At 43.5% G+C, this 72,089-nt stretch overlaps 1 protein-coding gene across 2 annotated transcripts; it reads right to left on the bottom strand.

Annotated features, from left to right (window-relative positions):
- Nucleotides 1–5,217: 5,217 nt before the first annotated feature.
- On the bottom strand, nucleotides 5,218–43,582 carry LOC139563413 (protein jagged-2-like). Of its 2 annotated transcripts, XM_071382061.1 has the most exons (25): nucleotides 43,264–43,582; nucleotides 42,341–42,661; nucleotides 31,075–31,135; nucleotides 24,606–24,860; nucleotides 24,407–24,467; nucleotides 21,682–21,812; nucleotides 21,185–21,304; nucleotides 20,365–20,478; nucleotides 20,157–20,270; nucleotides 18,972–19,085; nucleotides 18,505–18,551; nucleotides 18,202–18,375; nucleotides 17,937–18,087; nucleotides 17,551–17,715; nucleotides 17,250–17,363; nucleotides 16,934–17,161; nucleotides 16,663–16,779; nucleotides 16,544–16,571; nucleotides 15,796–15,881; nucleotides 15,324–15,437; nucleotides 15,049–15,164; nucleotides 14,708–14,965; nucleotides 14,319–14,450; nucleotides 9,740–9,899; nucleotides 5,218–9,625 (listed from the first exon to the last, which is right to left on the bottom strand). In XM_071382061.1, the coding sequence occupies exons 1-25, from the start codon at nucleotides 43,330–43,332 to the stop codon at nucleotides 9,147–9,149; spliced, it is 3,729 nt and encodes a 1,242-aa protein (XP_071238162.1). In that variant the 5' UTR covers nucleotides 43,333–43,582; the 3' UTR covers nucleotides 5,218–9,146. The 2 variants fall into 2 exon arrangements, with proteins under 2 accessions (XP_071238162.1, XP_071238163.1); XM_071382062.1 differs by lacking the exon at nucleotides 18,972–19,085.
- Between the last annotated feature and the right edge of the window lie 28,507 nt (nucleotides 43,583–72,089).

The raw sequence follows: 72,089 nt of genomic DNA on the forward strand, positions 1-72,089 counted from the left end.
GAGTTTTGTTGACTGCACAATTTGGCGGGTAACTGTATGGCTTCCTTTTGTGGCTGAACGCTGTTATCAGATTATTGAATATTGTGCTTTTGCCGTAAAGCTTTTTGAAATCTGACACAGCGGTTGCATTAAGAACAAGTGTATCTTTAATTCTATGTAAAATATGTATCTTTCATCAAAGTTTATCTTCTCTATGGTAGGGGGCAGTATTTGGAATTTTGGATGAAATGCATGCCCAAATTAAACTGCCTGCTTCTCGGGCCCAGAAGATATGATATGCATATAACTGGTAGATTTGGATAGAAAACACTCTAAAGTTTCCAAAACTGTCTGTGAGTATAACAGAACTGATTTGGCAGGCGAAAACCTGAGAAAATCCATTCAGGAAGTATTTTTTTGTTGTTGGGTTTTGTAGTTTTCTATTCAATGCCATTACAGTATCCATTGACTTAGGACTCAAATTGCCGTTTCTATGCCTTCCACTAGATGTCAACAGTCTTTAGAAATTGTTTCAGGCTTGTATTCTGAAAAATGAGGAAGTAAGAGCAGTCTGAATGAGTGGACCCTAAAGTGTCACAGAGCTTTTTCATGCGCGAGACCGAGAGCGTGCCTTTCTTGTTTACCTTTTAAATTGACGACGTTATTGTCCGGTTGAAATATTATCGATTATTTAGGCTAAAAACAACCTGAGTATTGAATATAAACATCGTTTTACATATTTCTATGAGCTTTACGGATACAATTTTGTCTTCCTGTTTTGACTGCGTTTGAGCCTGTGGATTACTGAAGAAAACGCACGAACAAAACGGAGGTTTTTGGATATAAAGAGACTTTATCGAACAAAAGGAACATTTATTGAGTAAATGAATGTCTGCTGAGTGCAACCATATGAAGATCATCAAAGGTAAGGGATTCATTTTATGTCTTTCTGACTTGTGTAAGTGTTCTACCTGGCTGGTTACTGTTTGTAATGATTTGTCTAGTGGGCTGTGTTCTCAAATAATCGTAAGGTATGCTTTCGCCGTAAAGCATTTTTAAAATCTGACACCGTGGTTGGATTCACAAGAAGTTCATCTTTAAACCTATGTAAAATATGTTTTGTTTTCTGAATTTTTCTAATGAGTATTTCAGTATTTGAATTTGGCGCCCAGCAGTTTCACTGGCAGAGGGAACAGTCCATGACTAGGGTGGTTGGGGTCTGACAATTTTTAGGGCCTTCCTCTGACACCGCCTGGAATAGAAGTCCTGGATGGCAGGAAGCTTGGCCCCAGTACTGGGCCGTACGCACTACCCTCTGTCGTGCCTTGCAGTCGGAGGCTGAGCAGTTGCCATACCAGGCAATGATGCAACCCGTCAGGAGGCTCTCGATGGTGCAGCTGTAGAACCTTTTGAGGATCTGAGGACCCATGCCAAATCTTATTCAGTCTCCTGAGGGAGAATATGCTTTGTAGGCTTTGTCTCTTCTTGACTGTCTTAGTGTGTTTGGACCATTATAGTTTGTTGGTGATGTGGACACCAAGGAACTTGAAGCTCTCATCCTGCTCCACCGTAGCCCCGTCGATGACAATGGGGGCTTGCTCGGTCCTCCTTTGACTGTAGTCCACAATCTTTGTCTTGATCACATTGAGGGAAAGGTTGTTGTCCTGGCACCACAGGGCCAGGTCTCTGACCTCCTCCCTATAGGCTGTCTCATCGTTGTTGGTGATCAGGCCTACCACTGTTGTGTCATCGGCAAACTTGATGATGGAGTGCCTGAGGGGCCCCGTGTTGAGTATCAGCGTGGTGGATGTGTTATTACCTACACTTACAACCTGGGGGCGGCCCGTCAGGAAGTCCAGGGTCCATATGAAGAGGGAAGTGTTTAGTCCCAAGGTCCTTAGCTTAGTGATGAGCCTTGAGGGCACTATGGAGTTGAACGCTGAGCTGTAATCAATGAATAGCATTTTCACATAGGTGCTCCTTTTGTCCTGGAGGGAAAGGGCAGTGTTGAGAGCAATAGAGATTGCATCATCTGTGGATCTGTTGGGGCGGTATGCAAATTGGGGTTTCTGGGAAAATGGTGTTGATGTGAGCCATGACCAGCCTTTCAAAGCACTTCATGGACTGTCTGCTAGAAACATGTTGGTATTAGACTCAGTCAGGGACAGGTTGAAAATGTCAGTGAAGACACTTGCTAGTTGGTCAGTGCTTGCTTGGAGTACACGTCCTGGTAATCCGTCTGGCCTTGTGAATGTTGACCTGTTTAAAGTTCTTACTCACGTCGGCTACGGAGAGCGTGATCACACAGTTGCCCGGAACAGCTGATGCTCTCATGCATGTTTCAGTGTTACTTGCCTCGAAGCGAGCATAGAAGTAATCTAGCTTGTCTGGTAGGCTCGTGTCACTGGGCAGCTCGTGGTTGTGCTTCCCTTCGTAGTCTGTAATATTTTGCAAGCCCTGTCACATCCGATGAACTTCGGAGCCGGTGTGGTGCGATTTGATCTTAGTCCTGTATTGACACTTTGCCTGTTTGATGGTTTGTCTGAGGGCATAGTGGGATTTCTTGTATGCTTCTGGGTCAGAGTCCCACACATTGAAAGCGACAGCTCTACCCTTTAGCTCAGTGCGGATGTTGCCTGTAATCCATGGCTTCTGAATGGGGAACATACGGTCACAACGTGCACTTATTGATGAAGCCAGTGACTGATGTGGTGTACTCCTCAATGCCATTGGAAGAATCCCGGAACATATTCCAGTCTGTTCTAGCAAAACAGTCCTGTAGCTTAGCATCTGCTTCATCTGACCACTTTTTTATTGACTGAGTCACTGGTGCTTCCTGCTTTAGTTTTTCCTTGTAAGCAGGAATCAGGAGGATATAATTATGGTCAGATTTGCCAAATGGAGGGCGAGGGAGAGCTTTGTATGCGTCTCTGTGTGTGTGGAGTAAAGGTGGTCTAGAGTTTTTTTTCCCTCTGGTTGCACATTTAACATGCTGGTAGAAATTAGGTAAAACGGATGAGTTTCTCTGCATTAAAGTCCCCGGCCACTAGGCGCGCCGCCTCTGGATGAGCATTTCCCCATTTGCTTATGGCCGTATACAGCTCATTGAGTGCGGTCTTAATGCCAGCATTGGTTTGTGGTGGTATATAGACAGCTACGAAAAATACAGAAACTCTCTTGGTAAATAGTGTGGTCTACAGCTTATGAGATACTCTACCTCAGGCAAGCAAAACCTTGAGACTTCCTTAGATTTTGTGCACCAGCTGTTGTTTACAACATACATAGACTGCCACCCCTTGTCTTACAGTAACAGAGGCCGCTGTTCTATCCTGACAAAAAAGCTTAAACCCCGCAGCTGTATGTTATTCATGTCGTCGTTCAGCCACGACTCGGTGAAACATAAGATATTACAGTTTTTGATGTCCCGTTGGTAGGATATACGTTATCGTAGTGCGTCTATTTTATTATCGATTGATTGTACGTTGGCTAATAGGACCGATAGTAAAGGTAGATGACCCTCTCGGCGACGGATCCTTTCAAGGCACCCGGACCTTCGTCCCCGATACCTCAAATTACTGGGATGAGGGCCTTGTCGAATTACTGGGATGAGGGCCTTGTCGGGCATCTGAAGTAAATCCTTCCTGTCCGACTCATTGAAGAAAAAGTATTCCTCCAGTACGGGGTAAGTAATCGCTGTCCTGATATCTAGAATAGCTTTATGGTTATAAGACACGGTGGCAGAAACATTATGTACAAAATAAGTTACAAATAATGCAAAAAAACATACACAATAGCACAATTGGTTACGGGATCGTAAAACGGCAGACATCTCCTTCAGTGCCATTCTTGGGGTTGCAATCACAGCTAAAACGGTGTGATACTATGTGGAACGGATGAGGGTAACCTGTCTTGGACAGATACCCTTGACCGTAGCCAGTAACTCGTGGAATCTGGTGTTGACTTACATAATGAATGCTAGGAACACATACTGTACAGTGACATATACTGTACTGGGTGCCATTGGCTCCTTCTCTCCTCCCCCCTCTCCTCTCTCCTTTATCGTACTACCAAGTAGGTAAGTGATCCTGTGCTGTACACACATGTGACTTAACTGATATCTGATCCTGGATTCCAGACATGTTTCCCATCCTTCCCAGATGACTGATGGGTTAACGATCACAGAACATATCAAACCATGGAGCATTGCAGAGTCCCTATGCAGCTGCATTACTGCCATCATGTAGTTTATATGTTACTAATGTAAAGCATTAGGGCAGATGAATGCACGCAAGGGACTTACCTTATTGGTGGTTCTGAATGGGAGTCTGCATGCAGGGAACTTACCTTATTGGTGGTTCTGAATGGGAGTCTGCATGCAGGGGACTTACCTTATTGGTGGTTCTGAATGGGAGTCTGCATGCAAGGGACTTACCTTATTGGTGGTTCTGAATGGGCGTCTGTAGATGGATAGCCAATCAGCTACAGAAAGATGAATCCTATGGAAACAGCAGATTCAGCTCCATTGATAAAGTGAAAACACGTCAAATCAAATTCAGTTGAGTACAGGCTTAACTGAATGACAAGAGACATAATGAAATATGGATTTTTATTGAATAGTTTTCGGTAGACATCGTCTCTGACGTATACTCCTCTGAGCCAGATGCTGATGGCAAATTGCTCTGTGGGGCAGCTGGTGGTGGGGCCTTCAGTTGGTGGTGGTGGAAAATTGTTGGAAGACTGTCGCTGCATAACAGCAAGTGAGACAAGATTTAAGTTGACATATGAATACTCCCCTAGATTTATGCCCATTGCCCAGGAAAGTGATTATTTCACGAGTGAGCCCATAGGTTAATCATCAAGCATGGTGGAATTGCCTTAGTGTGCCATGCTCATAGGCTGAAGTTAATAGATGAATGACATTCCGCACGCTTGCTAATAGTAAAGTAAAAGGAGAGACATGACCCTATGCTGACAAGGTAACATTATGGCACTACCATATAAATACCTGCTATGCTGACAAGGTAACATTATAAACACTACCATATACAGTAAATGCCTGCAATGCTGATGAGGTAAGACAAGCGATGTGAATTATATTGTGTTTACTAGATTAATTAAATGTGACAAGCCATTCAGACCAGCCTTCCTGATTGAACTTTCGTAAACTACATTTCAATTTGTTTTCCAGTGCTAGAGCTTGTCACATTGGCAAGAAGGATCGGGAGACAGAAGCAGGAATGCGTAATAGGGTTTTTTATTACACCCAAAATGACGGCATGTCGTGTAAAGGCACAGGGACGAAGACCAAACAAACACGTACACAAAACACAGGGTTGAAACCCAAAAAAAAGAGCGAGGAGTACCTCGAATAAATAACACGTGCACGATGATTAACACACGGGACGAGACCCGGAATCATCTGTGCAATCCACAAGGGCACGAAAGCCCAAAACACACAGCACAGGTACTCACACGCACCAACGGACATTGTAACAATAATCGACAGCCCAATGGAAACCAAAGGACACATATATACAAATACTAATCAGTGGGAATAGGGGACAGGTGTGCGTAATGAAAGTTCCGGAAAGATCGGTGACAGGCTAATGGTGATAAAATTGAAAAACGGAAAAGTTCAAATTCCAATGCTATAAACAGGACAAAACAAAGATATTGGTATAAAATACTTTAATAAATAATTGGATTGTTCTAAAAACAAACAAAAATTCCACTAACAAACCAAGACGCAACTGCTCTTTTGTACAAAATAATTACAATGTTCTGCACATTCAGCCCATTCTCTGGGGCTAGTGGGATTCTGCTGACTGGATATGGGTAATGATTTGAATTATTATTTTTGCATCAAAAAATTTAAAACACAATTCTTGTCAGAGAATTACAATATTAAACTGTAAAGAACAACAAAAATCATTTTCCCTACCACCACTGAGGTAATGCTCAATAGATGATCTTCCTCTTTCTTAGTGCAGAATACAATACAAACACTGGACAACAACCACAACAACAACAATAAAACTTGTTCCCTTCATTAGACCAGTATTGAAAGCAGAAATCCAATGCACCACTGTAGGGCTGGGTAGCGGAGTGCTCCTGCCCAGGCAAAGATTAAACCACTGGATTGCTCTGATCTTGAATTTAATGGCCTTGAATTTAATTCTAGTTACTCCTGATTCTGACCCAAATCACGATGATAAGAGCACGCTAGCACTGCTTCTGTATCAGATCAACACGAACCATCCATTCACTGGTACACCCGATGCCAGAGGTTGGTGGGAGGAGCTATAGGAGGACGGGGTCATTGTAATGGCTCGAATGGAATAATGGGACCGAGTCAAACGTGGTTTCCATATGTTTGATACTGTTCCATTAATTCCAATCCAGCCATTACAATGAGCCCGTCCTCCTATAGGTCATCCCACCAGCCTCCTCTGACCCTGCGTTATAAAAGGACATTCTAACGTTCACATACAGTAGCATAGTGAGTGGGAGATGGTGAGCCAGCATTCACAAGGGAAACTCCCAATCAAGCAGCAGACAAGGACAAGCCTAGAACTAGAACTAACATCTGTGCTTACTGACAATTGTAAGTGTTGGAACATAATCAAATCAGAAAGCAAAACAAACAAGCACTTAGAATAATTTGTTTCTGTCAATGCTTTTGTGATTGTGGCACCCCATAAATCTGTATAAAACCTGGCCTGTGTCAACAGACACCAATAAAACGGAATGACATAATAAAAAACGAACAAAACATAAACAACCTTATTCTTTAGAATAACTATAATAAAAAGGATTACTTAAGTTACTAAATTCAAATATACACAGACATGTTTATTTACATATATACATTGTTCAAAGAAACACTTATGGTAATATGAAGAGTTGTGAAAGGACATCTTTTCCCTTTATATGAATTAAGTTCTGGATCAATTCGTTGAATGAGATGAAATAATAAAAGAAGGGCTGAAGGAACTTTCTACCAAAGCAAATAGTGAAATAATAAAGCATAGGCCTGCAGGAAGTGGTAGAGCAAAAGGCATGTTATAGGGATATACATAAGGTCTTTAGAAGCATTGACATGTCATGGAAAATATGTTTATGTTTCTAAACTAATGCTGATGTCAGGTGTTATACTGCTTATAGCTTTCCAAAGTCTTATATATATATATGCACTACCAGTCAAAAGTTTTACAACACCTACTCATTCAAGAGCTTTTTGTTATTTTTACATTGTAGAATAATAGTGAAGACATCAAAATATGAAACACATATGGAATCATGTAGTAACCAAAAAAGTGTTCAACAAATCAAAATATATGAGATTCTTCAAATAGCCACCCTTTGCCCTGATGACAGCGTTGCAAACTCTTAGCATTCTCTCAACCAGCTTCACCTGGAAGGCTTTTCCAACAGTCTTGAAGTAGTTCCCACATATGCTGAGCACTTGTTGGCTGCTTTTCCTTCAGTCTGCGGTCCGACTCATCACAAACCATCTTAATTTGGTTGAGGTCGTGGGATTGTGGAGGCCAGGTCATCTGATGCAGCACTCCATCACTCACCTTCTGGTCAAATAGCCCGTACACAGCCTGGAGGTGTGTTGGGTCATTGTCCTGTTGAAAAACACATGATAGTCCCACTAAGCCCAAACCAGATGGGATGGCGTATTGCTGCAGAATGCTGTGGTAGCTATGCTGGTAAAGTGTGCCTTGAATTCACAGACAGTGTCAAGCAAAGCACACCATGACACCTCCTCCATGCTTTATGGTGGGAAATACACATGCGGAGATCATCCGTTCACCCACATCGCGTCTCACATAGACAAGGCGGTTGGAACCAAAAGTCTCCAATTTGGACTCCAGACCAAAAGGACAAATTTCCACCGGTCTAATGTCCATTGCTCGTGATTCTTGGCCCAAGCAAGTCTCTTCTTCTTATCTGTGTCATTTAGTAGTTGTTTATTTGCAGCAATTAAACCATGAAGGCCTGATTCACAGTCTCCTCTAAACAGTTGATGTTGATGTGTCTGTTACTTGAACTCTGAAGCATTTATTTGGGCTGCAATTCCTGAGGCTGGTAACTCTAATGAACTTATCCTCTGCAGCAGACGTAACTCTGGGTCTTCCATTCCTGTGGCGGTCCTCATGAGAGCCAGTTTCATCATAGCGCTTGATAGTTTTTGCGAATGCACTTGAAGAAACGTTCAAAGTTCTTAATGTTCCGTGTTGACTGACCATGTCTTAAAGTAATGATGGACTGTCGTTTCTCTTTGCTTATTTGAGCTGTTCTTGCCATAGGGCTATCTTATGTATACCCCCCTACCTTGTCACAACACAACTGATTGGCTCAAACGCATTCAATTCCACAAATTAACTTTTAAGAAGGCACACCTGTTAATTGAAATGCATTCCAGGTGACTACCTCATGAAGCTGGATGAGAGAATGTCAAGTGTGTGCAAAGCTGTCATCAAGGCAAAGGGTGGCTATTTGAAGAATCTCAAATATAAAATATATTTTGATTTGTTTAACACTTTTTGGGTTACTACATGATTCCATATGTGTTATTTCATAGTTTTGATGTCATCACTATTATTGTACAATGTAGAAAATAGTAAAAATAAAGAAAAACCCTTGAATGAGTAGATGTTCTGAAACTTTTGACCGGTAGTGTGTGTGTATATATATATATATATATATATATATATATATATAACCTTTTACATAATTTTACTTATACAAATGACATTATACCAAGAGAACAAAGTAAATGCCCACAGTGTGGGTTAAGGCAGATAAGGACTAAATGCACTAGTAGTAATGTAGTAGTGCAATGCCTGCCTCCAAGGGCAGTGCTCTCGCCAAAGTCACATGATACACAATCTTCTCAGTGATACGATGTGAAAAAAAGGGCTCTCCTTTTAAAGGGAGCAACAATTTGTAAACCAAAAAAAGAAAGGAAAAAATGAAGCTCTCTTTTTGTTACTGAAATGTTAAGTTGCAAAGATTTAAGTAAGAAGGCTCTGTTGCAGACAGAGAATAAATTCAAATGAAATGTAAAACATGTCTTAAATCTTTACTATTGGTGCTTGTCTTTTTCTATTAGATAGAGACATCATCTTTAGTTTGAGAAGTCCCACCTCTAGCCGTGCTCATACATAATGATCTTTGACATCCTCACTGAAGTTGGCAGCGCTGAGGTTTTTACACCGGTTGTCTTTGGGACTGTACACTGTCCAGTGGGGGGTTTTAACAGGGGCGCTACGCATCGTACAGATCACCCCCACTCTGTCCTGCACTCCTGCCAATGAGCACTTTTGTGTGGAGCACTTGTCTAGCTCCATCCCTCCCCTCAGCTCGTCCTCTTCCTCCTCTCCCTCAGCCCCGTCACACGTCCGGTCTGGAGGGCTCATGAGTTTCTTGCATTCGTACTGAATGTCTTTGTCTAGGTTGTCTTTGTGCTGTGGCAAGATGACCCTCAGCGGCTCCAGAAGGTTATTGACAGTGCTGTCCTCCACTGTAGACTCTCTCTCACGCTCTTTTTTCCTCTTACGGGTCCACCACACACACACCACAATGCAGAAGATCCACAGCACACTGAACACCACGCACAGCACTGGCACCAGGTGGTCTGGAGACAAAGACCATAAAATTATACTTTACTATCATGTACTGTAATGCTACCTAATCGAAGTGCAGTATAAAAACATGCAAAAGTTAAACCAAGTCGAGTCCAGTCACTCACCCACAGACTGGGGCATGACCTGCGTCTCCACTTTGACCTCCACCACGGCCAGCATGACGGTGCTGTTGTGTCGTTTGGACAGGGCACCGATGATGGCACTGGAAGCCTCCTGAATCTGATCACGGTTTCCATCCCGCTCCTGACCATCCTGATCATAAGACTGGAAGAGAGGGAGAGAGTAGGAGAAATGGTGAGTCAACACAATAGGTGAGAGATTCACTCCTAGTCCTAACTTCTCACATGCGCCCCTGTAGAGCACAAAGCAGGTCTAGTTAATTGCCTAATAAGTGGACCAGAGAGTCCAGGGGGAGCAGAGGGAGATTAGCTGGATGCTGTGCACTTTAATTAGGATGAACAATGGAGAACAGGCCAGCTGTGGCTCCCAGGCCAGCCAGTCAGTGTGAAGAATGATAAGAGAGTCAGTCAGTCAGCAAGACTCCTCTTTCTTCTCTCTGGGAAAGCAGCTGCTCCTTCAAACACACACACAGACACTGTGGCACATGGCCCCTCACCCCATTCTGACATCTAACAGCCTCTAGGCTTCAGAGAGGACTAAACCAAAATGGTGCTGGAAGAAATGGCAGCAGTTTTACGAGCGCCCAACCAATTGTGCTATTATGTGGGGGTTTTTGCGTTATTTGTAACTTATTTTGTACATAATGTTTCTGCAACTGTATCTTACAGCAAAAAAAGAGGTTCTGGATATCAGGACAGCGATCACTCACCTGGGATTAGACTAAGATTTTTTCTACAACAAGCAGGACGCACAGGACATTCTCCAAACACCCGACAGGGTCGACATCCCCGTTATTTGCAATAGGAAGCGACGCAGGTACAGAGGACAAAGAGCCGGATGCCTCGTCAGGACCCGCAGAAGGCGAGTGGGAAAGCTGCCGTTACCGTCAATACTACTCGCCAACGTGCAATCAGTGGACAATAAATTAGACGAGGTACGATCACGAATATCCTACCAACGGGACATCAAAAACTGTAATATCCTATGTTTCACGGAATCGTGGCTGAATGAAGACATGGATATTCAGCTAGTGGGATACACGCTGCACCGGCAAGATAGAACAGCACACGCACACTCCGGTAAGACGAGGGGGGCGGTCTGTGCATATTTGTAAACGGCTCGTGCACAAAATCTAAGGAAGTCTCGAGATTTTGCTGACCTGAAGTAGAGTATATTGTGATAAATTGCAGGCCACACTACTTGTCTAGAGAGTTCTCAGCTATACTTTTCGTGGCTGTTTATTTACCACCACAGACAGATGCTGGCACTAAGACAGAACTCAGTCAGCTGTAAAAGGAAATAAGCAAACAGGAAACCACTCACCCAGAGGCAGCGCTCCTAGTGTCCGGAGACTTTAATGCAGGGAAACTTAAATCCGTTCTACCAAATTTCTATCAACATGTTAAATGTGCAACCAGAGGGGAAAAAAATTCTAGATCACCTGTACTCCACACAGAGATGCGTACAAAGCTCTCCCTCGCCCTCCATTTGGTAAATCCGACCACAACTCTATCCTCCTGATTCATGCTTACAAGCAAAAATGAAAGCAGGAAGCACCAGTGACTCGGTCTATAAAAAAGTGGTCAGATGAAGCAGATGCTAAACTACAGGACTGTTTTGCTATCACAGACTGGAACATGTTCCGAGATTCTTCCGATGGCATTGAGGAGTACACCACATCAGTCACTGGCTTTATCAATAAGTGCATCGAGGACGTTGTCCCCACAGTGACTGTACATACATACCCCAACCAGAAGCCGTGGATTACAGACAACATTTGCACTGAGCTAAAGGGTAGAGCTGCCGCTTTCAAGGAGCGAGACTCTAACCCGGAAGCTTACAAGAAATCCCGCTATGCCCTGCAACGATCCATCAAACAGGCAAAGCATCAATACAGCGCTAAGATTGAATCATACTACACCGGCTCCGACGCTCGTCTTATGTGGCAGGGCTTGCAAACTATTAGACTACAAAGGGAAGCACAGCCGCGAGCTGCCCAGTGACACGAGCCTACCAGACGAGCTAAATCACTTCTATACTCGCTTCGAGGCAAGCAACACTGAGGCATGCATGAGAGCATCAGCTTTTCCGGATGACTGTGTGATCACGCTCTCCGTAGCCGACGTGAGTAAGACCTTCAAACAGGTCAACATACACAAGGCTGCGGGGCCAGACGGATTACCAGGACGTGTGCTCAGGGCATGTGCTGACCAACTGGCAGGTGTCTTCACTGACATTTTCAACATGTCCCTGATTGAGTCTGTAATACCAACATGTTTCAAGCAGACAACCATGTTCCAGTCTGTGCCCAAGAACACAAAGGCAACCTGCCTAAATGACTACAGACCCGTAAAACTCACGTCCATAGCCATGAAGTGCTTTGAAAGGCTGGTCATGGCTCACATCAACCCCATTATCCCAGAAACCCTAGACCCACTCCAATTTGCATACCGCCCCAACAGATCCACAGATGATGCAATCTCTATTGAACTCCACACTGCCCTTTCCCACCTGGACAAAAGGAACACTTATGTGAGAATGCTATTCATTGACTACAGCTCAGCGTTCAACACCATAGTACCCTCAAAGCTCATCACTAAGCTAAGGATCCTGGGAGTAAACACCTCCCTCTGCAACTGGATCCTGGACTTCTTGATGGGCTGCCCACAGGTGGTGAGGGTAGGTAGCAACACATCTGCCATGCTGATCCTCAACACTGGAGCTCCCCAGGGGTGCGTGCTCAGTCCCCTCCTGTACTCCCTGTTCACCCATGACTGCATGGCCAAGCACGACTCCAACACCATCATTAAGTTTGCAGACGACACAACAGTGGTATGCCTAATCACCGACAACGACGAGATGGCCTATAGGGAGGAGGTCAGAGACCTGGCTGGGTGGTGCCAGAATAACAACCTATCCCTCAACGTAACCAAGAGGACAGGGCATGCCCCCAATGTAACCAAGAGGACAGAGCACGCCCCCATTCTCATCGACGGGGCTGCGGTGGAGCAGGTTGAGAGCTTCAAGTTCTTTGGTGTCCACATAAACAACAAACTAGATTGGTCCAAACACACCAAGACAGTCGTGAAGAGGGCACGACAAAGCCTATTCCCCCTCAGGAAACTAAAAAGATTTGGCATGGGTCCTGAGATCCTCAAAAGGTTCTACAGCTGCAACATCGAGAGCATCCTGACTGGTTGCATCACTGCCTGGTACGGCAATTGCTCGGCCTCCGACCACTACTACAGAGGGTAGTGCGTACGGCCCAGTACATTACTGGGGCTAAGCTGCCTGCCATCCAGGGGCCATCCTGGGGCTAAGCTGCCTGCCATCCAGGACCTCTACACCAGGCGGTGTCAGAGGAAGGCTCTAAAAATTGTCAAAGACCCCAGCCACCCCAGTCATAGACTGTTCTCTCTACTACCACATGGCAAGCGGTACCGGAATGCCAAGTCTAGGACAAAATGGCTTCTCAACAGTTTTTACCCCCAAGCCATAAGACTCCTGAACAGGTAATCAAATGGCTACCCGGACTATTTTCATTGTGTTTCATCCCCCCCCCCCCCCCCCAAACCCCTCTTTTACGCTGCTGCTACTCTCTGTTGATCATATATGCATAGTCACTTTAACCATATCTACATGTATATACTACCTCAAGCAGCCTGACTAACCGGTGTCTGTATGTAGCCTCGCTACTTTTATAGCCTCGCTCCTGTTATTTTTCACTGTCTTTTTATTTATTTTACTTACCTATTGTTCACCTAATACCTTTTTTGCACTATTGGTTAGAGCCTGTAAGTAAGCATTTCACTGTAAGGTGTAACTTGTTGTATTCGGCGCACGTGACAAATAAACTTTGATTTGATTTGTGGCCTCTTAGTGAGAACACACCGTTTCTGGGTCTTCATAAAACCTCTGTACTGATACATAGAGTGAGCTGGATGGGACTACTCTGCCAAACTCATATTAGGTTAAAATAATACGACCTCACGATCATGTTGAGTTAAGACTATTCCATAATGGTCTAACAAAGCACAACTAACATCACTGTAAGCCTTTAGAGGGTCTATGGAGTTTAATTATTAAACCCAGTACTAACCTATGAGGACATCAGACACCCTCCATTAAGGGCTTAGTGCCCTGTAGCGCCTGATTTCCCGTATCTTACTGGAGAGGAGAGCCTGGGTGGCCACACCCGTCCGAGAGATAAACAGTAAGGTGTTCCAAAGTAAAGCTAAATGTCATCCAGATGTTCAGGCGAAGGGTGTCGTGCTTCAAAAGGCTCTCCACACTTACAAAGAGGAAAAGAAAAGCTTCCAATTTTACAAGTGTACTCTGGAACCCATTTATAATGACAAATTAAGTATGTGATTTAATAAAGTGAAAGAGAGAACAAAATGGGACGAGGCACTCGTGGCTAACTGAAAGAGAGGAGAGAGTGCCTGTTCTGGCGGGTGACAGTTAGAGGTGAGGAGGGGATCATTGGCAGATGGCAACAGTTCATAGTCTTGAGGTGGGGGGCTGAGGTGAGGTCGGAGTGGTGGGGGGGGTGGAGGCACTCACCATGACAACCTCCACGGCATCACTGTTGGAGTAGGACAGGTCACAGAGAATGAGGAGCGTACGTTCCTTAGCCAGGGTCTGGGTGATGGGAAGGTACCTCAGCTCCAAACAGATGTTCTCCACAATGGTACCCTTTGATCAGCACACACACACACACACACACACACACACACACACACACACACACACACACACACACACACACACACACACACACACACACACACACACACACACACACACACACTCCATTCACTTTAATTCTCTGGCAGAGGATGTGGTAGGAGTTTCAGGTCTAGTAAAACTAAGTCAATAATCGTAGAATCGTATATTTTTTTTAATGAAATATCTTATTTAATGTTAGTCAGGTAATGATGTCGTGCACTCACCTGTGGAACTTTGTCTCTATTGAAGATGAGTGTGATGCGGGCACAGCTGTTGTCCAAATAACCACAGTTGGGTTCACACTGAGTGTGGAGGGGCGGTGGGGGGTCAGGGGTAGAACACACGCCCCACTGGTGGCATGGCGGGGCGAAGCAGGTGAGGAATTTGTGCTCTACACACTCCTGTCCTCTAGGACAGGGGGCAATGCTGTCTGGACCAGAAGCAACTCTATGGAGCAGACAGGGCAGTCGGCCACACAGCACCTATACACACACACAAACATAGGTCAGAAAGGCAGCTCACACACACACCTTCACTGTGTGTAACAAAACCATGCAAGTCTCACCTTAGAACAGCGCACACTGCCGTTGACACACTGGCAGGTATTACACTCCTCCTCCCATCGACTGCCATGAGGGAACTGCAGGCCGGAGTAACGACAGGCCTTCCCGATCCCTATGACTGCAGAGGGGAGAGAGAGGAGCAGGTTTAGGACTAAGGCAATATCAGGCTCAGTCCTTAGAAACTCTTCCTACCACACATGGGTTCAATAGAAGAAAGTTCCCCTACTCCATGGATACAGTAATAAAGACATTTTCTCTATAGCTGCAGTGTACTCACACTCTTGGCAGCGAGGCCCAGCCCAGCCCAGGGGACACACACATCGGAAGCTGTTGATCTCATCCACACAGGTAGAACCATAGGCACAGGGAGACGTCTGGCACTCATCTATGTCTGATGGGGAAATGAGACCATTACTACACACATATCTCTAGTCTACTGCAAGGCACCTAGCTATAATATCCTCACAACAGGGTAGGGGCTGGTTGGTTCTCATGTCTGGCATCCCCACGTGAAAAATAGACCCTCTCTGAAAAGGGGAAAAGGAAAGAGGATTGTGTCTGAGAATGTCAGACTGAACTGACCTGTTTGCAGAATACAGCTAACCTGTCCTCACAAGAGAGGTTGGAGGTTAAGATAGGCTTCCTAATCTGTCCCTCACAAACAATCAGCTCAAAATTCCCCCGTCACCTTTCACCCATGAACCCTCCAATCTGACCCCACCACACCCCTTTGGTTCCCAGGGACTCACTGATCCGGCAGTCTGGTCCGGCGAATCCCGCGGCACACTCACAGCGGAACCAGTTCACACCATCCACACAGACACCACTGTTATAGCTGGAGGAAGGAAACAGAACCACACATCAATACATCAGCCCATACCATTGGCACACGTGCAGCAGCATACAAAAGGCTGAAGACTCAGACTACAACGACAAAAAAGCCTTCACAATCTCAGGTCTAGATCCCAGCAGCAGAATCCCAAGGTAGGAGACTAGAGACAGAGACTGTGGTCACTAACGCTGATCCCATATCAATGTCCAGACTTCAGATGCAAATCCCAAAATGACCCCATACTGTGCTGGCCCTATATGCTGCTCCCCAGCCCCAATTGCCTACACCACCCCATGCTCAGGGGTAAGTAGTGAAGAATTGGGTGAGTCATTGTGGTGACAGGAGCCTTTGTCCACTCAGTCCCTCTGATCAAATGGACCCTGGAATACCCAGCTGTCAGGCTCTGCACTGTTCTGTAGAGGAGTCAGGGATACACACACTTCCCCTTTCACACATACACCTCCACGGAACAAACTTTAACAGGAAATCTCTAAGCGTTAAATTATATTTGCGAGATGAGCGGTGTGTGGGAGTCATTTGTTCCTGTTTTGAAACCAGAACACAGAGATTATGCTCTGATATCGGTGCGTGTGGGTCTGTGAAGAGATGGGATAGCCTTATAAGACATTAAAAGTATTTTGGTTTATTCAATATGTTCAACTTACCAGGGGGTAGGGTTGCAGTCATTAGTATCTGTGAAAGGAGGGGATGACAGAATAAAAATCTGACATATGTTTTAGTTTATGATTATAACCTGAAAATAATTCAGTAAATTGTGCTTTACTCTGAGCACATGTGGGCCCCTCCCAGCCATCCTTGCAGATGCAGGTGTAGGCATCACCTCCTCCGACACAGGTTCCTCTGTTCTCACATGGGTTAGAGTCACACGTGCTGTTCTTGCCTGACAAGAGAAATCAAATAGGATGAGTTTAGAACCTATATTCATGTTTCTGCAACAACAACAAAATTACACCTATGGAGCGTATATGGACCAGAGATCTATTGGACTTTCCCTTGAATGACATAGCTAAAACCAAGCAATAATAGATTCTTACCTGTGTTACAGGTGCTGCCGCCCCACCCTGACAGACAGGTACAGTGGAAGGTGTCCCCGTGGTCAAAGCACGTCCCCCCATTACTACAGGTACTGGAGTCACACTGGCTCTCACGTGAGTGGCAGGTCTTGCCTTTCCAGTTGTCCTGGCATTGACAGTAGAAGTCATTGACCAGGTCCACACAGCGACCTCCGTTCTTACAGGGGTTCCTACTGCACTCATTCACATCTGGAACACCACACCACGGATCAGTTAGAGAAACACACACACCATGGAGAGATAGAGTAAAACCACCCTGGGACACACACACACATACCTATGACACACAGCGTGCCCTCCCAGCCGTCAGGGCAAAAGCACTGGAAAGAGCTGATCCCGTCGATGCAAGTTCCTCCGTTCTTACAGGGAGACGACACACAGTCGTTTACATCTGAGAGGAAGAGGGGAGAGACCATGAATGAGGATGGGGATGATGAGGAAGACAATGATGAGACTGAGGAAATCAGTGGTGTGCTACAGTAAGGAATGGAATGTTTAGTCTCATGGTATGATGATGGTGATGATTATGATGATAAAGTTAATGATGTGTGATGATGATGGTGTGTGTGTCTACTCACTCTCGTGACAGTATGTTCCAGTGAAGCCCAGTTCACAGGAGCAGGTGAAGTTCCCAGCAGGTTGGCTGATGCAGCGTCCGTAGGGGCCGCACACATTGGACGAGATGTACCACACCCCTTCCTGTGTGTTGTTGGTGGCCACAGCGACAGTACAACTGTCAATCACTGGGATCAAAACAGAAGGAACAACAAGATACTGTTGGTGAGATAGACCTGAGAGGATTGGGTTGAAATGAGGGTTGATCTTGAGGTTGACCTGAGGACTAAGCAGCTTAAGATCAGGTTTCAGTTTAGGCTAGAAAGATAACTGCCTGGTTAGTACTTTTTCAGGGGTTTGAATTATTTGAGTAGAGATCACATCAATAGGTTTATAGATTGGTTTGTACCTTCACAGGGATTGGTCTTGCAGTGGTCCTTGAGCTCGGAGCAGGTCTTGCCCTCATAGTCATCAGGACAGGCACAGTAGAAGTCTTCCATCAGACTGTGGCACTGGGCCTTGTTCTGGCACGGGTTAGGGCTGCACGGGTTACTCTGCACCTACGAATGAACAGATGGAAAGATGAGTGGATGAATGGATGGATAAATAGATAATTGTTATGTATAAAAGACAAGATCAGATTTGTCAAAGGTCTGGACTGAACCATAGCTCACCTCACAGGTAGTGCCAGTGTACCCATGTGGGCACTCACACATGAAGCCGTCCAGCAGGGTGTGGCACCTGCCCCTGTTTCTACATGGGCCGCTGGCACAGCTGTTCCTCTGGACCTCACAGTGCCGGCCCACAAACCCCGGTGAGCAGGCACACACGTAGCCTCTTCGCCACTCCTGTACGAAGCGTAAGGGAAAAGGTTGTCACTCAGAGGCTCCTATACCCAGAATAATGCTAACCATATCATATGAAAGGAGGGAATCAAACATGGTGGCTAGATTGCCTTATTGAATACAATTTCCTACCTTGCAAGTCGCTCCATTCTGACACAGTCCATGGCAGCTGTTGACATCTGCAGAGTTTAAAAGAGAGAACTTACTAATACAGATCTACAGATAGGACAGGGGAACATGCAGGTGTGGCATGCATGTGATACACAAACAAAACATAGAATGTGCAACTTGGTTAATGCTTAATGCTTCAAAGAAACTCAAAATAAGATTTTTCTCAAGGTGCAGGAAGACATGATGCTGTTGGTTAGTGCATGCCGTGAAAGCCAGTGAGGTCAACTACAAAACCGTCAACGATATCTACAGGATGTGCTTCTCATAGTAATGTAAAAACACTATCCATGGATCTAGATAAGTATTTGTAGGCCATAATAAAGCAGAAAGCCTGAGATAGGAACAGAACAGTAGGCCAGGGGCCCAGGTAAGTGTCAGAGCTAGCTGCAGGCAAAGGGGACAGAGACAAATGATTAACGGATACTGACTGATGTCACAGTTCTGGCCGGCCCATCCTCGAAAGCAGGCACAGTGATATCCACCGATCAAGTTTTTGCAAGAGTAAGCATTGAGGCATGGGTTCCCCATACACTCATTCGCGTCTGCGGAGTGCAAACAGAGAGATGAGAGAGAAAGAGAGAGATCTAAGAACCAGCCTCCAAGCCCCACCACCAAGCAGATCTCTACAGTTCAAGGCTACACAGAAACTAAAGCCCCTGATAAGAATTCTAACCTTAAACCTGTCTTTCTCAACTATTAAATTAAATTGCATTTTTTTGCCATCTATTTAGCTGGCTCTGCCTCCTACCCTAAACATTTATTTCAGTTGCCTACCCTATTTCTGAACTGATCTATTATCTGACAGAGTCCAGAGCTTTCCCAGTGGTCAGTTCACAAGGCAATTGTCACTAACACCCTCTCCCTGGACAGACCAGAACACAACCGCTTTTCCCCAGAGGTGAGGAGCACCTGTTGTGCTGCGGACACCCGACACCCCTCTCTCAGGTACCGCCCGCTCACTGAAAGGGGAACCACCTGCGCACTGAGAATAGCGGACCACGTAACACAAGACCCGGAGCTTGGGTTCCTCCCTGAGCATGTTTACAGGTTATAAAGTGTTTCCTTTCCTTTGCTACTCCAGGGAGCTAAATAGTGGTGTTGGGGTGAGGCCCTTTTATCCCAGTCTATAGCCAAAGATAACCCACTGTCAGGCTATATCAGGCCCCAAGGTTAGCAGTTGCCAGGCTAGGTGTTATTTATAGTTTTACTCAAGAAACCTGGCTCAGGTTGCACATAATATCCAGCTTTCTCCATGGACATGCATGCATCCATTTTAAATTAGTATCCACACCATAGTAATAGGACTGGCTCAACAGGGTGAGAGACACAAACAAACAGATACTGGACGAGCACGGAGATTCCTGGCATAAGATCGAACACGGTGAGATTCAATAACACTTCAAGTCACATCACATCACATTCAATTCAAATCAAACACAATTTAATTTAGCATGCAAATAGTCTCAAGTTATGCTCCCCAGGACATAATATTCATCTTTAGCCATTTGGACATGCTTTGCACCACTTTCCCAGGCAGAGACTGTGCCCTCAGAATTCTCTAGTGTGAATTATAAACTACAGACCCCCCCGCCACCTCTCCTTCCCAGGTTTACCTATCTGGCAGGTCTTCCCAGCCCACTGTGGGGGGCAGAGGCACTCAAATCCGTTTTCCATGTCGATGCAGGTCCCACCCTGAGCACAGGGGTTAGACGCACACTCGTCCATGTCTGGAACACACACACAATGATGTAAGGGTTCAGCTTTGTAAAAACATGGGGGCACACACACACCTTGGGAGGGGCAAGATCGTAACTCACTCACCTTTAGCGCAGGTGGGCCCTGACCAGCCTGCAGGACAGTGGCACTCAAACCCAGACGGTACCTCGTGGCAGGTGCCCCCGTTGGCACAGGGGTTGGACACACAGGCGTGTTCCACTGAAGATAACAGGATAGACATGGGGAGAGAAATGTGCCACGAGTCAGAGTGACGGATTACATAAATAGCACAACAAAAAATACACACGCAAAAGATCAACTATTAAACATTGGGTACGTTTACATGCACACTACCACTTGTGGCAGTAGGCCCGAGTATGGAAATAGTCATGTAAACACCTCACTCTGCTTATCTTGATCGGCGTAAGGTCAAAATCAAAGTAAGCATACGCCGATTAAAACACCTGGTTTTCAGAGCAATGTTTCAAATTATTAGAAAACCTTAATCAGCGTTCCAGCTGTGTGTTTGATCTGCATATGTGCTAGCACCATCCGAGCGAGCCTCCCTCTTATTACAAGTGAAGTGAGTTCGGAAAAACTGAAAGTATGCATCATAGAAAAAGTATTCACATACAAACTTTATTGGTCCGAACTCAGAATCAAAAAGGTTTCGCAAAAATAACACTGTGGTAGAATATTTATTTTTATTGGCGATTTTTGCAATTTATCTAAAGTCCCATCAGTAGCCTGATTTCAGATGTGTCCATGAAAACAGAATTATTAGGGAAATTGTTCTTCTTGCAAAGCATGTGAACATTTTAAATTAACTATTATATTAATCTGACTATCCACACTAATCGTATTATTGTGTGCATGTAACCGTGCTCATTGGCACAAACAGAATTGAATATGTTGACTGACTCACCTATCTCACAGTTCTTGCCTGAGTAGCTGTCAGAACAGGCACAGTTGTATTCATCTGGCTCTGAGTTCATACACGTTCCTCCGTTCTTACAAGGCTTGTTCGTCCCACAGTAGTTCAAATCTGGAGAGAATCATACAGGAATGATTACACTTGCACAATTTAATGGTCTCATATGAACACATCTAAAGTATTAGGATGGTAAATTATATGTTACAGATTAAATAATTTGTCATCACACGACTTCATAGGATCAGACATGAAAGCACACTGTTACACATTGCTAAATGTAGCCTCTCCATCCACCTCTCCGTCTTGTTACTCTGAAGTGATCTCCTGTTTCTAGCAGTCACTCTTCAGTGACCTCTGTTGACCACCTGATGCTGAGGGGAACTCAGAGGTGACCTTGTGTTGTGTGACACTACAGGGAGGTCAGAGGTCGCTGTAGAGGATGTGTTAATAGTACAGTGGGCCAGGTCTGGTCTGCTCTAATGTCTCACCTTTGTCACACAGCAAGCCTCCCCAGTTCTTCTCACAGCTGCACAGCCAGGGCTTGATGCAGGTCCCATGGACACAGCCTGGGTAGGGCAGGCAGTCGTCACAGAACGGACCCTGCCAACCGTATTTACATCTGCAAGACATATCAGAGACATCCATTAGAGACACATAGGGAATGGACCCATTATGTGGTCATACTGTAAAAACATCATCATGAAGAGATGGCTCATAATTAAGCAAGGACTCATGTAATAGGACAAGGCCTTCTACAATACGTCAACCACATGACAGACCTATGTGTCCATGTAAAAGTCAAGGTAATCTCGATCAGGAGCCAGACAGACACAACGTCTTCATCAAGGTGATCTCGATCAGGAGCCAGACAGACACAACGTCTTCATCAAGGTGACCAGTGACACCTCTTACCTTCTGGGGCTCCTAATCTTTAGACAGAGCACCAGGGACATTCCAGGGCAGTGATGGGGTCAAGCCTGTTCCCATGGCGTGTGGGACAGGGACGGGGATAGAGGAAGTCTAGCAGTGGGGGCCTCCTGAAGCCACTAGGCAGGCAGCGTTGCGAGCGGAGGCAGCCGGCGAACAGTTAGCTAATCTGTTGGTTTATAGCTGCGCTCTGTTATTCCAAGGCCAGCGGTAACCTTGCCCCACCTGTGCTGTCACTTCTCACCCTGGGTTATTTAAAGACCACTTGCCCCACTACTAGTTGATATACTGTACTGGAGTGAGTGAGTGAGTGTACTGCAGTGTGCTGTGTGCTAACATTTTCGCTAGTAAGCGGCACTGCAGTCAAACACAACACGCAGTGCAGTACAACTTTGTATTGTAGTCTACTAATGTACAGGTATAAAAGTACTGAAGTGTGCAGTGGTGTGCTACTGTATACCAAACTGTATGTTAGCATACTGAGGTTAAGTGTAAAGCTTTATAGGCAGCATTAGCAGCATTGAGAGGCCCTGTCCACAGTAGAAACAGGGAGAGACCAAGGTGGCCACAAGGCCAAGGTGGCATTACCATTACCAAACAAACATCCCACCACAGCCCCACAATGGAGGACTCTTTCAGCCCAGCCAGCAACACTGTAAATATCCCCGGCCCAGCCCAGCACAGCCAGGCCCAACTCTGTCAGACCCACACTGTGGAAATAGCCCTTTGAAGCCACACCCTCCAGATCACAGGAGGCTGATGAGGGGAGGACGGCTCATAGTAATGGTCGGGTCGGAGCTAATGGAACGCTGCAGCCATTACCACGAGACCGTCCTCCCCAATTAAGTTGCCACCAACCTGTGCTCACGGTTAGGCTCAGGGGCTCGACCTGCCTGCATATCACCTGTAGCCGCAGTAGCTTTCTATCTCGCTCCCTTTCGCGCTCTCTGTCTCTAAGAATTATTTACAGAAAGACTCTGGGAAATTAACAGTCTGTTGCATGCAGATTGAGGTCCCTTAAAAACGTTTTTTTTGCAGTTTCACATGTCAAAATCGCATTTTAACACATGAAATCACATTTTCATATGTGAATTAGCTGTTTTCACATGTTGAGCTGTGAAACCATATTATTTAGATTGTGAATATTTAGAGTTCACATAATATCAAAACGGCAATATTCTTCTAATGCTTTTTGTATAAAAAAAAATCTAAAATTACAGGTCAATTTGAGCAATTATGAATTTGGAGGATTTTGACATGGATAAATGAAATTGTGATTAATCACAACAAATCCTTTGATACACTCAATTACATTTTGAATTGTTTGACAGCCCTAGTTGACATTAAAATGCGAAATGTTACATGTGTCCGAAAACCATTTTTAGATTAAAAAAAAATTGTAAAGGGGAGGTAGGTTGTGAATGCTCTGTGTGTAAGGAAACCAGATACTGTACCACCAACACATTTTTTGTTTTCCTCCGCAGGCACCAGGCATGGAATCTTACTCCAGGAGAAGGCGTGTTGTTTGTTCACGGTCGGGATACACACAGCCTCCTCCTGAGCTTCAAATCACATGTCGAGGCACATTCCAGTCTTTTCTTGTCTTCCAGCCATGAAAATTCATTATTTTATGAGATGAGAACTAGATCTATCCCTTCTCACTCACGGCTATCTCTATTGAACAGATCCATAGGTGTGTTACAGAATGCACCTCAGAGAGTTGCACAAGAAGGTGGTCTTGCAAGTGGATTTGACATGGAATACTTGGTTGGTTCAGCCGTGAAGAATAACATGTACGTGACTAAGGCTGCTGGATGGAGTCCATACTCCCATGAGGGGTATGACAGCCAAAACAGGCCCAGGATAGGAAGAGGCGAATGGGGCTGCAGAGTAGAAATGGGCAGAGGGGCCCTGACACACCGCTGGAGGAGGGGAGGAAACGCTGTGTGAAAAACAGGCTACAGCTACAGGCCAGGTCTGGGACAGGAAAAAGAACAATGGCTCCTGAATCAGACTGGTGGGGGGTGGGGCTAATACACTGTACGTTCCATAGAGAGGGGGGACAGGGAGGGGGGAATGTGGGGGTCGAGCTCTGGTATGCGATCAACCCCCCGTGTCATCATTACCATCCTCATTGAACACAAAAAGAGCTACTGCCCATTAACCAGCCAATACACCCAGACACAATTCTCAGTCAAAGGGATTTCAATTGAAAAGGGAGTAATATTTCAGTATCTTATTAACATAGACACGATGGTACAAAGAATGAAGTTAACCCAGACTCACGTGCATTCTCCTGGGGCATTGCAGAATCCTTGCAGCAGGTTACAGCCCTGCTTGCAGATAGCTGTGAAACAAAGACAAAACGATTCACCCATTAATTTCTAGTATCATCAGAGCGATATCTAAACATTAGTTTCAATGTGTGTATTTTGACTCAGAAGTGTCTTGTACATGGATTGTGTCAGCCTGCTCCCCTACTCACCAGCTGTACAGTAAGGTCCCATCCAGCCCTCCAAACAGCCTCTGTTCCCAAACTGGTTACACACGTAGTGGCCATAGTCATCATTGCGTGGCCGGCACTGCTTGTTGCACTTGTTGCCATAGTAGTTCTCATCACAGCGCACGCGGATGTTATACTCAAAGTTGGCTGTAGGACCGTTGTGTTGGATAGTCTGCTTGTCATCTCCAGGGTTGATCATTCCTTTACAGACACTCCGCTCAATTAACAGATCCTCACCTGCATCAACAAACAAAAACCAAGACATTTCTTCATCATTATATAATGGACACTTGACAACATGCATACAACTAAATAGTCAAAGAGGTAGTTCAGGCTAGCTAGCCACTTATTCAATGTTAGAACCAGTATGCCCCAGTACAAGTTCTAGTAGTGTCTAGAAGCAGGAGAAAGTCATCTGAGAGAACACTGGTGTTTATTTGCTGCTGGAGATCAGAGAGGGCAACCCAAAGTCAAACACCACTCTGTTTCCAAGAGCATGAAAGAAAAAATAAGGAAAATAAACCAAACACAAATACAGGGTGTAGGGCCAGGTCTGCAGGAGTTTGATAACCAAATCCTATTTCAGTTTTCCTGATTTGTGAAATGCTTTTTGTGGCACTCCCTCCCTCTCTCCCCTTTCTCAGGAAATCCAGCTCTGACTCCTCCGGAGCCAGGGCGGAAATAATAAGAGACGGGAACAGACGAGGAAGAGCGACATAGGAAAGGGCCTTTAGCTTTTTCTCAAGGAACAGAAACACCATGACCCAACTGGCTTGGCTGCTGCAGCCACATACACAGCCCAGGACTGAGCACTGAGGGGCCAAACAACAGGCCCTCTCCCCTAGTTGGATGGTGGCCTGTTATTGGACAGGTAGCCAGGAGGAAATCTAGGCCTTTTCATTAGAAGGTTTCTGTATAACCTACCTTCAGTTGTCCAGGTATTACTATTTTATTATTTCTTAAAATGTCTATCCTGTTTACTGTACAGTCCAGTTTACTTCCAACTGTTACCCATTATAAAGGAGTTAAAAAACACAGAAAATGTTTTTACTTGCTGTCCTGATTTTCTCAATTTAACTGGGAGTTAATTTAAACTCAAGCACTCACTCTGCACATTTCCAGCAATTAGATATAAAAATACAGACCAATCATTGTCTCTCTCAGTGCTGAAGGAGACACTCAGAGAGAGGCTGCTGTTACTAGGCAGAGCAGGCGGAGGGGTGTGTGTGTGGTGACTAAGACACGGGCTTACACAAACAATGAGGAGGCTTCAACACCGAGCAGTTGACTAAGTCAAGAGCGACATCATTTTCTGTGCTTTCAAACAGCCACATCATTTAGTCGCGCGTGACTAGTGGCATTGTTGTCATAAGCCAATGTCGGTTGTCAGGCTGTTTTCAGCATGCTAAACTTGGATATGGACACAACATTAGTAGTCAAGTAACATTAGATCACTCATTAACTGATTTAAAAAATACTCCACAAGACAACATTTTCTAAACTTAATTTACCGGTACTCCTGATAGCAGCTCGGTGATCTCACAATTTCCTCTAAACCCTTCATATTCCTTTGATTTCTCCATCCCCTCTATCGTTCTCTGATTATAATGTTAAACTGTGTGTTACGAAACACTAACACTAATAACCATGCTACCACCTAAGAGAGACTATTTTTCTGAGCCCTATCCAACCCCATGTCCCCCACTGCCCTATCCAACCCCCTGCCCCCACTGCCCTATCCAACCCCATGTCCCCCACTGCCCTATCCAACCCCCTGCCCCCACTGCCCTATCCAACCCCATGTCCCCCACTGCCCTATCCAACCCCCTGCCCCCACTGCCCTATTCAACCCCATGTCCCCCACTGCCCTATCCAACCCCATGTCCCCCACTGCCCTATCCAACCCCATGTCCCCCACTGCCCTATCCAACCCCCTGCCCCCACTGCCCTATCCAACCCCATGTCCCCCACTGCCCTATCCAACCCACTGCCCCCACTGCCCTATCCAACCCCATGCCTCCCTGCCCTATACAACCCCCTGCCCCCACTGCCCTATCCAACCCCATGTACCCCCTGCCCAATCCAACCTACTGCACCCCATGCCCTATCTAACTCCATGCCCTCCTGCCCTATACAACCCCATGCCCCCCCTGCTCTATCCAACCCCCTGCCTCATCCAACCCCATGTCCCCCCTGCCCTATCCAACCCCCTGCCCCCACTGCCCTATCCAACCCCATGTCCCCCCTGCCCTATCCAACCCCCTGCCCCCACTGCCCTATCCAACCCCATGTCCCCCCTGCCCTATCCAACCCCATGTCCCCCCTGCCTCATCCAACCCCATGTCCCCCCTGCCTCATCCAACCCCATGTCCCCCCTGCCCTATCCAACCCCATGTCCCCCCTGCCTCATCCAACCCCATGTCCCCCCTGCCCTATTCAACCTACTGCCCCCCTGCCCTATCTAACTCCATGCCCCCCTGCCCTATCCAACCCCATGCCCCCTGCCCTATCCAACCCACTGCCATATCTAACCCACTGCCCAGTCCAACCCACTGCCATATCTAACCCACTGCCCAGTCCAACCCACTGTCCTATTCCACTGCCATGTCCAACCCCATCCAACCCATTGCTCAGGTCTACATATTAATAGAAGTTCCAATTTGGTGTGGCTAACTTTAGCTAGGTAGCTAACACAAACGTTAGCCAGGCTAGGAGTTAGGGTTAGGGTTAAGGTTAGGAGTTAGACAAAATTGTTAACTTTACGGTTAGGAGAAGGGCTAGCTAACATGCTAAGTAGTTACAAAGAAGCTAAAAGGTAGTAAGTAGTTGCAAAGTTGCTTATTAGCTTAAATGCTAAAGTTGTCTGTGAGGAGATTCGAACACGCAATCTTCGGTCACGTTATACGTCTACCCATCCATCCCGACCAACCACCCTACTTTCGTTTTTGCCTTAAGTAACTTTATCTTATGTAACCATAGCAAAAGTGACATATCATACAATTTGAGTGTCCCGGATTTACATGTACTATGTTACATCTAGTCTATGAGACCAGGCTGAAGCAGCAGTTCAGGCTGTCCTGTCAGAGTGTCCAGACTGCCTGTCAGAGTGTCCAGGCTGGGATATTGAAGTGACATGCAGTAGCACAGCAACTGCTGGGACAGTAATTAGCAGACAGACATCAGTGGAAAGAAAAAAGGGCTGTGGTCCATAATGAATGGCTTAACTAGGTGATGTGCTCACAGGCTTTATATAGAGACATGGACATGGGGCACAAACAGTCTCCCAGTGAGTCAGTCCCTCAGGCCAGCCGGGCGGGAACTAACCTCGCCATGCTAACTATCACACTGGCAATATGAACGGCCAGGCAGCTTGGTGCATAGGAATGTACAGCATCCCAAAGAATGACTGTGTAGATCAACAGGTTAAACATGTGTTATAAATCCTTGTAACTTTTAGAGGGACAGAGGTTTGGTACTGTCACTTACCACCACTAAAAGTTAGCCAAGTTGAAAGTGGAGGGGTTACAGCTGACATACTGACCTGAGATGGGGTCAAACACTGAGCCAGAGAGGTGAGCTATACAGTGGCAAGAAAAAGTATGTAAACCCTTTGGAATTACCTGGATATCTGCATAAATTGGTAATCAAATTTGATCTGATCTTCATCTAAGTCACAACAATAGACAAACACAGTGTGTTTCAATTAATAACACACACATTATTGCATTTTTCTTGTCTATATTGAATACATAATTTAAACATTCACAGTGTAGGCTGGAAAAAGTATGAGAACCCCTAGGCTAATGACTTCTCCAAAAGCTAATTGGAGTCTGGAGTTACCTAACCTGGTGTCCAATCAATGAGATGATATTTGAGATGTTGGTTAGAGCTGCCCTGCCCTATAAAAAACACAAAATTTGAGTTTTCTATTCACAAGAAGCATTGCCTGATGTGAACCATGCCTCGAACAAAAGAGATCTCAGAAGAATTGTTGACTTGCATAAAGCTGGAATGGGTTACAAAAGTATCTCTAAAATCCTTGATGTTCATCAGTCCACGGTAAGACCAATTGTCTATGAATGGAGAACGTTCAGCATTGTTGCTACTCTCCCTAGGAGTGGCTGTCCTGCAAAGATGACTACAAGAGCACAGCACAGAATCCTCAATGAGGTTAAGAAGAATCTTTGAGTGTCAGCTAAAGACTTACAGAAATCTCTGGAACATGCTAACATCTCTGTTGACGAGTCTACGATATGTAAAACAATAAACAAGAATGGTTTATTGGACTGGAGGACAGCACGGAAGAAGCCACTGCTGTCCCAAAAAAACATTGCTGCACGTCTGAAGTTCGCAAAAGAGCACCTGGATGTTCCACAGCGCTACTGGCAAAAATATTCTGTGGACAGATTAAACTACAGTTGAGTTGTTTGGAAGGAACACACAACACTATGTGTGGAGAAAACAAGGCACAGCACACCAACATCAAAACCTCATTCCAGCTGTAAAGTATGGTGGAGGAAGCATCATGGTTTGGGGCTGCTTTGCTGCCTCAGGGCCTGAACAGCTTGCTATCATCGACGGAAAAATGAATTCCCAAGTTTACCAAGACATTTTACAGGAGAATGTAAGGCTCTCTGTCCACCAATTGAAGCTCAACAGAAATTGGGTGATGCAACAGGACAACGACCGGAAACATAGAAGTAAATCAACAAAAGAATGGCTTCAACAGAAGAAAATACCCCTTCTTGATTGGCCCAGAGTCCTGACCTAAACCCGATTTGAGAAGCTGTGGCATGACCTTGAAAGCGGTTCACACCAGACATCCCAAGAATATTGCTGAACTGAAACAGTTTTGTAAAGAGGAATTGTCTAAAATTCCTCCTGACCGTTGTGCAGGTCTGATCCTCAACTACAGAAAACGTTTGGTTGAGGTTATTTCTGCAAAAGGAGGGTCAACCAGTTATTAAATCCAAGGGTTCACATACATTATCCACCCTGCACTGTGAATGTTTACATGGTGTGTTCAATAAAGACATGAAAGCGTAGAATTGTTTGTTATTCGTTTTAAGCCGACTGTGTTTGTCTATTGTTGTGACTTAGATGAAGATCAGATCAAATGTTATGACCAATTTATGCAGAAATCCAGGTAATTCCAAAGGGTTCACATACTTTTTCTTGCCACTGTAGTTGTTGTATGGGTCTGTTTGCTGTGGTTGGTATATGGCAGCTCAACTTGACAGTCCATTTCAATCATCTGGAGTCTGGGCTTTGTATTGGGGACTTTTCTTCCTCTTGTGCTGCTAAGAAGCTGCTTGTGTGAAGCTGCATTGTTCCTGGGAATAAATAGAGCTGACTCTCTAAGAGTTATGCAGCAGTGAAAACAGGACAGCTTGTTATAGAAGCTTGGATTGGTATGTATCGCCTGTTCACCGGAGAGAAAAACACAACAACCTTGTCAGGTTAGGTCAGCCATTGATCTCGCCTGAGGTTCAATGTTGCCCTAAATCTAACACACTTGACTTGAGTGACATAGATTACATTCCACATTCCACAATTAACTTTTCTTCCTCTGGGCAGAGCTTCCAAAACAAAGCCAAACAGGACTGAAATGAGAAAAGCAAGTAAAAACAGGATACAGCTGTGTTCCAAATAGCAGTGACTAGGCACCCCTCGTCCAAACTGGGCCTGACGCGGAAGGAGCTCCCTGTTCCCCCTTGAGACAATTAGTCACCTTTAATGAAGCTCTTCACACAGAGACACACATCTTCACAAGCCCCATCCCTGCAGTGACTAGGGCTGAGAATTGCCGCGGACCTCGCGATATTATCACGATACTTAGGTGCTGTACGATATGTATTGAGATTCTCACAATTCTTTTTGTATTGCTATTCAATACTGCGATTTTATTGCGATTTGATGTTCCAAACATGCTCACGATACGTTATGTCTGCTAAAGAGAGACTAGAAAAAGCATAAGAAAATTAGTTTGAATCAGTCATGGAAATAAAAGTGTTGAAAACATTTTGGCTCGCTATTTAAAAAGAAGATTGAGGCCAAGCTATAGGATGAAAAATACCAGAGTTTTGGCGCAGGTACAGCCGACTTGCTAACGCTACCTAGCAAATTTTTTCAAATCGATACTTGCGGTTAAAGTATCGTTATAATATTGTTGTGAGAGAGGAAAGGTCCTTAGTCTAAATTAGAGTACATCATCGCATAAATCACGCAGTTCTCCTTTTTGACATCACCTGTAACCTTGGTTCTGAGATGCTGCCATGGACCTCCCCATCTTTTTATGTCAAAGTAAATACCCCTGTCACTTCTAAATAAACACTAAACACATCCTTCAGCCCTCACCTAATGACTTATTTGATGGGAGACACTGAGGCCTGGCCGGCTCTCCTTTCATGTGGTAGTAAATACCTGGAAAGGTGAAGTGTACTGTACATACCACTGCTGCTGTGTGTACCATTGTCCCAGTCCCACGCTTCCACAATCAGAGTGTACGCCCGCTGGAAGAGAGACAGACGGGATCATTAGGGGGTTGTAGGAATTCATACTCCCCAGTCCCACACACTGACAGACAGACACACACACACACAGAATGTGGAATGCATTACACAAGGAACACATGATGATAACACACACACACACCAGAAAAGTCTGGTGGGAGGAGCTATAGGAGGATGGGCTCATTGCAAGGGCTGGAATAGAATCAATGGAATAGTACCAAACCTATCAAACCCATGGAAACAACGTGTTTGACTCCGTTCCATTTATTCCATTCCAGCCATTACAATGAGCCTGTCCTCCTATGGCTCTTCCCACCAGCCTCCTCTGACACACACACACACACACACACACACAGACACACTGTTTGTGAGTGAATGTGGATGCTACTGGTGAGAAATAGTTATTGGTTCCCACACTGCTGTCACTGATTAGCTGGATATAAGCCTGAGGGTAGTTAACAAGTGCAACTACTACTGTAGGGATAACAAATTAAAGTTGAACAACCGGCACTGAACACATTCTAATACAAAACAGGTGATTAAGCTGTTAGCTCAAGTCTCGCTGCTGTACTTACTGTACAGTGATATCATTTCCCTGAAGTGGCACACACATACTGAAACAATGCAAAATCTAACAGCAGCACCTCTTGACACTACAGGGGGTGCTGTTTCAACTTGGACATTTATCGTTCCCAAATTAAACTGCCTCGTACTCAATTCTTGCTCGTACAATATGCATATTATTATTACTATTGGATAGAAAACAATCTCTAGTTTCTAAAACCGTTTGAATTATGTCTGTGGGTGAACCAGAACTCTTTCTGCAGCGAAATCCATGACAGGAACTGCGAAGGTCTGAAAACGAGGCTCTGTTCTCAGATCAGTTTAAAGCTCTGTATGTATCCTATGGGTCGACATGAACTGCACCCGCCTTCCCCTGGATGTCAGTAACCAATGAGAAGTGGAATGGAGTGTCTACGTAGTTCTCAGAGCTTATAAAAGGCCAAGGAACGAAGTGCGCTCTCTTTTCGTCGTTCGTCATTGCGCAAAGCAAGACCTCAAGATGGCATTTTGAAACGCTCAGTTATCGGCCTTAGCTATATCCGTCTGTAATTTAATTCGATATAGGAGTTAGAAACATCATAACGAAGTTATTTTAAACCGAGTTATATCAGTTTATGCGAGTATATTGCTATTTTCGGAATTTCCTTAGTATTGCGTTTTGGGGATTTGGGAATGTTGTGGCCACATAGCTATTGTTAGCTGCTAATTCCAAAGTTGAAGACGACGTTTTACAACCAAGCAACGATTCTTTTGGACAAAGGACACCTTGCCCAAGATTCTGATGGAAGCTCGTCCAAAGTAAGAACTATTTATGATGTTATTCCGTATTTATGTGGAAAAATGTAAACGCATTTGTCCGCCGTTATTGCGGCACTAGTCTGGCTGTAACGCACACTGTATGTCTAGTAACGTTAATTTTAAAAATCTAACTCAGCGGTTGCATTAATAACTAATGCATCTTTCATTTGCTGTTCAACCTGTATTTTTTAGTCAATCTAATCGATAAATAATCGTAAACTTAGGTGCCTTTCCAAGATGGCGCCGGCCAGAATGCATGACCTGTTGCCACTCATCACATTGTATAACCACGATTTGTGCTGCTAAATATGCACATTTTCGAACAAAACCTATATGCATTGTGTAATATGATGTTACAGGACTGTCATCTGACGAAGTATATCAAGGTTAGTCAAAAATTATATATCTTTTGCTGTATTGTTACGATCGCTAACCTGTGCTGCTGGTAAATTGCTTGTGTTTCTGGCTATTGTGCTAAGCTAATATAATGCTATATTGTGTTTTCGCTGTAAAACACTTAAAAAATCTGACATATTGGCTGGATTCACAAGATGTTGGGCTTTCATTTGCTGTACGCTGTGTATTTTTCAGAAATGTTTTAAGATGAGTAATTAGGTATTTGACGTTGGTCTCTGTAATTATTCTGGCAGCTTCGGCACTATTTCAGATTGCAGCTGCAATGTAGAACTTTGATTTATACCTGAAATATGCAAATTTTTCTAAAAAAACATATGCTATACAATAAATATGTTATCAGACTGTCATCTTATGAAGTTGTTTCTTGGTTAGTGGCTATTTATATCTTTATTTTGTCGAATTAGTGATGGCTACTGATGGAGTAAAAAACTGGTGGAGTAAAAAAAGTGGTGTCTTTTGCTAACGTGGTTAGCTAATAGATTTACATATTGTGTCTTCCCTGTAAAACATTTAAAAAATACAGAAATGATGGCTGGATTCACAAGATGTGTATCTTTCATCTGGTGTCTTGGACTTGTGATTTAATGATATTTAGATGCTAGTATTTACTTGTGACGCTATGCTAGGCTATGCTAGTCAGCTTTTTTACTGTGGGGGGTGCTCCCGGATCCGGGTTTGGGAGGAATTAGAGGTTAAACTGAAACTCCTGGGGAGTTATTTGGGTACCAGTACACCAAAGCCAGAAAGGAGCTGGCTTTCTGTCAGGTGATTGTGGCCAGTAGAGCCCATTCCACCAGAAGAAGGTCGGAGAGGTAGATTACACGGTACTGGTCAGATTAGAGAGAAGGGGTGAAAAAGGAGCTAAACATTTCTGTAATTTGGATTCTTGGATGCTCAAAGCTGTTGGAGGAAACTGTATATTTCACAAATGACTTCTAATAATGCTAAACTGCTGAGTATATGGAAGGCAGAGAAGTCTCGTTCTTTGATCTCCCGTCCCCCAGTAGTGACTTATACCACAGTCCCCCTTTATCACTTCCAGTCTCTTTAAACACACCCTGTATGTCACTGAAGTCTGCATTAATCTAACTAGTATGGCCTCTCTCCAGATTGATCCAAAAACACATGCCACTAACTCTGGCCCTTTCCGAATGCAAATAATGAACTCTTTAAAGGTCCAAGGACATACAGACGGCTTTATCTTCACCTTCCCCCAAAAGTAAACCTTCCATTGCATCATCAGCTGTCCCAGTAATGGGCCCTCAGTCAGTCCCCCAGGAGACAGATAGGAGGAGGAGACACATTCTGACCACAGACGTCTCTTTTACACTGCCACAGATAACTCAAAGGTCCAGACCTGAGCCACCTAAACCAGTTCATCACCACAGTGTGTGATGTAATACTCCATCTACTTTTATCACATCTACAATACATATTTTTACATCACACAGTGAGCATTCTTCATGAAAAGCTCAGTGGAGGGCATGGCACATTGAGAGGCGCCCTCCCTCCCCCTCTGCTGTCCTCCCGTGTCTCCCCACTACTACTGGCCTTTGAGTGACAAATCAGACTACTGCCTCCCATTCTCCTTCCTGCCCTGTCAGTCAAATATGACTGGCTATGATTTATGAGGCTGGGGAACCCAAGGCGTCATCTATGATATGGAGTGATAATAACAGTGTGATATCTTATTCAATCTTCCTTAAATCTTAAATGTCTCAATGACTGACTTCCAATCAGCCAATAGTCTCTCTGGACTCTGACTCACTGGTGGGCTTCCTGTGTGTATGTGTCATTGAGGAGAGTCTGGAGGCTGGGAGAGGCTGGAGCAAAGTGTGCGGCTGTGGTGTGCATGTCTGACTGTAGTGTAACCTGATGGACCAGGCCAGGGCAGCAGTCACAGTAGTCGTCACTTGACACCTTCCAGACCATTTTACATGAGTCAGAGGGATTTGCGTTTTCATTAGCTGGAGAAAAATGAGCCCACTCCTCACTGTCTTCACCTGTTCAATTAATAAATTACTGTACCCCTTCCATTGCCTGTGTCCCAACTCACTACAGATACAGTAGTACTGCTTTAACTAGGGGTCTTCTACATTAAAATCAAGAAGATGACTCAACTCAGCATTATCTTTTAAATGCCCGATGCAGTCAAAAATGTGATTTGTACACTGATGGTACAAAATATTAAGAACACCTTCCTAATATTGAATTGCACCCCCTTTTGCCCTCAGAACAGCTTAAATTGGTTGGGGCATGGACTACAAGGTGTCGAAAGCATTCCACAGGGATGCTGGCCTATGTTGACTCCAATGCTTCCCACAATTGTGTGAAGTTGGTTGGATGTCCTTTGGTTGGTGGACCATTCTTGATACACACAGGAAAATGTTGAGCGTGAAAAACCCAGCAGTGTTACAGTTCTTGACACACTCAAACCAGTGCACCTGGCACCTACTACCATACCCCGTTCAAAGGCACCTAAATATTTTGTCTTGCCCATCCACCTTCTGAATGTACATATACATAATCCATGTTTCAATTGTCTCAAGGCTTAAAAATCATTCTTTAACCTGTCTCCTCCAATTCATCTACACTGATTGAAGTCGATTTAACAGATGACATCAATAAGGGATCATAGCTTTCAACTGGATTCACCTGGTCAGTCTATGTCATGGAATTATTTTTTTTATTTTTATTTTTTTTAACTAGGCAAGTCAGTTAAGAACAAATTCTTATTTACAATGACGGCCTACACCGGCCAAACGCGGACGACGCTGTGCCAATTGAGCGCCGACCTATGGGACTCCCAATCACGGCCAGTTGTGATACAGCCTGATACAGGAAAGAGCAGTTGTTCCTAATGGTTTGTAAACTCAGTGTATATTTTCACACTATGAGGTTGGAATAAAACTGTGAAGTTGGGAAAATGATGATAATGCCCTTTAAGCTTAAGAGCTGTTTTAAAAGACCGCCTGAAATTTCTGCCTGTTAAGGTGGGATGGAGTTTTGGCCTTAAATTAGTTAATAGACCAATAAGAAAGGGTTCCAAACCTTTCTGAAAACAACAGGAAATGTTCAGTTTTCCCCTCCACACTCAGACCACTTCCAAATAGTCCTGGCAAAAGTACTGCTTGAGAAACTGCGCTTTGTTTATTTTTTACCCTTTTAATTGAAAACAATCACAGTAAGGTACTTAATTGTTTCTCATAAATTATTTGATATTGAGATAAAAACCGCTGCATTGGACCTTTAACACTAATAGCAATAGGGTCTCACAGAAAGTATGCCTGACATCATTCTAACACCCAATTAACAACTTTAGTAAAATTGAGATGAGAGGGGGAAAAACAGCAACACCTGTCATCTCACACCTGTTAGGATATTGAAATGAATAAAACATGTGGGTCCCAGTAGGGTACAGTGAGGCTGGCTAATTTAGCACGTTATTAGCACGTTACAGAAAAGCCCCACTCTAAACAAGGCATCTCCTACACAGGATCCTCATTCTACAAATCAAATCAAAACAAATCAAATAAAAAATATGCTAAATGACCCAGTATATTTTTATTAGCCAAGCTGTTGAAACTCTATTTCTCAAGGTTTCCTTCAGTCACATAAATTAGCTTTCCACATGGTACAGTAGGTGTTGCGTCATCTTTTCCAATTTAGTAACAAGAAAAAATATATGTTTTTTTATCCTCAAGTGGTTAACACTTTTCATGATTAACATCTCAGAATATTCTGACACCAAGATTACACGCAATGACAACTTTTGGAGAATGGCAGCATGCGCAAATTCTACATATATGCACCAAGTAGTGAGTGCCCTTGATGATATCCTGATAAAGACAGCCTGACACACCCTCTGCCATCCCTCTCTATAGAGCAGCATTGTCTTTAGTTTTCCCAGGACATCAATGCAGCCATAAATCAGCCTCCTCTGCAAACAGCCCATCACTTCAGACAGTTAACCCTACACCATCTTCTTTCTCCATCCCTCTACTTGTTTTTATAACACCATAAATGCATATAAAAACGTAGGTATAAACTCATTGTTTGGCCTGAAAGGCTCAGTGACAAAAGGGAAACCTCCTGTTCTCCAAGGGCTTGGAAAACTGATAACCCAGGTTGGGAAAACCCCAATCACTCAGCACAGCAGAGCAAACTCAGCTGGGTTTAAGACCCCAATCACATTGGAATCACTATCAAACCATGTATTCTTGCACATGTATTAATGTGCACCCACTGGACTGGCAAACTGTGAGGCTCTCAAGCAATTTAAAAAATATATATATTTCACTTTATTTAACCAGGTAGGCCAGTTGAGAACAAGTTCTCATTTACAACTGCGACCTGCCCAAAATAAAGTAAAGAAGTGCGACAAAAACAACAACACAGAGTTACACATAATAAACAAACGTACAGTCAATAACACAAGAGAAAATATGTAGAAAATAAGCACACACACACACAAACGGCCTGATAACTGCTGGATGATAAATTGGAGTTAAATCCTGACTTTACATAGGTTCCCTGCAACAACAAGGATTGAGTAACTAGGCTACCAACAATTGAGAAACCCTGATGTGGATGAACCCTCACCCCCTTCACCCCGGGGGAGAGAGCAGTGTTACAACAGCACTCCTGAGTTCCTGTGACACACAGACAAGCTCACTGAACCACTCAACTGGGTCATTCCACCAATTCGATGCCTTTTGAGAAGTGGAAATTGGTAAAGTTTTTACATTCTGTCATAAAGAGCACATGTTCAACTTCATAAAAAAAACATGTTTTCCCATTTCATAAAGAAATTTACATACAAAGTAGTAAGTGCCTATCAAGTGCCAAATCAAGTAGCATAATTGACCATTTCATCGTAAATCAGCCATAAATCCCCTTGTGACAGGAGGAATGGAAGCTTGTTGTGTGCAACAGGGAGTGAAATTGTTCAAACATTTCTCTCCTGTCTGTCTAGGGTAAGAGGGTTGACGTGTTATGCTTGACCCACTCAGTTTTCCACCACAAAACACCAGAAAATGGCCAAAAAGAGTAGAACCAGCTCACTTGCTTTAACACTATGATTTGACTATTAGATGTTCAATGTTTCTTTTGTAAAGAAAATACTTAAAAATGAATAGTTTCACCATATTAAAACGAGAATTCAGTTCACGTAACAGGGTTGACCTTAAAATGAGGGACAGATATAAATTGATAACTGATCAAATTAAATAAATAATAATCTTTAGAAACAACTTTATCAAAGCAACAAAATAACCAGGGCTTTACAATGATGGTGAACCTTGGAGAAATGTTGGGGTTAAGTGGGTTAAAATCTTCCTAGAGGTGACCCAGGGTTGACAAAGGGATAAGTCAAAATGCTGAATTTCAGCACTTTAGCAAGTCTTTAATCCCATGACAAATCTGATTTATTGAATTCTCCATATGGTCTAAATTAAAGGGCACTTCATTTAATATGACAGGCTTTTAAAATGCAATTTGTGCACAATTTGTACTTAAAATATCAAAGGGATGCAAAAGGTACTCATTTCCTGTAAAGACCCCACTACAGTCAATTATGACCTAACCATTTCACAATCAAAAATACAACCTGATGAGAAATTATCATAATATTTCACCACCAAAATATAAGACAGACATGCATACAAAATGCCAATACAATGCTGTTACAGTGGGCATCTGCTGAGGTATTGGGATAGAGAGATGTGGTGTATAAAGGGAGGTCTCAGTTAATGATATACATAAAGTCTACGATTTAATTAGCCCTGAACACAAAGCAGCAGAGGGAGGAAGGGAGGCTTTGCTGTAGTCCTCCTGGCCTGGTGGGCTGGCTGGCTGGCTGGCTCCAGCAGAGCTCCACCAGCCATGTGAACAGGTACTGAGGGCAAGTGGAAATGAAACTTACTGGCTGTGTAATAACATGCTTTAATCACAGCTGCACTGAGCTCAGCAGCACCTGGCTGCAATACATGCATTTCATTAGCATTTATCACACACATGCACACGCAAATGGGTGCAGAAGTGCATACACACAAACACACGGAAGGGGAAGCAAGCACACACACCCAAGCACACATACAAGCACGCACACACACACAAAAACAGGCACGCATGCACACACATCCACAGAATAAAACACACAAACAAATAAGAAATTCATCAATCTGCTATCCCTAATCCCAACCTCATGAGAGTGTATCCAAAACATTAAACATGCAGCCAGTAATCAGACATTTTACACGGCTGGGCTAAAGGAAAAATCAGGTAATCTAAAGTGGAACCAGAGGAATTCACTCGAGTCGGGTCATGGCAGCAGCAGAAAGATGAGGAGGCCTTTCCTGACCACAATTAAAGGAGCACAGGGCTTTAAACAACACTATCCCTCACCTTTCCTTACCTCACACACACTCACGTAATGTAGCCCTGCCTCTCCCATCTAGAGAAGCGCTACCAATGCTTTTAGGCTTATTAAAGTGACCTCGAGACAGAGAGGAGGGGTAGGAGGCAGGGACAGAGGATGAGATGTTGTGAAGCACGTCAACCCAACAACAACACCCCAATACTGTATGGCCTCTGACTGACATCAGCCCTCTGACGAGATTCTCTTCAGCCACCATGGTCATTCAAACTAAACCCTATCACAAGAAGTGACTTTGTTGACAGTGCTGGTATCGTATAACCGGTTAACCGACGGTTGTGGATAAAGATCATCGAGAAAATACAAAATGAAATAATAATAATTTAGGGGGTGGAACGAACCGCTGACTGAATACAGGACGGCCAGGCATTCGTGCGGTTGAGATTGTTTGTGCGGTAACATGGACTTTTAACAACGGGATGAAACTTTGTTGCTCCTTGCTGAAACAAGCAAGGTGTTGTAGCCTACCAGTCTTCGGTTGACTAGGCAACGCCCCCCACAAAGCAGCAGCTGTATTTTTGGTAATGTTAGTTGAATCAATAAGTCACATCACATATTGATGGCTACACTTCCTGATTTTACTGCCTGCTTTTACTTCCTGCTTTGCTCCTATAGGTACACTCGCAATGGCTACCAGTACACCCATTATGCCATCATTTACTTGAATGGGGACGCCCTTTCTATTCATTCTATTTCTATGGCAGCATATGCAGGCTGGCCAATTACCCTCTTCCAAAATTCCATGACAGTCAAAGCCCTACTTGTTGATTCCACTTGAAATGTACTTAGAAAATGAGACATTTTATCCAAATAGTATACAACTAAGCATCAGGATCAGTACTAACAGACCAGAGACGTTATGCTTATGCACCGCTGTATCATCATCCTTGCCAAACTAGGGTATCTCACTTTGAGTTCAGTGATATTTTCCATTATCAGTGTCATGTTATTACGCATGAGTTATGCACCCCTTTACAACATGATAGTTAACCAGACAGAAAGGAAAAGGACATCCTTGGTCCAAGACGAAGTTCTACCTCATGTAGTGCCCAAGCACAGCCTGGTTAAAGCTGACAGAGTCACACAGGGAAAGGAAAAATATGGCCAGGGTTAGAGGGGCATGAAAACAACCACAAAAATGGAGAGTAACAGCCCCTCATCCATATGATTTACTCTCATGGGGGGATGGAAGGACAGACTGCCTCTAAATATACCACGAATAAGAGAATAAGGAGGAGCAGGGAGCAAATTAAATTGATGTTTTTCTTGTGGAGTCAAACACGAAGTCTTAAGTGACTGAGCCGGATCCTAAAAATATCTCTCCCTCATGAGTCGTGACTGAATTCTCACAGAGGAAAGAGAAGAGGCAGCCTTTCTCTCTTTACCGGCATCCCTCCCCCTCCATTTCATGAGAAAGATTTCACTAAAAACACACACAGGGTGAGAGGTTAACCATGAGGAAATTATCGAGTGGCAGAAAAAAGGCATTTTTCTCTTTAATTCATGTCAGGAGCTAGTGGCCCAGACATTCTGACCATACTGTCATAGGCTACAAGGCATGCCTTGATAATATGAACTCTATTAGGGTTATCAGTCAACAACATACCAGTATGCTGTATATGTTGTTTACTACAGAGGTCTGTAATTTTCTTTGAAAGCAAACTGGGTAGCTTTTCTTTTTCATGTAAAAATACATGTCGAAAGAGGGGGTATACTAAGACTATTAGGGGTCTCCTAGCAACTGACAGCAAGCCTCAAATCAAATTTAAACTGCAGCTGTCATGTAGTGTTAGGAGTGTGAGGTTGCTGGCCAGCTTAGCACACCCTGATGGTTTCAGGCCCAACACTAAAAGTACACAACACTAGACATGCTGCTACACTAAACCAACAGTTACAGTTATTAATGGGAGAAAACATTATTTACCATCTTCTGGACTTTAAAAAACAATTTCGAGATCAATGTTTGGACATTGAAAAGCACATCCACTAATATGCCTTTGACTGGCCCATCACAACATTGGAAAACGTGAAAGGGTTATCCTGGCACTACAATCCTCTCTTTTGTCCTGTCTACATTGAGGATAATACTGACCCGAATCAGTGAACCTGAGAGGCCAGAGGTAAAGGCATCCCCTAGCACAGATCTATAGGGATCTTCTAGGATCTTCACTTGTTCGAGTATAGTGGTGACACCGATATCCACTCCCTATGTCACACACAACTTAGTGGTAACCGTATCTGCCCAGGGCCCAAGTTACTACTTCCATCTTTCCCTCCCCTGACAGCTGACCACAAGGACTGATGAATGGATAGGTCACACAGCCAACCAACCACACAACAATCCTCACATTTCTAGTCCAAAACGTGCAGAGGGATGTTGTTCATGGGGAGAGGTATTTGTTCAATATCCCTCTTGATGACTTGAGAGCTTCCATGTCTATGTGCTGGACTGTAGGCCTATCTTTGTTTGGTAGAAGCAGCCAAATATAGGATTTGCAGATTAGTACTATGTTACTATGATGATGCACAAATGAATGATTGCAACCACCATGTGCACAATTGTACTTTGTCAGCAATTTCGATTTTCAGACCTTAGGAGAAAGGCACAGTAGCCAGTAATTTATGGAATCAAAGCAAAAGCAAATGTAATACGTGTAATTTGAAAAGTTAGAGTAAAAGTGTATGTGTTCTTGACATTTGTGCTGTGTGAAATAGGCACACAAAAAATAGTTTTTGTGGAATGCACTAAGCCAGATACCATGTATACCATGAGAAAACGTTTTATACGTTATTATTTACAGACAAGTCTCATAAACTGAGGTGTTCTCCAAAGTTGCCAAGTGGCCACTGGCAATGAAGATGGCACACTCACAACCTCATCCGGTTTGGACTTGACTAGTAACTATATTTGACTATTAATGGGTAAATGAATAAAAGCAGGACATATGCAGTGGATCAACAGATGTAATAATGACGTATCGTCAACTTACCGGCCAAGCGAACTGGAATGGGATGACAATCTTTCCACCATCGTTGTTTCGGTTTTGGTTGTTTTTGGTGCTCTTAAATTGAAAAGTATTCCCACCGATAACGTTAGTAGATCCAGTTCCATAGATGCACAAGCCTGTGGTCGTGACCTCCGTTTGGTATTCCTTTAGACACACTCTGAAGTACGTATCACACTCATCCCTGCTACAGTTGAGATCCTGCGCGTTCCTTTCTCCGTCGCAGCAGTCCCCGTCCGACAACTGACCGTTAGCGTTCTGTACAGCAATCAACTGCAGCTCAAAATAGCCCGAAGATTGGGACACCTATGAATAACATTTTAATATAAAATAAATACATGAAGCGCGTACCATTTTTAAGTAGGCTACAGAAGGTTATGCATGTTGCACACCTGAACTTTTATTTTTTTCAAAATGTTTAGATGTTTCAGTCTGAATGCTTTTCTACACATCATTTTATGTGATGTTAGTGGTGTTAGACCTACTTGCACATTATATTTATAGTAATGGAAGAGGTTTTGGGCAATTGTTTGTTTTTCATTTATAATTATTTGATATGATTAATGCTGCTTTAAACAACAAATGTATGTTTTTTAAACATCCGATTTTTACCCACGGAAATAGATACCTAGATTAGCCTATAACACAGGCATGTAAGAACACACTGTCTATACATTGCGCTGATTGCCTTGATCCAGGACAAGAAGAATGCAAAACGAATTCATCCATAGGGAAGCTCCAAAGTAGAATTCCAAGATCACATGATTTAACTACGTAATATCATTAGAAATGGAATTCTAAAAATTAAATTCACAAACTGAATGAGACATCGTTGTGTACATGATACACTCGCGCAACTGCGGATCAATTCGTTTGATCTGTCAATATAAAAATAAAAAAGTTCTCACCTCAGTCCACACCATCAGGAGAAGACACACTATTGAGAGACACTTCGAAATCCCCATACAATTCCACATGTCTCCGTTAGATTAGTGTATGCTACCATTAGGAAAATGTATTTATTTCTAAGAATTTGCCGTTGATCGGTGATTGTATCATCTTCTCCTGGCATGCACAATGAGAAAGCGTGATCTATCCCCCCTACTATCCCTCCGAATGAAGCAGAAACATAAGATGCGTACTACTAAGGACACCCGAGGCAGCGCAATGCTGGTCCAGGCCAGAAACACGGTCGAATCACTCAACAGCAAGGCAAGCAATCGGTTTCACTCATGGTTTTACTGTTGAAGACAAGCCCGGGTATGGCTCTTTGATTGACAGCTAAACAAACCATTTGCAAACTCTTGGCTCAAACAGTTGAGGAACCGCCACGAGCCAACCATGAAGGCGGGGGGCGGAGTGCCATGCTAATTACGCCTGAGTTTGGTACATTTATGATCAGAAAACATAGTTTGTGGAAACATATATTTGTATGTTTTTCCTTTTCAAGATCAGTCCACAGTTTTTATACCTGACCATTTCTTACAAACAATGCTTGCTTATGTTACTACAGAATAAAGGTTGAAGTTACGGTGCAATGGATGATTGTTGCAGAAATAGCCTGGCATGATATGTGGCTTGAATCAATTGTCAGTATTTACAATTACAAGACATTGCTGTCCAAAGTATATGGAGAGTGGTCCAAGATACAGGTACAGGACACCTGAGAAGGCATCTTCTCTTACATGTAAGTAGAGAAACACATATCTATCAGCCCCCTCTACTGTTAATGTTGCAGGACCACTGGGATTAGCTCTATATCCACAATTAATTCATATTCTTTATTATGTCTTATTAGGAGGACACACTAAGTAGCCTGAATATAAGTCAAGAGTAAGACCATACACACACTTGGGACTCAGAAGACACTTATAGTATTGTTGTACAATTAATGACAAATCCTGTACACACTTGAAAATAGAGACTGGATATAACAACCCACCAAAAATATTACTCATTCAAATTTCCATTAGGTACCCATGAACTCTATTGTGTGCCTTAGGTACATTTCTCAGTTATTGTTCAAGCTTGCCAAAGAATAGCCAGGAAGAGCATTTTTGACCCCCGTTCACACATACTCTGCATGCATTCTTGATGTGCAATGACTTGAATAAAAGGCAACAAAGATTATTTAGCTTTCTCCCCTTTCAAATCAAATTAAATCACATTTTATTTGTCACATGCACCAAATACAACAGGTGTAGACCTTACTGTGAAATGCTTACTTCCAAGCCCTTAACCAACAATGCATTTTTAAGAAACTAAGAGTTAAGAAAATATTTACTAAATAAACTAAAGTTAAAAAATAACACAATAAAATAACAATAACGAGGCTACATGCAGGGAGTACCGGTACTGTGTCAATGTGCGGGGGTAAAGGTTAGTCGAGGTAATTAAGGTGATATGCACATTTACAGTAGGTAGGGGTAGTGACTATACATAGATAATAAACAGTGAGTAGCAGCAATGTAAAAAAGAAAGGGGGGGAGACATAGGAAATAGTCCGGGTAGCCATTTGATTCATTGTTCAGCAATCTTTTGGCTTGGGGGTAGAAGCTGTTAAGTAGCCTTTTGGACCTAGACTTGGCGCTCCGGTACCGCTTGCCATGCGGTAGCAGAGAGAACAGTCTATGACTTGAGTGGCTGGAGTCTTTTGCAAAATTTCTTAAAACCTGTTTTTGCTTTGTCATTATGGGGTATTGTATGTAGATTGATTAGGGGGGGAAACAATTTAATCCATTTTAGAATAAGGCTGTAAACGTAAAACAATGTGGGAAAAGTCATTTTTTGTATGTATGTATGTATGTGTTGGGCTTTAGCTGAGAGTATATTTGTCCAGACCTCAATTGTTCCTTGACTAGCACTATTCATTCTCGCTGTTGATCATTCTAATGTTATAACTTCATATAGTAACTGTATCCACTGGCGGATTGAGAGAGAGTGGGGTGATTGCAATCTAAGAGTCAACATCCTTTTCGCAGTAGCGCTGCCTGCCAGTAGTAATTGAGCGATTCAAGGAGCTATCATCGTTAAGTAACATAGCAGATGCAACGCATTGAATATTTCATTCATGCATTTAACTGCAGGGCACTCCCACATCATATGATGGAATGTGCCTACCTGATTTAGGGGATACTGAACAGTTGGGCGTTGGGGCCAGTTTCATCATAAAAAAATGTATTGGTGTTTAATACAGCATGTGAACAAATTTAAAATGTATAAATTGATGGTTCGGATTACAGGATGCCAAGGTAATATTTTTCCATATTCTGTTCCAGCTAAAGGGTTGTTCAGATTCACTTAGATCTGTGGACCATACTTGTTTAATGGCTAGCTCAGAATATGAGCTTTCCAAAAGTTGTTTTTATATTATAGAGATCAGTCCTTTCGGGAGGTCAGATAATGTATTTATAAATCCCATCAAGGGACTCCATAGGCCAGCATACACAGTAGCTGTTGTAAATATTTAAAAAGGAGTTGCTTGGGGATGTGTACAGTATGTCTTTCAAATCTTGGAATGTTCTCAAACCATTACTGCCCATGATATCTTTAAGGGTACAGATTCCACATTTGAACAATTGGGGGGATGCAAAAGGCTGCCCTCCAGTCTGCAAGGCATTATTGTGAAATATTGGAGTATGGGCATGCAATTTTGATTCCCAGTTACAATGTTTTAAAATGTTGCACCAAACAGAAATTGTTTGAGCAATAATAGGACCAAAGCATAGTGAGCTCCACATGTGCACTACATGGCCAAAGTAGGTGTACACCCCTTCAAATTAGTGGATTCGTCTATTTCAGCCACACCCATTGTTGACAGGTGTATAAAATCAAGCACACAGCCATGCAATCTCCATAGACAAACATTGACAGTAGAATGGTCCATACTGAAGAGTTCAGTGACTTTCAGTGTGGCACCGTCATAGGATGCCACCTTTACAATAAGTCAGCATCAAATTTCTGCGCTGCTAGAGCTGCCCAGTCAACTGTAAATGCTGTTATTGTGAAGTGGAAACGTATAGGAGCAACAACGGCTCAGCTGCGAAGTGGTAGACCACACAAGCTCACAGAGTGGGACCACCGAGTGCTGAAGCGTGTAGCGCGTAAAAATTGTCTGTCCTCAGTGGAAAAACCCACTTCATGAAATGGGTTTCCATGGCCGAGCAGCTGCACACAAGTCTAAGATCACCATACGCAATGCCAAACGTTGGCTGGAGTGATGTAAATCCCGCCGCTATTGGACTCTGGAGCAGTGGAAACACGCTCTCTGGAGTGATGAATCTTGCCTCACCATCTGGCAGCCCGATGGACTAATCTGGGTTTGGCGGATGCCAAGTGAATGCTACCTGCCCTTTCATGTTTCAGCATGACAATACCCACGTGCACAAAGCGAGGCCCATACAGAAATGGTTTGTCGAGATCGGTGTGTCAGGCAGTGTTGTGTGCAATAGAGATTACATCATCTGTGGATCTGTTGGGGTGGTATGCAAATTGGAGTGGGTCTAGGGTTTCTGGGATAATGGTGTTGATGTGAGCCATGACCAGCCTTTCAAACCACCATGGATAAACACGTGAGTGCTACGGGTCGGTAGTCATTTAGGCAGGTTGCCTTGGGGTTTTTGAGCACAGGGACTATGATGGTCTGCTTCAAACATGTAAGTATTACAGACTCTGCCAGGGACAGGTTGAAAATGTCAGTGAAGACACTTCCCAGTTGGTCAGCACATGCTCGGAATACACGTCCTGGTAATCCGTCTGGCCCTGCAGCCTTCTGGACCTGTTAAAAGGTCTTACTAACATCGGCTACGGCGAGCATGATCACACGGTCGTCCGGAACAGCTGGTGCTCTCATGCATGCTTCAGTGTTGCATGCCTCAAAGCGTGCATAGAAGTAATTTTGCTCATGTTGTAGGCTTGCGTCACTGGGCAGCTCGCGGCTGGGCTTCCCTTTGTAGTCCATAAAGTTTGCAAGCCCTGCCAAAAATGACGACCATCGGAGCCAGTGTAGTAGGATTCAATCTTAGTCATGTATTTGTATGTGTTTGATGGTTCGTCTGAGGGCCTAGCAGGACTTCTTATAAGTGTCCGGGTTACAGTCCCACTCCTTGAAAGCGGCAGCTCTACCCTTTAGCTCAGTGCGGATGTTGCCTGTAATCCATGGCTTCTGGTTGGGGTATGTACATACAATTACTGTGGGGACAACATCTTCAATGCACTTATTGATGAAGCCAGTGCCTGATATGGTATACTCTTCTTTTTCATCGGATGAGTCCCGGAACATATTCCAGTCTGTGCTAGCAAAACAGTCCTGTAGCTTAGCATGTTAGTCATCTGGCCACTTCCATATTGAGCGAGTCACTGGTACCTCCTGCTTTATTTTTTGCTTGTAAGCAGGAATCAGGAAGATAGAATTATGGTCAGATTTGCCAAATGGAGGGCGAGGGAGAGCTTTGTACGCATTTCTGTTTGTGGAGAAAAGGTGGTTTAGAGTTTTTTTTCCTCTTGTTGCACATGCTGGTTGAAATTAGGTCAAACAGAGTTAAGTTTCCCTGCATTAAAGTCCCCGGCCACTAGAAGCACCGCCTCTGGATGAGCATTTTCCCCGTTTGCTTATACCTCTATACAGCTCGTTGTGTGCAGTCTTAGTGCCAGCTATCAGACCTCAGGATAAGACCCAGATGAAGACAGTTCGAAATAACAAATGTTTATTCACGAAACAGGGGGCAGGCAAACGACAGGTCAAGGGCAGGCAGAGATCAGTAATCCAGGGCAGAGTCCGTAAGGTACAGAACGGAAGGCAGGCTCAGGGTCAGGGCAGGCAAGTGTCAGTAATCCAGGGCAGTGTCAAGAGGTACAGAACGGCAGGCAGACTCAGGGTCAGGGCAAGCAGAATGGTCAAAAACCGGGAGAACTAGAAAACAGGAACTAACAAGAAACAGGAGTACAGGGAAAACCGCTGGTATGCTTGACGAGACAAGACGAACTGGCAACAGACAAACAGAGAACACAGGTATAAATGCACTGGGGATAATGGGGCAGATGGGCGACACCTGGAGGGGGGTGGAGACAAGCACAAAGACAGGTGAAACAGATCAGGGTGTGACAGCCAGCATCGGTTTGTGGTGGTAAATAGGCAGCTACGAAAAATACAGATGAAAACTCTCTTGGTAAATAGTGTGGTCTACAGCTTATCATGAGAAACTCTACCTTAGGCGAGCAAAACCTTGAGACTTCATTAATATTCGATTTTGCGCACCAGCAGTTAATGCCAAATAGACACAGACCGACACTCCTTGTCTTACCGGAGACAGTTGTTCTATCTGGCTGATGCACGGAAAAACCAGACAACTGTATATTATCCATGTCGTCGTTCAGCCACGACTCGGTGAAACATAAGATATTACAGTTTTTAATGTCCTATTGGTAGGATAGTCTTGAACGGAGCTCATCCAGTTTATTCTCCAATGATTGCAGGTTGGCCAATAGGACGGATGGTAGATGCGGGTTACCCACTTGCCGATGAATTCTCACAAGGTACCTGGACCAGTGTCCCCTGTATCAATGTCTTCTCTTCATGCAAATGACAGGGATTTGGGCCTGGTCGGGTATCTGGAGTAAATCCTTCGCCTCCGACTCGTTAAAGAAAACATCTTTGTCGAGTTCGAGGTGAGCTGTTCTGATATCCAGAAGCTCTTTTGGTCATAAGAGATGGTGGCAGAAACATTATGTACAAAATAAGTTACAAACAATACGAAAAAACACACAAAATAGCACAATTGGTTAGGAGCCCATAAAACGGCAACCATCTCCTCCAGCGCCATGCTTTATGTTTCCTCCCTTCCGGCCAGGGAAGCAGGTGCAGACAGCTGCCTTGTGTCTCCTCTCTTCTTCCCACACCCCTATACTCTCCCCATACCCCTCTCCTCTACCTACACCCCTCTCCTCTCCTTGGCTCTCCCCTGTTCAGCCCTTTATAATGGCTCTTATCACACATGATAAAGAACCATGGGAAACACTGGTGGTCCTGATAAACTGGGTAAAGGAATGAGGTCCATTTGTTTGACAAAGTTACACAACTTTACTCCTCTTGTAGGATTTGTGGGTTATGGTAAATTACAACTTTAAGTAACACTTATGGTATGCACAACTACAGCTATCCTGACAATCCATGTGCAGTGCTGTTTGTTATACAGACAAGTTTCTGTCTAAGTTGCTAAAGAAACCTGGGGAGAGTGTCCTCAAAACCTACCCTTCATGACCAACTGTTGAAAACTTGTTTTGTGGAGCTGAATGTCTGAGGGATCGAGAAATATAGAACAATATAAAGTCCCCTTTACATGTCTGGCCTGCTCTAATGTGGAACAAAGACAAAACAACATATATATACAGTATCTGTCCACTAAAGTCTGCACAGATAGGCCCAGTAATGTGCTGCTCTTTCAGTGTTAAAGATCTGAGATGTTGTGCAATGCAGACACAATACTATCTATTTGTTCAAGCAGTGAAATAGTACTAATTTGTCATCAATGTGAAACACTTTGTGTTTACTGGATTGCTCAAGGGTGAGTGGCCGTCTCTAACCACTTTGGTCAGTTTTGCAAATCCCTAAATCAGATATCTGAGTATACACTGCTACACACGCCTGGCGTGTATGTACCTGCACAGGAGGAGTCACCTTTCTCCTTCTCTCTCTCTCTCCCTCACTCATTTCTTTTTTGTATTGCCATGTTGATTTCTTCATGCATCCGGTCGTTAAAGGTCCAATGTAAAAAAAAAAATGAATGTCAATATCAAGTCATTTCTGGGTAATTAAGTATCTTACTGTGATTGTTTTAAATTAAAATGGTCAAAAAGAAACAAAAATAGCTTCTTAGCAAAGTTTAATTTCTCAAGCAAGAATTTTGTTAGGACTGTCTGGGAATGGTCTGAGTGGGGAGTGGAAAACTGAAAACTAGCTGTTATTGACAGAGAAGTTTGGAACTCTCTTTCTTATTGGTTTATTGGTGTCACCAGGCAGGTCAAAACTCAATCCCAACAAAAGGCATTATTTTCAAACAGCTCTTACACTAAAAGGACATTATCATAATTTTCACAATTTCACAGTATTATTCCAACCTCATAGTGTGGAAATATAAAGCACAGGAAAATCAAATTTTTTGACTGCACGTGCCTGTATCACACCTGTTTTCTTATGATCTACCCTTTCACTGATGTTTTGTGTCCCTCTCCCTCTGTGTTCATATCTTGCATAGCCTTACAGATGTAGGATCTTAATTTCCTTACTCTTTTGTTGTGTTTTTGAGGTTTAAAAAAGCTTCTAAAGTTTCATTTCCACTTTGATTTGCCATACTAAAAAATGTATAAACTCCAACAAAAATGTCTGTACATTATTATCAACATAATAGTTTATATTTCCTGTTGCTGCAGGATTATTTTCCTGCTGTAGCAAACTAGCTCAAATTAAGATCCTACATCTGTATAGTGGCTTGAAAAAAATTAGAAAAAAAGAGTGCATGCAAATATACAGTAGTGTACATAGTCACCTTTAACGTATGCACACCATACAGCACATGAACACACACATTGAGTGGTGCCATATGAACATTTACAAATCCTACAGACATAGGATCTTTATTTGATCAGGAGAACTTTACTGCAATGCAGGAAATGTAAAACATGTAGTGTATTTTATGTTTATAAAAGCTTCTGAAGTTTCCACTTTGAAATTTCAGACTTCATCTTCCCTTATGAAAAATGTATCAACCCCTACAAAAATGTAAATTAATAATTTATAATTTAATAATAATTTATAATTAAATTAATAATTCACCTTTCCTGTTGGTGCACAATTATTTTCCTGCTGTAGGAAACTGTCTTAAATCCTGAAGAATACAAACCAAGGTCTCATCTTTAATAAATAGTCAACTTTAGTCAGTCTTGTTGTGGCTTGCCTTTGTTGTCTTTCCTACAGGTGGTGTGGAGATCATATAAAATAGCCATCCATGAAAACAGTGACTGGAGCCTGACAATAACAGACCATTCCCCCACGGGTCAGAGGAGAGGAGAAGGAGAAGAGAGGAGAGAGGGAGCATTTCTCTCACTGGCATCTTTATCTCACCTCTGCTCAAGAGGGCAGAAGCCTTTGGAGGACCTGAGTGTTTGATCACCTGACAAAGCTGACCAAGCTGAGCCATGCCACCTAAACTACCTGACCTCAACCTCACCCCACACGTCTGACAAATAGGAGCACTCACAACACTTTACACACAAACACACACCCACACACACAGCAGGTGATCAGTGGCCGGCAGACCACCGGCAGTCCCACAGGTTCAGTGTGTGAACAGCAGCAGGTGCACCTGCACAAAGGTGTATGAAATAGCCCATTATGGCTTTATATCCTTTATAGCCCCACAACATAGTTTAGGACTGATAAGAGCAGCGTTTGCACCTGTCTCTCTTGCTATGCTGGAATCGATCTTATTTCTCTAGTCTACTGGAATCTGGGCTGAACCTAATCTGTGACATTGAGGATGATTATTATCATGGTGATTGTTGTATTAATGTTTGTTTGGACTGGTATGTAAATGTAGTGTGACCATCAAAGTCTTCCAGGACTCCAATATGCACTGCTCTCATTCAAACCTACTTTTTCTTTTGAAACTTCATCATGTAATCCATAGAATACATTCTCATAATGGTGACATTTGGTGAATTGGAGTGAAACAGAGTTCCACCATCTAGGATGGAAAAGACAGATAATTATATAAATATGTACAACAAATTCAAAGGCGACCCAAAGGGATCAGTTACCCCATACATTTCAATATATTTAACGTCACGTAAAATGTATTTTAAATACATGAATGTAGATACATTTGCATCTTTGCTCAAATGCATGTAATGCCTGACAATATTCCAGAAATGCATGGCTATGTCATCTACTCTACATTGTGACCAAAGTGGTTCCTAATTCGACATACTCATTACGCATTGATCAATGTAGAAAAATGTTTTGTCTACCAAGCCAAAACTTTGGCAGTGACATCATTTAAATTGTGATGGTGAGTAAAAAAAATGGACCAAATTTTTTGTCATAAAAAGTACATGTTCAACTTCATGAAAAACATGTTTTCCCATTTCAATATATGTTTTCCCATTTTTTAGCAAAATAGGTGCCTCTCCAGCTAAATTAAATAATGAAACAAATAAAGTGTCCGAGATCAGTTTAAACAAAAACTGTACATCGTACAACGCTCCACAACTATGTCAGAGTGAAGGTCTAGGTCTTGTGCTTCCATTGAGTGGTATTAACCAAGTTGGAAGTGGGAAAAATGCACTTGGAACGGCCCTCCAACTGGTAATTACTATTTAAATCAGCCATGAATCCCCTTGTGACAGGGGAAATTGAAGTTTTTCGTGTTTAACAGGGAGGGGCAATTGAATGCAAGATTTACAAAAAATATATAATTGTTAAAAGATTTCTAGGCTGTCTATCTATGGGTAACAGTTTTTCACCACAAAGCACCAGAAAATTGCTAAAAAGAGTAGAATCAGCTCACTTGCTTTTACACTATGCTTTGACTATTAAAGATGTTCAATGTTTCTTTTGAAATTAATAGTTTCACCATATTAAAACAAGAATTCAGTTCACGTAACAGGGTTGACCTTAAAATGAGAGACAGGCATAAATGAATCACTAATCACATTAAATAAATAATAATCTTCAGGAATAACTTTGTCAAAGCAACTAAATAACTAGGGCTTTTCAAGGATGGTGAAAACCTGGAGTATTTTTTGGGGGGTTAGTGGGTTAAAATCTTCCTGGAAGTCACAGAGGGTGCCCCAAGGTACATGTCGAAATGCTGAATTTCTGCACTTTAGCAAGAGTTTATTCATATTGAAAATCAGATTAATTTAATTCTCCATGTGGTCTATATTAAAGGGCACTCGATTCCATATAACAGGCTTTTAATAAAAAATTAAGCATAATTTCTACTTAACATATCAAAAGGGACGCAAAATACCCAGTACATGTTAAGTTCTACCCGTTGGACATTGGTTGCAATGCTCTCGTCAAGTTTATTTGTTTATTTGTCATATTCCCATGAAAGTGTATCACCATAATGTATCATGTTTGCAGTCATTTTAGTAGTAATTTAAATGCATTTAATTACATGTTAGTGCTTTTGGTATGCTTTTGGTATGTGTTAAGTACAATAAAAATGCATTCTGACAAAATATATTGTAGCAGCAGCAGCCGATAAGAAGACTTGGATGCATGGCTTATTGGGGGCGCTTTGTTCTCAGTTAGTGCTTTTTGGCCTCCCATGAGATTGATTATCATGCCAGTTGTGTTATATTGTGTTCTATAATTTAAAGATTAAACTTCTACACTGCCAGTTCTGCAGTCTTAATGAGACTGACAAAACTGGATGTGATATCGAAGTGTACTAAAGTTTTATTGATTAGACAGTTACCATTTTGTTACATTTTGATTTGTCCAATTTGTTTTGATTTGCCATACATTTTAATTTATATATTTAAATGCATGTTGAAATATATTTTATGAAGCATTTCCAAATACTTAAAAAAATACCAAATACATTGATAAATTAATGTGACAATATATTCTAAAATACATTTTACATGCATTACGTAATTTCAAATCAAATGTTATTAGTCACATATAAGTGTTTAGCAGATGTTGCGGGTGTAACAAAATGCTTGTGTTTCTAGCTCTAACAGTACAGTAATATCTAACAGTAATATCTAACAATTTCACAACAATACACACAAATCTAAGTAAAGGAATGGAATTAAGAATATATAAATATTTGGGCGAACAATGTCAGAGCTGCATAGACTAAGAGACAAAATAGGATAGAATACAGTATATACATATGACATGAGTAATGCAAAATATGTAAACATTATTAAAGTGTTCCCTTATTAAAGTGGCCAGTGATTCCAAGTCAATGTATATAGGGCAACAGCCTCTAATGTGCTAGTGATTACTATTTAACAGTATTTAACAGTCTGATGGCCCTGAGATAGAAGCTGTATTTCAGTCTCTCGGTCCCAGCTTTGATGCATCTGTACTCACCTCGCTTTCGGGATGATGGAGGTTGTTGTCCTTGATGATCTATTTGGCCTTCCTGTGACATCAGGTGCTGTAGGTGTCCTGGAGGGCAGGTAGTTTGCCCCCTGGAATGTGTTGGGCAGACTGCACCACCCTTTGGAGAGCCCTGCGGTTGCGGCCGGTGCAGTTTCCGTACCAGGTGGTGATACAGCCTGACAGGATGCTCTCAATTGTGCATCTGTAAAGGTTTGTGAGCGTTTTAGGTGCCAAGCCAAATTTCTTCAGCCTCCTGAGGTTGAATAGGCGCTGTTGCACCTTCTTCACCACACTGTCTGTGTGGGTGCACCATTTCAGTTTGTCAGTGATGTGTACGATGAGGAACTTGAAGCTTTCCACCTTCTGCACTGCGGTCCAGTTGATGTGGATAGGGGGGTGCTCCCTCTGCTGTTTCCTGAAGTCCACGATCAGCTCCGTTGTTTTGTTGACATTGGGTTAGAGGTTATTTTCCTGACACCCCACTCCCAGGGCCCTCACCACCTCCCTGTAGACTGTCTCGTCATTGTTGGTGATCAGGCCGACTACTATTGTGTCATCTGCAAACTTGATTAGTGAGTTGAGAAGTGCGTGGCCACGCAGTCATGTGTGAACAGGGAGTACAGGAGGGGGCTGAGCATGCATCCTTGTGGAGCCCCAGTGTTGAGTATCAGCAAAGTGGAGGTGTTTTTTCCTACCTTCACCACCTGGGGGCGGCCCATCAGGAAGTCCAGGACACAGTTGCACAGGGCAGGGTTCAGACCCAGGGCCTCAAGCTTAATGATGAGCTTGGAGTGTACGATGGTGTTGAATGCTGAGCTATAGTCAATGAACAGCATTCTTACATAGGTATTCCTCTTGTCCAGATGGGACAGGGCAGTGTGCAGTGTGATGGCGATTGCATCATCTGTGGATCTATTGGGGCGGTATGCAAATTGCATTGGGTCTAGGGTGACAGGTAAGGTGGAGGTGATATGACCTTTGCCTAGTCTCTCAAAGCACTTCATGATGACAGAAGTGAGTCCTACAGGGCGATAGTCATTCAGTTCAGTTACCTTTGCCTTCTTGGGTACAGGAACAATGGTGGCCATCTTGAAGCATGTGGGGACAGCAGACTGTGATAAGGAGAGATTGAATATGGGCCAAGGGATGGTTCTCTGTGATGGGTGTATGCAAGCGCACAGATTGCCTCAAACCTGGCATTGGGAACAAACAAATACAATAGCCTACTCCCGAGACTAATTCTACTTAGCTAGCTAGCTAGTTTGTAGCCGGCTATTGCCTGACAAAAGTAGAGCAGCAACATGGTTGATCCTCACAATCAATGACATCCCCATAGCAGACAAACATTGCAACATGAGCACCTGAAATGACTCGAGCAAGGTTCAAACAACTAGTGAATATTCGCAAAGAAAGTTCTTAGCAGAAACAGCAAGCATAGCGAGTAACAGCTAGTTACCGCATCAACAGAGCAAGAAACACCAGCACATGCATGTGCTTGAAATCCGGCATTGAGGAAGCATGTGTAGAACTGGTCAGTTGCACAGGGCGGGGTTCAGACCCAGGGCCTCAAGCTTAATGATGAGCTTGGAGTGTACGATGGTGTTGAATGCTGAGCTATAGTCAATGAACAGCATTCTTACATAGGTATTCCTCTTGTCCAGATGGGACAGGGCAGTGTGCAGTGTGATGGCGATTGCATCATCTGTGGATCTATTGGGGCGGTATGCAAATTGCATTGGGTCTAGGGTGACAGGTAAGGTGGAGGTGATATGACCTTTGCCTAGTCTCTCAAAGCACTTCATGATGACAGAAGTGAGTCCTACAGGGCGATAGTCATTCAGTTCAGTTACCTTTGCCTTCTTGGGTACAGGAACAATGGTGGCCATCTTGAAGCATGTGGGGACAGCAGACTGTGATAAGGAGAGATTGAATATGGGCCAAGGGATGGTTCTCTGTGATGGGTGTATGCAAGCGCACAGATTGCCTCAAACCTGGCATTGGGAACAAACAAATACAATAGCCTACTCCCGAGACTAATTCTACTTAGCTAGCTAGCTAGTTTGTAGCCGGCTATTGCCTGACAAAAGTAGAGCAGCAACATGGTTGATCCTCACAATCAATGACATCCCCATAGCAGACAAACATTGCAACATGAGCACCTGAAATGACTCGAGCAAGGTTCAAACAACTAGTGAATATTCGCAAAGAAAGTTCTTAGCAGAAACAGCAAGCATAGCGAGTAACAGCTAGTTACCGCATCAACAGAGCAAGAAACACCAGCACATGCATGTGCTTGAAATCCGGCATTGAGGAAGCATGTGTAGAACTGGTCAGTTGCACAGGGCGGGGTTCAGACCCAGGGCCTCAAGCTTAATGATGAGCTTGGAGGGTACGATGGTGTTGAATGCTGAGCTATAGTCAATGAATAGCATTCTTGCATAGGTATTCCTCTTGTGTGATAGGGCAGTGTGCAGTGCGGTGGCGATTGCATCGTCTGTGGATCTATTGGGATGGTAAGCAAATTGAAGTGGGTCTAGGGTGTCAGGTAAGGTAGAGGTGATATAGAGCTCCATTTTTATGGAATGGTCTGAATATCCATGTGAGAGATGCAGAGTCGGTCTCGACCTTTAAGTCTTTATTGAAGAGTCATCTCTTCAGTAGGTCCTATGATTGAGTGTAGTCTGGCCCAGGGTTGTGAAGGAGAACGGAAAGGTACTGGAGCGACAAACCGCCCTTGCTGTCTCTGCCTGGCCGGTTCCCCTCTTTCCACCGGGATTCTCTGCCTCTAACCCTATTCCGCGTGCTGAGTCACTGGCTTACTTGTGCTCTTCCATCCCATCCCTAGGAGGGGTGCGTCACTTTAGTGGGTTGAGTCACTGACATGATCTTCCTGTATGGGTTTGTGCCGTGGGGGAGATCTTCGTGGGCTATACTCAGCCTTGTCTCAGGGTAGTATGTTGGTGGTTGAAGATATCCCTCTAGTGGTGTGAGCCTGTGCTTTGGCATAGTGGGTGGGGTTATATCCTGCCTGGTTGGCCCTGTCCGGGGCTATCGTTGGACGGGGCCACAGTGTCTCCTGACACCTCCTGTCTCAGCCTCCAGTATTTATGCTGCAATAGTTTGTGTCGGGGGGCTAGGGTCAGTCTATTATATCTAGAGTATTTCTCCTGTCTTATCCGGTGTCCTGTTTGAATTTAAGTATGCTCCCTCTAATTCTCTCTCCCTCTCCCTCTCCCTCCCCTCCCGGAGGACCTGAGCCTTGGGACCATGCCTCAGGACTACCTGCCCTGATGACTCCTTGCTGTCCCCAGTCCACCTGGTCGTGCTGCTGCAGTTTCAACTGTTCTGCCTGCGGCTATGAAACCCTGACCTGTTCACCGGATGTGCTACCTTGTCAGGGACCTGCTGTTTTCGACTCTCTCTCTAGGTTTCTTCCTAGGTTCCTGCCTTTCTAGGGAGTTTTTCCTAGGCACTGTGCTTCTACATCTGCATTGCTTGCGGTTTAGGGTTTATGTCTGGGTTTATGTATAGCACTTTGTGACATCGGTTGATGTAAAAAGGGCTTTGTAAATAAATTTGATTGATTGATTGATGATCCTTGACTAGTCTCTCAAAGCACTTCATGATGACAGACGTGAGTGCTATGGGCGATAGTCATTTAGTTCAGTTACTTTTGCTTTCTTACCTTTGCTTTCTGACTCACGTCGGCCATGGAGAAAGAGAGCCCACAGTCCTTGGTAGCGGGCCTCGTCGGTGGCACTGTGTTATACTCAAAGTATTTTCCCTATTTTCCCTTTGTAGACCCTGCCACATACGTCTTGTGTCTGAGCCGTTGAATTGCGACTCCACTTTGTCTCTGTACCGACGTTTTGCCTGTTTGATTGCCTTACGGAGGGAATAACTACACTGTTTGTATTCGTCCATATTCCCAGTCACCTTGCCATGGTTGAATGCGATGGTTCGCTCTTTCAGTTTTGCGCGGATGCTGCTATCTATCAACAGTTTCTAGTTAAGGTAGGTTTTAATAGTCACAGTGGGTACAACATCTCCTATACACTTCCTGATAGACTCAGTCACTGTATCAGTGTATTTGTCGATATTATTCTCAGAGGCTACCAGGAACATATCCCAGTCCGTGTGATTAAAACAATCTCGAAGCATGGATTCTGTTTGGTCAGACCAGTATTTAATAGTTCTTAGCACGGGTACTTCCTGTTTAAATTTCTGCCTATAGGAAGGGAGGAGCCAAATGGAGTCATGATCAGATTTGCAGAAAAGAGGGTGTGGGAGGGCCTTGTAGGCATCCCGGAAGTTGGAGTAGCAGTGGTCGAGTGTTTTAGCAGCGCGAGTACTACAGTCAATGTGTTGATAAAACTTTGGCAGCCTTTTTCTCAAATTTGCTTTGTTAAAATCCCCAGTTACAATAACAATAAATGCAGCCTCAGGATATGTGGTTTCCAGTTTGCATAAAGTCCAGTGAAGTTCTTTGAGGGCCGTCGTGGTGTTAGCTTGTGGGGGGATATACACGGCTGTGACTATAACCAAAGAGAATTGTCTTGGGAGATAATATGGTCGGCATCTGATTATGAGGTATTCTAGGTTGGGTGAACAAAAGGACTTGAGTTCCTGTATGTTATCACAATCACACCATGAGTCGTTAATCATGAAACATACACCCACCCTCATGAAACATTCTTCTCCCAGAGAAATATTTATTCCTGTCTGCGCGATGAACAGAGAACCCAACTGGCTGGACGGACTCAGACAGTATATCCCGAGAGAGCCATGTTTCCGTGAAACAGAGTATGGAAAGAAATCCTCGCCCTGAGCTAGTTAACTTTATTATCCAGAGACTGAACATTAGCGAGTAATATACTCAGAAGCTGATGGTGGTGTGCGCTGTCACGCCCTGGCCTTAGTATTCTTTGTTTTCTTAATTATTTTAGTTAGGTCAGGGTGTGACATGGGGAATGTATGTGTTGTTTGTAGTGTCTAGGGTGGTTGTAAGGTTTAGGGGGTTTATTAGAGTAGTTGGGTTTATGTTTAGTATAGTAGCCTAGCTGTGTCTATGGTTGAGTGTAGGTATCTAGGAAAGTCTATGGTTGCCTGAATTGGGTCTCAATTAGAGACAGCTGGTTATTGTTGTCTCTGATTGGGAGCCATATTTAAGGAAACCATAGGCTTTAGCTGTTTGTGGGGAATTGTCTATGTTGAACGTTTGTTGCTTTTTGTGTGCACTAACGTTTATAGCTTCACGGTCGTTTGTTGTTTTGTTTTGTTAGTTTGTAAAGTGTTTTGCTTCGTTTTTCCTTCTTCAAATAAAAAGAAGATGTCTTATTTTTCACATGCTGCGTTTTGGTCCGTCTCTCCTCCACACGATCGTGACATGCGCACCTCCTAAGTCGGACAAGAAGACCACTCCGAGTATTTCACCTCTGTGGGCGGTGTTTTGGGTTGGCCTCTGGAATAAGTTAAATTGCCCTGGGGGGTGCGAACAAAGGAACCAATTCGGGAAAGTCGTATTCCTGGTCATAATGCTGGTAGTGCTAGTGAGTTACCACCGCTCTGATATCCAATGGTTCTTCCTGGCTGTATGTAATAACACAAAAACAATTCTGGGCTAATAATGTAAAAAATAATACAGAAAAAAACTAAAGACTGCTAAGTTTCCTAAGAGCTAGAAGCACAGAAGCCCTCTCTGTAGGTGCCATTATTTCCGTAATTTATGTTGGAATGTATTTCAAATGTATGAAATATTTTTTTATACATTATTTTACTTTTTTTATTTCACATATATCCTAAAATATGCAGCAAAACATTTATTTTAAATGAACTACAAAATCCCAATTTAATCCACAGAATATACAATGAATAATAAAAACATTTTAGACCACAATAAGTCTACATCAAACAATTCTTGAAATTAGGTGTGGCTGAACCCAAAACAAATGAAACCACCAACAACGTTGAATACCATTGTTTTATATGAAATACAAATGGCTTTTTAAAAAGAGTTTTCTAGAAAATTATTACATTGAATAGAAGTCCTTCCTCCCATTATGTACATTACTTTTGTAATGAATACGATGGGAGACAGAGAGCTGGTTTCAAGCGCAGGGTGCAGCAGGTGTTTATTTGTAAAGGACCACAGGAGGAGGCAGGTAGCTGGGTCCAGGGGCAGGCAGAAGGTCATACATAGGGGGTCCAAAAAGGCAACAATACAGGCAGGGAAAAGGCTAGTAATGTAGTCCGGGAGATCAGGCAAGAGGTTGATGACAGGAAATCCAATAGGCAAAAGTACAGGCAGTGAATAGGCAAAAAAAGCGTAGTTAGTAATGGCCAAAACTATGAAACACATGAGGACTAATACGGGAAAAACAGAGCTCCGAATAGAAATGTGTATCAAAACAATCAATACCTCACATTGATGGGGTGCAAAGAACTAAACTAAATAGTATGTGTAAATGACATACAGGTGTGTGAACAGGTGATCAGAATTCAGGAGATTGGGATCTGGAGAGTGAGTTGCCTTTCAGGGGATCTACGTGTTTGAGAGTGTGAGTTGGAAGCAGACATTACAACTTTAGCATGGTGAATCCTAGGAGAGGGGAGAATAAGAGTGTATGGAAGCTCCAGGGCTATGATGAGTACAGAAAAGGTGGCTTTCTGACTAGTTCTAAAGAGAGTCACCAATACGGACGGAGGGCTTTGATTTGACTCCTCAAACCCCTTAACACAAAGCCAGTCCCTGTCATCTAACGCTGGAGCATATGGGCCCCGTTCCCACACCCTACTCTATGTAAACATCTCATGAAGCACTGGGGTGAAGAGGCTACGCTGTCATAAAACACAGCCAGGAACAAAACAGCAGCATCACCCCACAGACAGACAGTGTCAATTAAGCTTCAGGCAGTGATTGCTGCCCAGGAGCTGCTGCTCCACCACAGAGGCCCTGCGAAGGTAAAGTAAGGTAATCACCTCAAATGAATACCCACACAGCACACAAAGGCTTAGGGGATTCTTGTACACCGTGAAAAGCTTTTAAAGATAAGACCGAAGTTCTTGCTGCGTCTCCAGCACATACTGTGCCTTCGGAAAGTATTCAGAACCCTTGACTTTTTCCACATTTTGTTACTTTACAGCCTTATTCTAAAAAATAAAAATAAATAATGACAAAGCGAAAACAGGTTTGTAGAAATGTTACATAAGTATTCAGACCCTTTGATATGAGACTCAAAATTGAGCTCAGGTGCATCCTGTTTCCACTGAAAATCCTTGAGATGTTTCTACAACTTGATTGGAGTCAATTAATTGGACATGATTTGGAAAGGCACACACCTGTTTATATAAGGTCCCACAGTTGACAGTGCCAAGCCATGCCATGAGGTCGAAGGAATTGTCCATAGAGCTCCGAGACAGGATTGTGTCGAGGCACATATCTGGGGAAGGGTACCAAAAAATGTCTACAACGTTGAAGGTCCCCAAGAACACAGTGGCCTCCATCATTCTTAAATGGAAGATGTTTGGAACCACCAAGACTCTTCCTAAAGCTGGATACCCGGCCAAACTGAGCAATCGGGGGAGAAGTGCCTTGGTCAGGGAGGTGACAGAGCTCTAGAGTTCCTCTGTGGAGATGGGAGAACCTTCCAGAAGAACAGCCATCTCTGCAGCACTCCACCAATCAGGCCTTTATGGTAGAGTGGCCAGACGGAAGCTACTCCTCTGTAAAAGGCACATGACAGCCGGCTTGGAGTTTGCCAAAAGGCACTTAATTACTCTCAGACCATGAGAAACAAGATTCTCTGGTCTGATGAAACCAAGATTTAACTCTTTGGCCTGAATGCCAAGTGTCACGTCTGGAGGAAACCTGTTACAATCCCTACTGTGAAGCATGGTTGTGGCAGCATCATGCTGTGGGGATGTTTTCAGCGGCATGGACTGAGAGACTAGTCAGGATCAAGGCAAAGATGAACGGAGCAAAGTACAGAGAGATCCTTGATGAAAACCTGCTCAGGACCTCAGACTGGGGTGAAGGTTCACCTTCCAACAGGACAACGACCCTAAGCACACAGCCAAGACAACGCAGGAGTGGCTTCGGGACAAGTCTCTGAATGTCCTTGAGTGGCCCAGCCAGAGCCCGGACTTGAACCTGATCGAACATCTCTGGATAGACCTTGAAATAGCTGTGTTTAGCAACCCTCCCCATCCAAGCTGACAGTGCTTGAGAGGATCTGCAGAGAAGAATGGGAGAAACTCCCCAAATACAGGTGTGCCAAGCTTGCAGCGTCATACCCAAGAACCATCAACGCTGTAATCGCTGCCAAAGGTGCTTTAACAAAGTACTGAGTAAAGGGTCTGAATACTTATGTAAATGAGATACTTCAGTTTATATTTATTTATAAATTAGCAAACATTTCTACAAATGTTTTGTCATCATGGGGTATTGTGTGTAGATTGATGAGGGAAAAAACTATTTAATACATTTTAGAATAACGCTAAAATATGGGAAAAAACGTGACAAAATGTGGAAAAAGTCAAGGGGTCTGAATACTTTCCGAAGGCACTGTATGTGCACGCACACATCTACGCACGCCCACACCGCCATACACAACCTCAACTCTTTGAAAGACAAGTTTGCAGTGCAGCACTGTTGATAATTGGTGGTTGGGAGTTGTCACAGGGGCAACAGAGGGGGTTGCCAGATTACTTTCTACAGCCTTTGTGACTGTGCTCCAAAGAGTCTCACTATGATGGGATTCCAGTGGGGAGAGGACACTGGACACAATGAGCAAGAGGGAAGTAAAGGATGCATGAGTTTGGAGGGGCTTTAAGCGCCAGCTAGCATTGTGCTAAGTGGGTCAAAGGCATTGGATGTGACCACTCCACTCAACAACCTCTCCCACCTGGTTTATTCCCTCTAGAAGAGAGAGCTCCTAAACTATCCCACCACTAACCCAAACCCCAGAGCAAGAGCCCTGGCCTGAACCCTGACCTCATCCAAGGTCCTACCTATGAGAGCCCAGTTTCACTGGTGTGCTGCCCACAACACTACCCTGCCAGATCACATACTTCAGTTTTAAGGGAACACCCTTAAAACTGGTGCTGGGGGGATCCAAAGGTCTGGAGCCACAAAGAGCTGCAGTCACGTGATCCAAACAAATGCAGGTCTAAAGGATCCAGGAGCTCCTCCTGGTGTATTGTGTTAGCAGGTGGTAGCTGAGGGGGTGGCAGAGAAGAGGATCAATAGGACACAGCCTTGGTCTGGGTGATGATGTGTCTACAGCCAAAGAATGCACTAATTACCCTCCAGTAGCCAACGTTCACATGTCCCCTCCATCCATCCCCTCTTTTCTGTTCCTTTGTCATGCACCTTATGTCACTCAGAGCAGACTATTCCGTCTGAACTCTCTCACATACTAGCTTGGAGAGCCAGTATACCGGCCTGATATTAGGCCTTCATTACATAATCCATTCCCAGGGATTTGGATAGTTGTTTCAATCCTACTATTTAACCTTTCTAGGACACGCGTTCCGCTAGCGCAGGGGTCGGGAACCTATGGCTCCCGAGCCAGGTGTGGCTCTTTTGATGATTGCATCTGGCTCGCAGATAAAACAAAATATTCTCACTTGTTTTAATCCATCCATCGATTTTTCACTGCTCATGTCCTGTTCAGGGCTGCAGGAGCAATTGTCCATTATTTTAATTAAATGATACTGGCCTACGTTGGCCGTTGCTAGGTAAAACAGGTAAACGCCTCCTTTTGAATCAGTCTGCTCGGTCATTAGCTCAAAGCTAACCCTTCGACGAAGAAGATGGCGAAAAGAAAAAAAGATGACGAGTATCGTACATTTCAGGACGAATGGACCGAAGAATTCGCCTTTGTGGAGAGAGCAGGTTCTGCGGTGTGTCTAATTTGCAATGACAAAATTACATCGATGAAACGGTCGAATGTAAAGCGGCACTTCGACACGCGCCATGCTACCTTTGCATCAAAATACCCTGCGGGAGACAGCAGAAAGAAAGCGTGCCAAGAGCTACTGAGCAGGGTGCAAGCTAGCCAGCAGCAACTCTGCGTATGGACCCGGCAAGGTGACTATAATTCCGCTAGCTTTGCTGGATCTTTAGCAATAGTGAGGAACGGAAAACCATTCACAGATGGCGAGTATGCTAAAACGTTCATGCTGGATGTAGCCAATGAACTTTTTGATGATCTTCCGAACAAAGACAAGATAATTAAACGGATACAAGACATGCCTCTGTCGGCAAGAACTGTTCATGATCGTACCATCGTGATGGCAAACAAAGTGGAGGAAACGCAAGTGAAGGACATAAATGCAGCGCCGTTCTTTTCCCTGGCTTTGGATGAGTCAACAGACGTGAGCCATTTGTCGCAGTTCAGCGTGATTGCAAGATATGCTGTTGGTGACACACTGCGCGAAGAAAGTCTTGCAGTTCTGCCATTAAAAGGGTCCACAAGAGGTGAGGATTTATTTAAGTCTTTCATGGAGTTTGCTCAAGAAAAAAATCTACCTAAATAAACTTCTCTCAGTGTGTACTGATGGTGCTCCGTGTATGGTGGGGAATAAAAAAGGATTTGTGGCGCTTCTCCGTGAACATGAAAATAGACCCATCCTAAGTTTCCATTGCATTCTACACCAGGAGGCACTTTGTGCTCAGATGTGTGACAGGCAGTTTGGGGAAGTGATGTCGCTGGTCATTCGTGTGATCAACTTTATTGTTGCTCGAGCCTTAAATGATCGCCAGTTTAAAACACTGCTGGATGAAGTTGGAAATAACTATCCTGGTCTGCTTTTGCACAGCAATGTGCGTTGGTTGTCAAGAGGGAAGGTGCTTAGCCGTTTTGCGGCTTGCCTGAAAGAAATCCGGACTTTCCTTGAAATGAAAGGCATCGAGCATCCTGAGCTAGCCGAAACTGAGTGGCTCCTCAAGTTTTACTATCTCGTAGATATGACTGAACATCTGAACCAGCTCAACGTGAAAATGCAAGGCATTGGAAATACAGTGTTATCCCTTCAACAAGCTGTGTTTGCTTTTGAAAACAAGCTAGAACTTTTCATCATGGATCTTGAAACAGGTCGTTTACTACATTTTGAAAAACTGAGCCAATTTAAAGATGCATGCACAGCAAGTGAGCCTATTCAAAACTTTGATCTCCACCAGCTAGCTCGCTGCACATCCAGTCTCCTACAGTCCTTCAAAGCACGCTTTGGAGAATTTCGTGAGCACACTCGTCTTTTTAAGTTCATCACCCTTCCAAACGAGTGTTCACTGAACACAGCCGACCTGAGTTACATTCCTGGTGTCTCCGTCAGAGATTTTGAAGCAGAAGTGGCTGACCTGAAGGCCTCAGACATGTGGGTGAATAAGTTCAAGTCACTGAATGAAGATTTGGAAAGAATCACACGACAGAAAGCGGAGTTGGCGAGCAAGCACATGTGGACAGAAATGAAAAAACTTCATCCCGAAGACCAGCTGATTCTCAAAACTTGGAACGCGCTTCCTGTCACATACCACACACTGCAGCGTGTGAGTATTGCTGTATTGACCATGTTTGGATCTACGTATGCATGTGAGCAGTCATTCTCACATCTTAAAAACATCAAGTCCAACCTACGATCACGTTTAACGGATGAAAGCCTCAACGCTTGCATGAAGCTTAACCTCACCAAGTACCAACCAGACTACAAAGACATCAGCAAATCCATGCAGCACCAGAAGTCGCATTAATGGTGAGTATTATAACAACATTATTTAAGAATAAATTCAGAGGCTTATTATACTGACATTTAGTTGAATTCACTTTTAAAATATATTATATGGCTCTCACTGAAATAAATGTCCAATTGTTTTGCTTTCATGGCTCTCTTAGTCAAAAAGGTTCCCGACCCCTGCGCTAGCGGAACCCCCCCCCCCCCCCCCACAGCGCTCAGCCATTCTCCGCCATGTTGGAGTCAACATATTCAACACAAATACGAAATAACATCATAAATATTCTCTTACCTTTGATGAATTTTCATCAGAATGCAGTGCCAGGAATCCTTGTTCCACAATAAATCGTTGTTTTGTTTTAGAATGTCCATTTCTTCTGTCGAATTAGCAACTTTGGCTAGCATAGTGGAGCTCATGTGTCCATGGAAGTTTGATGCATGGAAAGAAAAATTCAAAAAGTGATAATAAAAGTCGAATAAACTGGTCAAACTCAGTTGAGAATCCATCTTTAGGATGTTTTTCTCGTATGTATCCAATAAAGTCCCAGACGGAGCATTTCTTCGTGTCTACCTAAGGCATTGCAGACAACGATATGGTGCACCCAGGTGCGCAGCAAAATACTGCCAATATGGCTGACCTGTCACTCCAAAAGCTCTCATTCGGTCCCACATCAGGCTAGACACCTCATTCAACGTTCTACTGCCTGTTGACATCTAGTGGAAGGCGTATGAAGTGCATACATATCCATAAATACAAGGCAATTGAATAGGCGAAGCCTTTCCCAGAGACCCATTTCAGAATTTTCACTTCCTGTTTGGAAGTTTGCCTGCCAAATTAGTTCTGTTTTACTCACAGATATAATTCAAACAGTTTTAGAAACTTCAGAGTGTTTTCTATCCAATAGTAATAATAATATGCATATCATATGATCTAGAACAGAGTACGAGGCCGTTTAATTTGGGCACTATTTTTTCCCAAAGTGGAAATGGCGCCCCCTATTAAGAAGAAGTTAACAAGTCCAATACAGCAAATGAAAGATAAACATCTTGTTAATCTACCCATCGTGTCCGATTTTTTAAATGTTTTACAGCGAAAACACAACATATATTTATGTTAGATCACCACCAAATCCAAAAATCACACAATTACAGAGAGCCACGTCATATAACAGAAATACTCATCATAAACTTTGATGAAAGATACATGTTTTACATATAATTAAAGATACACTGGTTCTTAATGCAACCGCTGTGTCAGATTTTTTTTAAACTTTAGTAAAAAGCACACCATGCAATAATCTGAGACGGCGCTCAAATATAAATAACATTTCTCCGCCATGTTGGAGTCAACAGAAATACGAAATGACATCATAAATATTCCCTTACCTTTGATTATCTTCATCAGAATGCAATGCCAGGAATCCTATTTCCACAATAAATCGTTTTTTTTGTTCGATAATGTCCATTACTTATGTCAAATTAGCAACTTTAGCTAGCATGTGTAGTACACGTGTCCAAACACTGGTGCAAATGAAGGCAAACGTCAGACGAAAACTTCAAAAAGTTATATTACAAGTCGAATAAACTGGTCAAACTTAGTAGAGAATCAATATTCAGGATGTTGTTATCATATATATCCAATAACGTCCCAACCGGAGCATTTCTTCATGTCTGTATAACTAATGGCACACATGGCCATCCCATGCCTTACGTGCGTGACCAGGAACTGGCAATCTGCCAGACCAGTGACTCAAATAGCTCCCATCCGGCCCCACATCACACTAGAGGCTTCATTCCACATTCTACTGACTGTTGACATCTAGTGGAAGGTGTATGAAGTGCAAACAGATCCATAAATTACAGGGATTTGAATAGGCGATGACTTTCACATCGACCCTTTTCAGAATTTTCACTTCCGGTTTGGAAGTTTGCCTGCCATATGAGTTCTGTTATACTCACAGACATAATTCAAACAGTTTTAGAAACTTCAGAGTGTTTTCTATCCAATATTAATAATAATATGCATATATTATCATCTGGGACAGAGTAGGAGGCCGTTCAATTTGGGCACCAATTCATCCAAAAGTGAAAATGTTGCCCCCTATCCCTAAAAAGTTTTAAGCATTACTCTGCTATTCCCACTTCAATAGAGAGGTTAACGACTTCATTCTACATTAAATGATGAATCAATTGTCAAAACAATGGATCAATTAATGGTATAAAGTGTAGCCAATTCAGAATGGAAACGTGCATAAATATGGCTGAATTCAGATACGACTTCATTGTTTTAGCACCATCCACTAAGTTTGTAAACTATGGCGCGCGATATACTTCAATGTGCCAATAAATCAGCATAATCTACTTTTAATTTATTTCTTCGCCGGCATCTTGAAGCTAAAATTCGAGTCATGCATACTGTGATAATGACCATAAAAAAGGAGTAAAGGAGAGCAGTGTACAGTAGAGCGAACTTAGCAAAACAAAGAATTTATGGTAAGTGCATGGGGGCTGCCATCTTTATGCACCGCCGGTATTGGATTTAGACTCTATATACATGTGGTCTATTTAAGCATGCGCTGGTGTTTCTTGCTGTGTTGCTGCTGTTACTAGCTGTTACTCGCTATGCTTGCTGTTTCTGCTAAGAACTTTCTTTGCGAATATTCACTAGTTGTTTGAACCTCGCTCGAGTCATTTCAAACATTGCAACATGAGCACCTGAAATGACTCGAGCGAGGTTCAAACAACAGTTTGTCTGCTGTGGGGATGTCATTGATTGTGAGGATCAACCATGTTGCTGCTCTACTTTTGTCAGGCAATAGCCGGCTACAAACTAGCTAGCTAGCTAGTTAAGTAGAATTAGTCTCGGGAGTAGGCTATTGTATTTGTTTGTTCCCAATGCCAGGTTTGAGGCAATCTGTGCCCTTGCATACACCCATCACAGAGAACCATCCCTTGGCCCATATTCAATCTCTCCTTATCACAGTCTGCTGTCCCCACATGCTTCAAGATGGCCACCATTGTTCCTGTACCCAAGAAGGCAAAGGTAACTGAACTGAATGACTATCGCCCTGTAGGACTCACTTCTGTCATCATGAAGTGCTTTGAGAGGCTAGCCAAGGGTCATATCACCTCCACCTTACCTGTCACCCTAGACCCACTGCAATTTGCATACCACCCCAATAGGTCCACAGATGAAGCAATCGCCATCACACTGCACACTGCCCTGTCCCATCTGGACAAGAGGAATACCTATGTAAGAATGCTGTTCATTGACTATAACTCAGCATTCAACACCATCGTACCCTCCAAGCTCATCATTAAGCTTGAGGCCCTGGGTCTGAACCCTGCCCTGTGCGATTGGGTCCAGGACTTCCTGACGAGCCGCCCCCAGGTGGTGAAGGTAGGAAACAACATCTCCACTTCGCTGATCCTCAACCCTGGGGTCCCACAAGGGTAAGTGCTCAGCCCCCTCCTGTACTCCCTGTTCACCCATGACTGCGTGGCCATGCATGCCTCCAACTCGATCATCAAGTTTGCAGATGACACAACAGTAGTAGGCCTGTTCACCAACAACAACGAGACAGCCTATAGGGAGGAGGTGAGGGCACTCGGAGTGTGGTGTCAGGTAAACAACCTCACACTCAATGTCAACAAAACAACGGAGCTGATCGTGGACTTCAGGAAACAGCCGACGGAGCACCCCCCTATCCACATCGACGGGACAGCAGTGGAGAAGGTGGAAAGTTTTAAGTTTCTCTGCGTACACATCAGAGACAAACTAAAATTGCCCACCCACACAGACAGTATGGTGAGGAAGGCGCAATAACGCCTCTTCAACCTCAGGAGGCTGAAGGAATGTGTTTTGTCACCTAAAACCCTCACAAACTTTTACAGATGCACAATTGAGAGCATCCTGTCGGGTTTTAACACCGTCTGGTACGGCAACTGCACCGTCCATAACCGCAGGGCTCTCCAGAGGGTGGTGCGGTCTGCACAATGCATCACCGGGGGCAAACTACCTGCCCTCCAGGACACCAACAGCACAGGAAGGCCAAATAGATCATTAAGGACAACAACCACCCGAGCCACTCCCTACCATCCAGAAGGTGAGGTCAGTACAGGTGCATCAAAGCTGGGGCCGAGAGACTGAAAAATAGCTTCTATCTCAAGGCTATCAGACTGTTAAACAGCCATCACTAACACAGAGAGGCTGCTCACAGAGAGGCTGCTGCCTACATACAGACTTGAAATCAGTAATGCCACTTTAATAATGATGTTTACATATCTTACATTACTCATCCCATATGTATATACCGTATTTTATATTGCATCTTGCCTATGCCGCTCGGTCATTGCTCATCCATATATTTATATGTACATATTCTTATTCCATCCATTTACTTAGATTTGTGTGTATTAGGTAGTTGTTGTGGAACTGTTAGAATACTTCTTGATATTGCTGTACTGTGGTCCAAGGACACCAAGACAGTCGTGAAGATGGCACGACAAGAGGCTTCTAGGTCCAAGAGGCTTCTAAACAGCTTCTACCCCCAAGTCATAAGACTCCTGAACATCTAATCAATTGGCTACCCAGACCATTTGCATTACCCCCCCTCTTCTACGCTGCTGCTACTCTCTGTTATTATCTATGCATGTTCACTTCAATAACTCTACCTACATGTACATATTACCTCAATTATCACGACACAGGTGCCCGCACACAACCCGCTATTGTTATTTTACTGCTGCTCTTTTATTTGTATCTCTTACTTTTTTTAGGTATTTTCTTAAAAGTGCATTGTTGGTTAAGGGCTTGTAAGTAATCAATTCACTGTAAGGTTGTATTCGGCGCATGTGACAAATTAAATTTGATTTGTTTTGAACTAGAAGCACAAGCATTTCGCTACAAGCAATAACATCTGCTTTCCATGTGTATGTGAGCAATACATTTGATTTGACAAGGAGGAAGTAGCCTATGCTAGGCTAACGATACAGGCCTTTGTTTTCTTGATGACATGAGCAAGTAGATGGTGCTTATCATGGTGAATCGATAGTATTTCAGTCTCTATGCAGCAATCTATATCAATAGTAGCTGTTACCGTGTGTCGCGCAGCTCACGAGACCGCTGCAAGGCACACTATCAGCGATAGAGTTTATGGTTTCATCTCAGTCACTTCAGTGAATGTGACTTGTGCTGGCGGTTACACTAAACATTTTGCAAAATTATCTGACTTATGTTCATTATCTTCAAACCCTATTCCCTTACACAGTTTAAGCTAGAACGCATTCAACATTCAACATACAGACTGGTCTGGATTAGTGTACTTATATAGCTAACTTGCTGCTTTTCTGCATGAGCAACCAGAGGATTTGCACGCTCATTAGTATATACTGTTGCAATGAGTCACACTATTACATACATTTTAAGATATAATTTCAATCAATGTAGTTAGATTACTTAATTGTTATCTGCAGCAGTAAGTTTAGGCTGATTTGTGACTCATTTCAGGAAGCTAGGCATATGTTGCACGTCACTACTTCACAGGAGAGTCATTTGAACTTATTCTTTATTTTATCAAAATGTGTTTTTGGGCAGAAATTCCGTCTAGAACATGTGAACTTTCATGTGCCTGCTATCTCTCAATACGAATTAAATTGTTAAATTACGAGGCTAGTTGGTTTAGCCACAGAAAAACCCAGGAAACTTCCCGCTATTCATGATTGGCTGAGATAATGGATGGGCTGGACATGCCGAGAGATGAGTTTGAATTGGTCTGCAATGTAGCATGCTTCTGTCTATAACATGAGCTGCTCAGTATGTGTAGATAATCCTTGCTACGGTGGCTTTTTTGAAAGATATAACATTAGCCATGTGGAACTACAAAA

This window comes from Salvelinus alpinus, chromosome 34, assembly GCF_045679555.1.
Source record: "Salvelinus alpinus chromosome 34, SLU_Salpinus.1, whole genome shotgun sequence".
Classification (NCBI taxonomy): Eukaryota; Metazoa; Chordata; class Actinopteri; order Salmoniformes; family Salmonidae; genus Salvelinus; species Salvelinus alpinus.

Bases quoted from the DNA above. Each gene is read 5' to 3' on its own strand.
- LOC139563413 (XM_071382061.1), bottom strand. From the start codon at position 43,332: ATGTGGAATTGTATGGGGATTTCGAAGTGTCTCTCAATAGTGTGTCTT. The intron at 24,468-24,605 runs GTGAGTAGGGGA...TTTGTTTCACAG, and splicing joins GGGACCTTACTGTACAGCTG to CTATCTGCAAGCAGGGCTGT. The intron at 17,162-17,249 runs GTATGTGTGTGT...GTGGTGTTCCAG, and splicing joins GGGCACGCTGTGTGTCATAG to ATGTGAATGAGTGCAGTAGG.